Genomic DNA, 71,963 nt, shown 5'->3' on the forward strand with positions numbered 1-71,963 from the left:
CCCTAGATCAATCAAACCTGAGAATATATTAATCAGATTTATGTTTGAGGCTCATGTTTGAGATTTTAATTTTTTTGGGTCAAAAATAGACTAAATCTGTCCAAAGCGGTTTACAAGCCGTCTCGAGGCAATAGCAACACTTAAATCGTAGACATGGTTCTTGCAAGAAACTACTAAATCTATTTTCGACAGAGACAATGCTGTTACCGGCCAGGTACTTATTTTACACATGATTACGTCGAGATAATGTCAGTAAACAACCTGTTTCAAGGACTCAGATTTGATATAACATGGCTGGTCCTAATCGGTCAATATTAGGTATAAAACTATTTGACTATAATGGGAAAAGGGTGTTTTGTATGAATACAGAATAACTGGAAGAAAAGCATTGTTCCGTGGACAAAAGTTATGTTAAGTCAATATTGAATACAGCGAGAGTAAGCGATGGTCAATGTTGACGTACACAAGTGGGCCTTGTGTCCCCTCAAGTATGTACGAAAAATGATTATCTTATCAAAAAGTTTAGCGATGAGTAGATCATATTATTCTCTTCTAAATGTTCGAAGTAACAGCGAGTTAAGTAAATCCTTGTTATAAGTTCAAAATATAACAAATACTTTATATTAGTGTGATTCTGCTTCATATGGGGGTGGAACATGCGTGTACACATGTGCAGGTCTGACATCCGAACCCACTTATGGGCCTAGTTTAACATTGTTGTAAAGGACAATATTTTATAATTTTTTAAAAAATTTCCATTACAACAATGAGCCCACAAGGAATTGGGTTATCAGACCTGCAAATAAGATCGTTTAGGGTGGAACAAATGAAATGGGGGCACTACAAATCATTGGAATGAATATAGATTCTATCACAATTGACCGATGTGCACTTATTTCAGATCTGATAATCCGCATTGTTATTGTCTCATTGTTTTAATGGCCATACTCTTAAATCGAAGCAAAACATCGTCCATTGCAAACAACAATGTCAAATCGGGCATTCGGTTATCAGACCTGCTAATACCTGTACCTAGCACTTGGCGAACAAAGCCAGCCGCTCTCTATTGTGATACTTTATAATGACAGCATTAATAGTGTTAAATTTTGAGAGAATAAGAGTAGAAATTCACGGAAATACAGATTTTTTGTGTTCATTTCATTCTGCAATGTCTGACATGGTTTCATAAACACCCGGAAGAGTTTAAGAACACGATGTACATACAATTGAAATGCCACAAGTCTTATACGAGAGTAAGAATAGTTAGGCGTATAATATTGTTGATTGACATATTCTTGATTGGTAAAAGGAGTAGCATACAACCATCCACTTTTCATTACTAAATTATAGTCTGAAACATTGGAGTATTGATTGACGCCGATCTTTCAATGTCCATTTAGGTCAATAACATTATAAAATGTAAATGTTGCTGCTCGAAGCTCGAAGAAATAAATAATAATGTGAAATTGAATGTAAGCTTCAATTTAATTACAAAAGCATATCAAATGAATGGTTTCCCCTTTATCAACAAAACAGGATGAATGAAATACCACAGATGAATGAGATGATGTGTTAGTGGCGTAGTTAAGATGAAACATCACTAGGCTTGTTTTAAAACAATCTAAATTCTCCTCAGCAACCTGCCTCATTCAAGAACTTCTTTGGACTCCTATTGAGAAGCGAATAATTTATAAAATTGTTACCATGGCTTATAGCATAGTGGGTCCCCGTTGTAAATTAACAATCTTTTAAAGTCATACTCCAATAAAAACCTTGAGATCGAGTGTTGACAAGCTTAAATTGGTGAGGCCAAAGGTACTTTGTGATGTTGGCACTCAATCGTTTCAATTTGCCGCCTCTCAATGTTGGAATTCCCTACAAGCATCCCTATGTTATCCTCATCACCTCAATTAAAAAAAAAAAAAACTCAACTCAAAACCCATTTGTTTCAAATGTAATTAATTGATGATCTGTTTGTTTGTGTAGTTGTATATGTCACTTGATGTCAATGTAAAGCGCTTGGTACCTGTTTAGACAGTGTAAAGCGTTGTAATAAGTGCTATTAATTATTATTAATAAACTCGAAAATACCCAAATCTAAAAAAAACAAAACAAGCGTTTTAAGATGTTGATTAAAAATCTTATACGACCCATTCATCGAGTTATGTTGTAAACTTATCTCATTGTATAACCTTATTTCTGGTGTGTAGCACAATTGTATCAAACAAGTCACCAAGAATAATTAATAATTGAGCTTTCGATCCGAAAGCGAGTGTCATATCACAAGACAACATAACCGCACAATAAATGGGTAAACAATAAACAAACAAATACACTTAGTCTCAGAGATATAACTTTATTCCTGGTAGCCAGCACAATTTGTATCAAACAAATCACTAAGAACGACAAAAAGAAAGTAGTCAATAGGATTCATTAGTCTGATGTCACGTCCGCCCAGCAACGAGCAGAAGGTTCTAAACAAATATAATCGGTACTTTTTATTCTTCATGCTAGCTAGAACTTTTTCACATGTCATGTGATAAGAATGTATAAAAGTCAAAACATGATCAGATTTATAATGCTTTTCTCCTCTGGATACACTTTTATGCTCGTCGGAGAAGTATTTCATAAGGGCGTCCGCCATTGTTCCGATAGTTTAGAACCAGTTACTAAGTTACTATGCGCCATTACGAGGGCAGTGACGTTACGACAGTTGAATCATATTACTTACTGATGCCGTCTTCAAAACAACACTGGACAAAGGATCTCAACGCCAGTATTAACCAGTTAATTGCCGTACTCCGGAATAAGAAGTATTAAAAAAGTTTGGCCAAAAAACTCGTCCTTCAAATATCGATCGATTAAAATAACGCTCGTCTTGGAGAAAAAAAAATCTTAAACCTAGGAATTCGCAAAATCCCAGGTTTGAGAGTTTTTTTTCTGGTCAAATTTTTAAATACGTGTATTTTCAGAGTAAGCCAGTAAACTGGTTAAATATGTATATATAGTATGCGCTTGTCTAAGAAGCTCACAACATTGCCATTCTGGAAGTATAGCGGACCAACATACAAAATATGTATAACGATGAACATTTATAGTCTGGTTAAAACAATTAAGTGAAAATTACTCCTATACGTGGATGGCAAAAAACAATAACAAAGAGATGAGTGACGTCAACTTCATTCTATCTATTGATAGTATGCGCTTCACTAAGAAGTTCACAAAATTGCCATCCGGAAGTATAACAGACCAATACACAAAACTTTGTGTAACCTTGAACGTTTATAGTCTAGTTAATACAGTTTAGTGAGAATTACTCATAAAATCAGATGGCAAAAAACAATAGCAAAGACTTGTGTGACGTCAACCTCGTTCTATCAATATAATACAAATATCACGTGGTTTCCAATGTTGATCCACTTAAGTGATCTTGAGTAAATTACAGTATTGGATGAACATGAGAACCATGAACAGATGAATTCCACTACACCGTAATCTCTGTGTAATGGTAAGGACCGTGCGTTGTCTGGTAGAAAATAGTTCATAAAATTGTTCAAATTAAAAGGTCTTGTAAACAATACTTGACCGAGCAAAAGCACCATTTGTACAAGATGAAAACAAGCAATACAAATCTCATTGAATAATTATGTATAAATGCTAGAAGTGAAGAAGGAATGACAAGTACATAAAGAATTAGTTTAATGATAAACTTGATAGTTGTCAATCGTTGGCACAAATACATCTCTCTTTAGAAATCAAATGTTCTGAATATTTTTTGCAATGTAAAAATTGTATTTACTCTCCGTACTCGCGAATTTATGATAAGTTAAGCCCACGTTTCATATTTGCTGATATAAATTATCTTTCCAGCACCCACTTCATCCCTAAATATACCATTTAAAAAAACAAAAAAGAACGTTAAACTTTTGTAACTTGGCATTAAAAACGTCAAATTGGCAATCCTGAACTGGAGGCATTACTCCCACAAATAATAGTGTTACAATAAGAAGGATTTGATCTTTGACCGATTTTGATTTTCCAAAGGTAATTCAAGTCAGTATCTGTTTTACAAAAAAAAAATCGCTAACTGATGATGTTATGTTCGATATTTGAAACAATAGTAAGCAATACGACTCATTATATTTAACACGTTTTTCAAACATCTGAAGGCTTTAATAAGTTATTTTAAGTAAAACCAGAACGGGCTTTACACTTTCCTATGTTATGCGTTTAATTAGAATAAATGAATTAAAAGGATTGAGAGAATAAAGTGTCACTGATTTTTCTTGGGCCTTGATGTTTGGAGAAATGTTGTTATTTGTAGCATTTTATTTTTTCACTTCATTGCTCTGATCCTTTAGCCCACTGTAATGAATCAAACTCCTTTGTTGTGTACTGTTTTTTTTTCATTCTCTTTGGTTCTTTTCATTGGACGTGATCCAGCTTGTCTATTTCCCTTCTATATGGATCCTTCACTACTTCATCGATCTTTAGGTAGAATGGATGAAGTGGACGTCACCAGGCTCTTTGTTATTGTTTTGGACCGCCAGCTTGATGATAAGTTCAAACAAATACCCCTTTAATAGGCTATAATCCTTAAATTTTACACATAGTTTTGTGAATTACTACGAGTCGTCTGGCGCACATAACAATTGAATATTTTCCCCCAACTTATAGCATTAATAGAGAGATAGATAGATAGAAAGATAGATAGAGGCAGATCGATAAATAAAAGATATATATATATATATATATATTATATATATATATATATATATATATATATATAGGTAGATAGATAGAGATAGATAGATAGATAGATAGATAGATAGATAGATAGAAAAGATGATGAAGAAGAAAATGAAGAAGAAGAAGAAGAAGAAGAAGAAGAAGAAGAAGAAGAAGAAGAAGAAGAAGAAGAAGAAGAAGAAGAAGAAGAAGAAGAAGAAGAAGAAGAAGAAGAAGAAGAAGAAGAAGAAGAAGAAGAAGATGATGATGATGATGATGATGATGAAGAAGAAGAAGAAGAAGAAGAAGAAGAAGAAGAAGAAGAAGAAGAAGAAGAAGAAGAAGTAGAAAAATGCACAAGTTTAAACTGCTCTTTCTGTTCTCAATTTTACATCTACAATGCATATCCTTGCCTTATGTTATTGAAGCAAGCCTTTCACTTAATAAAAAAAGATAATTGAGTATGTTTTACATATATATGAAAGCAACATTCCATATGTTACACTTTTTCAATTTAAGTCAACACGCAGAGGGGGGGAAGAAAATCAATAAATCGTTGGTTTAATTTCAGCCTAAAAAAAGGTAATATGTCGAGCTGATTAATTTAGATTCGACAATTGCAATTGTGGTAAAAATATATGTGACAGTTTGGTTTACTATATGCACTCCACCGAGTTGCTGTTGACTAGGAACCCTTTACACAGCGCTTTGAGCAAGATAAGTGGATATAGTGCTATATAAATGCTCTGACTTTTTTATTTGCCTATTTTTGTATTTCTGTTTATTGCTATTTTAAACTTTATTTTATTTATCGTTTTTATCCCTGCATATACCAAATAGTTACGGTTTGTTTCAATTTTGATACTCTAAAAAGATGAATTGAAATTAAAGCACGAAACAAAAAAAATATTCTTGCCTCATTCTGTTTAAATATAATCCCTCTTTTCAACTAGCTTGAATGACTCAGAAATTTTGTGCATTGGTTTGAATCGACGGAAATGAGAATAGAATAATCGAATATTTTTGTTTTGTACCCTGGATAAAGTTTTAAAGACCGTTGACATTTGAATGGGGCATTCACGTCAAATGTTTCAATGACATGAGAGTACAAAATAGGGCAAGTTGGAGAAAAGATAATCCGAATTTTACAAAAGAGGCAAGCTGGTAGTAGATCTATTGTTGAATATAAATATCGAATGGCAATGTCGTTATATTGTGATACCGAAACGAGATATTCACAATGAATACCAAAATAAATGAATTTTTCATGTTATGTAAATTCATCATTTTTGAAAATAACAATGAAATAATAAGAGAGATAAAAGAAAAGAACTAAGACATTTCATGGGTAGATTAGTGAGTGAGGAATTTATGTGTTGTTTTCATCACTGAAAACATTTTAAGAAAAGAAACTGTAATTGGTATCATTTGAATAAAAAACAAATCAATGTTGAGTTGAAAACTCTGATAATATCACTATCATCACCATAACAACGATCACCACCACCATCACCACCACCACCACCACCACCATCAACATCATCATCATCATCATCATCATCATCATCATCATCATCATCATCATCATCATCATCATCATCATCATCACCGTCTTCATCCTCCTCCTTCTCTACCTCCTCCTCCTCGTCTTCATCATCATCATCATCATCATCATCATCATCATCATCATCATCATCATCATCATCATCATCATCATATTCATCATCATCATCAACCATAACCACCCCAAACCCGATAGACTCCATCATCATATACCCCTATAATCAAGACCGCCATCATATCCCAGACATTTCCTGTTCAGGCAACTCATCAATACACTAAAATCGAGTTAATAACGACACTTGGTCCATTTCACCAAGCCATTGCTTTCAGATATCAAACGGAAGGAGACTGAAATCCTAGAACTCATGATACACTATGTGGCCTATCCCGTCAGTCTAGTATGATGTCCGAATTAACTAGCTGAAGAAGATCGATTTAAAGTATCAACTGCAAGCTATAAGACCAATTTTACATTAGTTATTAATTAGTAATGGACAATAATCTTTACAAAAAACCCCCGCAAAAACAAACAAACTAAAGATGTCATAACATGGGATACAGCAGAATCTAAATGAATAATTTTTATGACATGAATTGCTTATATCACCCTAGATCAGTAACGTAAATTAGAATTTAGTACAATTCCTTTGCGTAATCCGGGTATTTATTCTAGTTTCTACAGCTTGAAACGGACAATAACAATGGCTAACTGCCCTAATGATTGACGCTAGTCAATCACAAAATCAATTTCTGCTAGATTCAACAGATCCAGCTGAATCTTATATCATTCGAGATCAGTAACTTAAAGGAGAATAATACCGTCCCTTGGCGTATTTCAGGTATATTTTTCTTTTGTGTTTTTTAATTCTTTTTTTTCCCTCCCTAAATCAAATACTATTCTGTCTCCGTGTAGTGCGACTTCAAGTGCTTATAGTTATAGGTTCAATACCCTTGGTCATTCCTCTCAAAACGAGCCTGAAGTAGCTCTCGGCATAACTGGAGTTTTATGATTCTGAGTGTTCATTGGAAAACATTCATTATACATTAATTCGTGTGGAAATGACAAGTCACAACTCCTGGGAAATCCACCGTCCCATTAAAAATCAAGACAAGTAGCTAAGAGCATGTTTTGAAAATAGTTCTTTTTTGTTCACATTCTAATTCTTTTCCATCTCGTCCTCCTTTGCCTACTTGGCCCCTTCCCCTTCTTTCTTCTTCTTCTTCTTCTTCTTCTTCTTCTTCTTCTTCTTCTTCTTCTTCTTCTTCTTCTTCTTCTTCTTCTTCTTCTTCTTCTTCTTCTTCTTCTTCTTCTTTTTATTATGTGCCCCCCCCCCCCAAAAAAAAAAAGAAACACAAAACACCCATATCAAATAATAGTCTTTCCTAGTCATTAGGGCCATAGAGCCGGAGTATATACAGGTTTTTCCCGGACGATAGCAATCGTTTGAACTCTTTGGCTTTTACACCAGTGTCTATCGAGGAGTACTTTCCGCCACATCAAACAGAGAACCCAGTCATTGCTGGGTGACTCGACTTAATCCGGGATCGATCTTGGTTCCTTCGCGTGTGAAGCGAGTGCTCTACCAACTGAGCTACCAATACCCTCTTCATCATATCGAAAGAAGAAAAAAAGACTGTTAAGTTTGCTTTTGGAAACAGCTCATATTACTGGCTCTGGGAGCGATTTCTAAATATTCAAAGCGGGAAAGAGTTTAGTGTCGACTGCGATCTAACTGCAAAGGTGAGAAGTGCTATATCATACAATTGTAATGGCATGTTCAGAAGGCCATACGCATAAAGGAACAATTAACCTGGCTGCAATTGTTTGTCGACCTGAACTGTTCTGTGCTGTGTCTTACTTATTAAGGTCAATTGTTATATGTGACAAACCGTTTCATAACGTCATCCTTGTTCATCTGGATCCTTGACCAGTCAGTTTTGAACATTTCTATTAAAATGGTCATATTTGGAATGAATTGACGGTATACATACGAGTATATTAAAAATTATCACCAATTCCGTCCGCCAGGTTAATCAAACAACACCCAAAAATATGTGTAACTAGAACATATATGTGATGAAACATCCTCCAAACGTGCTCAAAACGCTTTACAGGGGGTCCCTAGCCAAAAGCAACACTTAACATATAGGACGAGACATGACGCATCTTAGATGACATTACAATTTTTCTTGGACAGAGGCAAGGCTCTTAACGGCGAGGTACTCATTTTACATATGAGTGCGGTAAGTGAATGTGAGTTAAGACCCTTTTCCAATTACTCAACTATGCGCTACTCAAAACGGGTCTCGAATCCGGACATTCCACTCTGAAAGCGAGAATTTAGTGAGAATCGCCTAGCTGGCGGTCAAAAAGCAATAGTAAATACTACACGAGTGACGTCAACTTCATTAAGCAGTTTGATCACTCAACAGTCTGAACATTTGAAATTCCCTCATGGCAACAGAGCTACTGTAATATGGAGTGACTATGGCAACCCGGGGTGACTTTAGGCCTGCCTCTTTAAAATATTTTTGTTAATTTAAAAAGTCATTTTTTTCTGTTATTTTTCATGCATAACTATATACCCCATCAGAGTAGAAAATATAGTTATGCGTGCAAAAAAGCAGTAAAAAAACTTTTGAAATTGACCAAAATATTTTAAAGACGCTGGTCTAAAGTCACCCCGGGTGGCCATAGTCACCCAATATTACGGTACGTACGTCAATACCACAGGGTAAAAGTAAGCTGTGTAGATTGCCTTTTCTTTGATATCCTATCCCGTTGATAACAATCAATTTTCTATCTTGACCCCTGACCAGCGAGTCTTGCGTGTCCACTTGAGAAATATGTTGATTTTGTAGTCAATAGTGTGTCCGACAAAGGATAATCGGGTACCTTTAATCTGGAGAGAAAGATAAAGGGAGTGAATGTGACTCATATAATTTAAGGGAACAACACAAAAACAAAGGAAGTTTCGGCCTTTGGCCTTTTTCAAGTAAACACGATATATATATATATATATATATATATATATATATATATATATATATATATATATAAATGATACTCAATGCATGTTAAAAATAGATATTATACAAGATTTACATATATAAAACGTATACCACAATGATGTCAGTAAGCAGTAGTGTAATATCATCGTATCGATATCATGAAAATGTAACGGTAAAAAGGTAATGCTTTAACAATGATTTAAAACTATGAACAGATTTTGCTTCTCTATTCCTTCTAGGCGGGTCATTCGACACAAGGGGCCCAGTGTGGGTAATGGAACGGCCGCCATAACATTTATAATTATAATTATTTCTGAAAGTAAGCTTCATTTTGTCAATCGGCTATCATAAATTCTTATTTGGTAATATATTTCTAATATGCTTTTAATGTGGTCAGGTGCTTCATCATTTAGGGTTTTAAAACATAACAGAGCAATCTTAAAACCAATTCTTTCCTTAACAGGCAGAAAATGTAGCTCTTACAGAATAGGCATCGAGACGACGTGTCACAAATGCTTATATGGTCTTTTATTTAGAGTTTAATTTAAGATCTAAAAGATGATATGTGATCCACCGCTTAAAATCAGTATTATTAGAGACGAACCAGATACCGTAAATGGAATTTCAACTAGATTGGGCAGAAAGATACGATTCTCTCCCCCCCCCCTCTCTCTCTCTCTCTCTCTCTCTCTCTCTCTCTCTCTCTCTCTCTCTCAGAAGCCTTGTTTATTGTTCTCATAAAAATATGTTAACTGATCAAAGATAGAAACATAGGTAGATCAATTGGGAAATAAATGTATAGATAGACTGATACACAGATATATAAATATATTGATACATAGATAGATACTCAGATAGATGCATAAATGGATAGTAAGATTGATTGATAGACAGACAAATAAATAATTAAGAGACATATTAAGAGAAATATTTATAGAGCCAAAGAACGATTGATCGATTGGCAACGTGATGAAGAGTCAATAGGATTCAGTAGTCTTATGTGACGTCAGCCCAGCAACGAGCAGCTTTGTTCTAAACAAAGAAAATCGGTACTTGCTATTCTTCATGCTGGCTAGAACTTTTTCACATGTCATGTGATCAGAATGTATAAAAGTCAAAACATGATCAGATTTATGTTTTTCTCCTCTAGATACCTTCTATTTTCGTCGGAGAAGTATTTCATAAGGGCGCCCGCCATTGTTCCGATAGTTTAGAACCAGTTACTGAGTTACTATGCGTCATTATGAGGGAAGTGACGTCACGACAATTGATGCCTATTCACGAACCACAACCATTTTCCCAATTCTATTTTGGGATGCATTTCATAATATAAGCTGTGACCGGACACCTTCACAAATAGAGAAATACTCCAAAAACTGAACCAGTCACCAACTGAAACGGAGATAAATAAAATGAAATGGGGCTGGATTCGCCATACCCTCAGGAAGCCTGCAAGCAATATCACCTGGGAGGCTTTGGACAGGAATCCGCAAGGAAAGAGGAGGTTTGGTCGACCAAAGGAATGATGACGACGAAGCACCGAGACCGAGTTGAAGGCAGTCGGACAAACCTGGGCCTGGATAAAGATGACCTAAAAAACCGAGTCAGATGGAAGAGTGCTGTTGCGACCATGGGTTCCACAGGGAATCAAGAGGCTTAAACAAGTAAGTCAAGTCATAATATAAAACAGTATAACTTTTCCGGATACATTCAAAGGGTTGAAATATTCGTAAACAAGACCGATTTGATGATACAAAGACCCCATCATCATCATATAGAGAAACGTGGATACTATTTATCAAATATTGGAATAGGGGGAAGAATAGGAAGTTAATCAAGAAGAAAATCCCCTAAGTGTAGGGTGTAAGAGGTTGTAAGGAGACATTGATGACATGATAACAGTTATGAGAGGATTCGAGATGGGAGAGTCAGGATTTCGTCAATGAGCTAAATTAGACCAGAAGTTCCATTTATACTCGTTGGTTCATTTATGCCACCTCTCTTTCTCTCTCTCTCTCTCTCTCTCTCTCTCTCTCTCTCTATCTCTCTCTCTCTCTCTACCTATCTATCTATCTATCTATATTTCTCTCTCTCTCTCTCTCTCTCTCTCTCTCTCTCTCTCTCTCTCTCTCTCTCTCTCTCTTATTTTCTATCTCTTTGTTCACCGGTCTATTTATCTATCTCTATTAATTCATCTATCTATCTATCTATCTATCTATCTATCTATCTATCTATCTATCTATCTATCTATCTATCTATCTATCTATCTATCTATCTATCTATCTATCTATCTATCTATCTATCTATCTATCTATCTATCTATCTATCTATCTATCTATCTATCTATCTATCTATCTATCTATCTATCTATATCTATCTATCTCTCTATCTATTAATCAATCTATTTTGTGATATTGATGTGTACGAATCTTTAGAGTGCTGGACTATTTAAAAAGCTTAAATTATTACATTATTCACAACTCTTACTTTGCCCTATAATTTTGTTTCCGCATCAGGTTCACTCACTGCATCATCAATTTGAAAATGTAGTTTTATGCATTTCACGATGCCATATAATTATTCAACTTAATAAAATACATATACTTAGATTTAATATTTAACTTAATATTCCAATTTTACAATCATTATCACTCCAATATAATTCCGTTATGAGGCGACGGGACACATTTATAATTTCAAAATTATTTATCCCATCTAAATCGGTTGATGGTAGTCATTCAGAGCCATAATAAAGCCCAATCGAGCAGGAATTTATCCCGGTTGCTGTATCAGGAAACAGACAATAGCAATCAATTGCTTGAAAACCCTTTGGATAGGACGATGGTCTAACCCATTGCTTCCATATTTCGTACCTATATTTCTTTGATTCGAAAACTATAATATTTAGTATCCTTTATTTTTAGGTTTTAAACTTTAAAATGGAAGAAATCAACAGGAAATTAGCATTAGAAGCCACATGAAAGTTTTAATCAACGATCGTAATAGGAGGTAACACGCATATCCTGTCTCATCGACCATCGTTATAACAGATTGTCACACGCCATCGAGTGAAAAGATCCACGCTATTATCATCAATTTATGTTAAAAAATTAATATAACAGCTTCTAAAAGAACAAAATACTAACACGATCTTTATCATATTATCATGTAATTGAAATATTAACTTTGCATATTCATTAAACAATTCTTTAATTTTTAAAATAGGTTTAGGAGTTAACATTGTTCCGTACAGCCATCTTTTTTGCCAACTGGAACGGAATTACTGACAAATCTAAAAATGATAAAACTAGCTAGATATATTATACAGATTGATGTCTGCAAACCCTTTGAAAAATAGGGCTAATTCTTTCACCTAGTTGGCTCAAATAATTATTGTAAAAGTCTTCTACGGCAATATGATCGGCCATTGATTTTTACCTTGGATATCGCTATCTAACCATCCGGTTGCCAGATTTGATTGCGCGCACCTACAGACTTTGTTATAGGACCGATTTTTGATCGTTGATGGCTCAAAGAATTCCACAACACAGTAAAAGGTAATAAACAAAAATTAATATAACAGTTTCAAAAAACAACAAAATGCCCAACATGGAACATTATGGGTTCAAAACCCCTCTTCAGGCAACAACAAAAAAATTAAAGACATAAATACGTTACTAAATTCCAGATTGACGACAGAAAATTCTGTAGGTTCCAAACAACAGTAGTATAATAATTAAAATAGATAGGTGCCTGTTAGTAATAGCCTTTATTTCGTCGCAAATATTGTGGTCTCTCTCTCCCCTCTCTCTCTCTCTCTCTCTCTCTCTCTCTCTCTCTCTCACACACACACACACACACACACACACTCCACTAGTATATGGAAAATAAACATAAGAAACCGAATCCTAATGCCGCCTAATTCTTAAACTAACGTCAACAGGAAGTAACGCTTTGTACGTTATCGATCTTGGCGGAACTTTGTCTTACATCACTTCCGTTTCCTGGTGTCCATTCGGAATTAAGACTAACCAGCGTGAACTCGGTAGAGTGTAGAACGTATTGAACAATCATGAGTAAAGCAAATAACAAAAATAATTTCTAAAACAACGAAACACGAATGTTCCGGTCCCAAAAGCCTTCTTCAGCCCAAGCGTATTATTGTTCTTGAGGGAAGTGATATGGAAAATAGTACGACATCGAAAGATACTGGGTTCGAGCCTCGCTCGGTGCATAATTGAGTCCTTGGCAAAGTCTATTTACTCCCATTCTTTCGCCGTACTCAGGTATAAAATGGCCGTTAACAGCATTGTCTGTCGGGGAAAAAAATTGTAATATCTCATAACAGGCGTCATGTCTCGTCCTACATGTTAAATGTTGCTGTGGCCAGAGACCCCTTTAAAGCGCTTTGTGCACGTTTCGTGGATATTGCACTATATAAAAGCTCGAAAGCTCAAGACATGGTTATTTTCTAAATCAAGCAATGCGCATTTCTTGTTCTCAAACGCAGAGGCAAGATTATTATAGTAAAATACAAGAACTTGGTTCGTGATATTCACAGATATATATTTTAAATTAGATTTTTATTATGGTTAATCATTCTAATGCTCATGATGCACGACAAAATTCAATAAACTTGAGCTTTTAAAAAGTTGAGCTTTTATATAGCGCAATATTCTAACTAAACGTGTTCAAAGGCGCTTTACAAAACGTCCCTGACCAACAGCAACACGTAACAAGTAGAAAGAGACATGACGCCTGCTAAGTGATGTTGCAATTTTTGTGACATAGATAACACTGTTAACGGCTAGGTGCTCATTTTACACCTGAGTACGGTGAGAGAATGTGAGTAAATAGTATTTTCCAAGGACTCAACTATGCGCTGAGCGAGACTAGAACCCGGTACCTTCCGATCCGAAAGCTAGTGTCATACCACAAGACCACATAGCCGCACAATAATATGACATTTTACCTCTAAGCTCCTGAATGATTTATCTTAACAACGCCACTACCGCATTATCTCATTCCTCTGTAGTGTCGAAATGTATTAAATCTTACGTATAATTATATCTACTAGCTCACGCAATGCTTGATCAATGCATTGACACATGCTATAACGGCTTACAGTAATAAAGGTCTTTACCTCTAATCCAGACCTGCCTACTGTTGCGAAAAATTCGTAGAATTACGAAATTTTGGCTCAAATTTCAAAACTTCATGCGCATCTCTAAGTCATTAAAATTTATTATAAATAAAAGATGATCCCAGACTACATAATTTTAAGAATTTCGATGTGTTGTTTAATCTCTGTGAGAGTAAATTGTTGATTTTTAAAGTTATTATAAACAAACAAAATAAAATAAAATCCCACCAAAAACCCCAACAAATTGAGCATGTAACTAGGGCAATGTCCACTAAAGTGCTAAAAGTTCTTTACAAGAGTAACACTTCATGCAGAACGAGACAATTATTATTATTATTATTATTATTATTATCATTATTATTTATTATTATTATTTATTATTATTATTATTATTATTATTATTATTATTATTATTATTATTATTATTATTATTATTAATAATATTATTAATATTAATGTTATTATTATTATTATTATTATTATTATTATTATTATTATTATTATTATTATTATTATTATTATTATTATTATTATTATTATTATTCGTCTCATTATTATTCGTCTCATTATTATTATTATTATTATTATTATTATTATTATTATTATTATTATTATTATTATTATTATTATTATTATTATTGTTATTATTATTATAAATAATATTATTGTTTTGATTATAATTTGATATAACTCCATGTTGAGCGTTTGATCACGTTTAGCGGATATTGCGCCATATAAATGCTCAAGTTATCATTAAAAACATGGACCTAATTGTGATGAAAATAGAACTCAGACGATCTATTTTTTTCATTCTTTGGGATAAAATCTAGAACGACGGAAAAATATTTTAAAGATTAACTCCGTGACCTTAATGGGAGGAAAATCGTATTTTTGTCTCACTGACTGATCGACCATAGGCTAGAAGCCAATGAGGACAGTCCTGAAGGCTATCTTAGGCAATTAGGTAGGTATTTGGTGAGTGGTTGGAATTCCAGAACTAACTATAACTACGACAAATTCGTAGAATTACGAATTTTGGCTTCAATTTCAGAACTTCCTGAGCATCTGTAAGTCATGAAAACTAACTGAAAATAAAAGTCCATGTCACACTGCATACTTCCAAGGAATTTGAAGTGTCATTTAATACTTGTGATGTTGAAGTTGAAGTATAACTTGTTGCAGTATAAAGTTAACTATAGTGACTACTACCTTGTGGCTATGTGGTCTTGTGGTATGACACCCGCTTTCGGATCGGAAAGCCTGGGTTCGAGTCTCGCTCGGTGCATCGTTGAGTCCTTGGAGAAGGCTCTTTACTCACATTCTCTCACCGTACTTAGGTATAAAATGAGTACCTGGCCGTAAACAGCCACGTCCGGAAAAAATTGTAATATCGCCTAACGGGCGTCATGTCCCGTCCTACATCTTAAATGTTGCTGTTGGCCAGGGGCCCTTTCTAAAGCGCTTTGAGCACGTTTAGTGGATATCATTGCGCTATCTAAAAGCTTATTTTTTCACTGTTAAATCCTTAAAAACTACGAATTTTAACATTTTCAAGTAAGTAGGTCTGAGTTTCCCGTGCTAAATTATATGGAATTTTTTAAGGAATTCCTATTCAACTGTCGTTTAGGCCATTATTTTAAAGTGTAGATATAGAGGATATAAGGGGGATATATCGATAGCTCAGTGAGGGGAGAGCGAAAAACAATAACAGAGCGCAGAGTGATGTCAACTTCCTTCATTTAATTGTTTGAAAACAATTTGATATATCATTTGCTCGAGATGGTATCACAAATCCCGCGCTTTGATTGGTCAAAGACATACTGATTAACTCACTTAGAGTCAGAGCTTTTCCTTCGCGACGTCCCAGGTTTATGTTACGTAAAGGTAGCATAACTATTTCAGTAGTAAGATGTATAGGCAGATTCTTAAGATTACCGGACGTAAAAGAGAGAGGATGGATGATCTTTATAGACTACCATCATGTTTTTAGACTAGAAAATAAGTTACCATCATTCTGATACCAGAAGATGAATTATACAAGAAATGTATCCACCCCTCCAGAAGAGTAGATTTACACTTCTGATGAAATAGGAACCAGTTTTTTGACCTCATAGTTTTCTTCCCTATTACCTAGTAGTTTATTGACTCCAGTCTGTGAAATTGTTTTTAGTTTTGACCACGCTAGAGAGAAGCAGGTAAAGCTAAGTGATAAATGGTTAACGCCAGCAGCTGTGTAGGAATATATCCCACTATCACGGCAACATTTTGTAACAGGTGTTCGATGTTATTATGTAGTTTCGAATCCGTAAAATATGATAAATTTTTTGGTCAATGTTTTATAGATGCGTTTTTTGTTATTCTTTTCATAGAGTACGGCTTCTTTTCGACTTCTTGAAGTCCCAGGTTTGAGAGCGTTTATTGCCAAGATGAGGGTCTCTTTAATCGATCTATATTTATTGAAGGACGAGTTTTCTGGCCAAATGTCTAAATACGAGTTTTCCCAAGTTGACCCAATAAGTCGGATTCTTTTCATCATGTAGATAACATTTTATTTGTTTTAGTCAATTCTTAGTTCCTCAAAATCAATTTATTTTGCTTTGTTTAAATCGATGTTATGCGTTTAGCCAAAATGCTCATAACATCCGCCAGCCTGATATAATGTACCATCAAACATAACTGCGTGTAACTTTGAATATTTATCGATGCTGTGCGCTTGGATTAGAAACTCAAAACATTGCCATCCGAAAATATAACGGACCAACACACACAACTATGTGTAACCTTAAACGTTATACTTCCAGATGGCAATGTTGTGAGCATCTCAGCCAAGCGCAGACTATTTATAGAAGGAACGAAGTTGATGTCACTCAGCTCTTAGTTTTTGTTTATAACCAGCCATTTTATGAGTAGTTCTCACTATAATATTCTATCAATCAGACCATAAATGTTCAAGGTTACACATAGTTTTGTGTGTTGTTACGTTATATGTCTGGCGAATGTTGTGCGTGTTTTTTTTGGCTAAGCGCATAGCATCAATACACATCATGTTATTGCTGTACTGAGCCCATTCGACCAGTCTGTTACACCTGACTGTAGGGATAGAAAAAAAAAAAGGTCTTGACAGGTACGTATTGGAATAATCAAACTTAGCAATGTCCGTTCGGTGGTTATTGATGCGGTCACATGCTGTGGTCAGTCAGACACACTGATTGCTGGAACAGCTGTGTCAAAGGTAAATAACTTTATCATAATATCACTATTATGAATGTCAACATTGTTGCCAGCTATAGTAATATTTAAGATGGTTCCTCAGTAATTTTATTTTATTTTTTTTCATTTTCAATGCTCCTTATCGCGTCAGTCTCCTGAGTGATTGAGAAACAATCATATGATGTTATGTACACAAAAAAAAAGCAAACAAAACAAAACAAACAAAACAAGACCCAAAAGTCAAAGAAAAAAAAAACCCAATCAAACAAAGCAACTAATCAAACCACATACCAAAAAAAAAACACAAAAAAAACACGTCTAAACAAGAAAACAAACCATAGAAATAAACCTAAACGGAAACAACTTCAATAAAACTGTAACAAAACGACGCGCACATAATATTTGATAACCCAATTCTTTATGGGCTCATTGTTGTAATGGAGATCTCAAAAAATAACGCCAAATATTGTCCAATAATGTTTCAACTCGGCCTCTATGCGGGTTCGGATGTCAGACCTGCAAATATGTACACGTCATAACAAACCGACCTTCTCTCGATGAAACATTATCTACATTGAATGCAAACGTTACATTTTATTTTCACACGAGTGGACATTCATTTCGTAGCACTGCGAAGCGCAGTGTTGAACAAGAACACACATTCCGGACCTCATACCAAAACACAGCGTTTCTATCCGTGCACATGACATGTTTGCGCCCCTCGTTAACCCTTATAGCCCTCTCCATTTCTTGAGGGCTCGATCAATTATTTTCCTGTTTGATGACAGATTTGTCCGTGTTTACTCTCGAAACAAAACACACACACAAGTCCAGCGGGATTAAACTTTGTATCTACGAATCCAAAAGGGACCGTAATCCAAGGCCTCGACAAAGGGAGGTAACGGAAACTAAAGACTCATGAATACCGACCCAGATTCCCCAAATCCCTTAAAATTTGGCAGTTTTCAAGACGCCTTGATATATGGAAGGAGATGGTGTTTTGTCATACATGGTGACAGTCGTTTTGCTCAGAGGATTTTGATACGGATGAAGTTGCTGTCAAACTAGCTCTCTTCTAAACCAATGATTGAAGAATACAAGGGGAAAACCCATAAATGTCCATTTTATAAAATTTTGTTACTACCCATTAAAAAAACGGAGGTTTTATATAGCGCAATATCCCCTAAACGTGCTCAAAGCTCTTTACATGGGGTCCTTTGTCACGAGCAACACTATGTAGGACTAGACATGACGTCTAATAGGCGATATTACAATTTATCTCCGACAAAGTCAACGCTGTTAATTGCCAGGTACTCATTCTACACCTGAGTACGGTGAGAGAATGTGAGTAAAGAGCCTTTTCGGAGGACTCTATTATTTGCCGCTCAGATCGAACTCAGGACCTTCCGATCCGAAGGCGAGTAAAATACCACAAGACCTTTGACTGATATCAGGAGTTTTAACTTTCCCTCTCTTAATAGAACAGTGGAAAAACTACGACTATAACTCTTAAATGGTTGTAATACTGGAATATTTGATTTCTGAGGATTACCTGTTTAGACCCTTCAATTGTTTTTTTAAAGATGAAAGTGACGCGAGGCAGAAGAAGATCTTGTCAAGGAAGTTCAAAGCTTGGTTTTCGAAGCCCTTCGAACAATAGACAGGTAGATAACCATGCCTCTCCGACAATTGGCATAATATGTAAACAATGGCAATGATTGGTATACACAGCAAACTATCGATGGTATGTGTATAAGTAAAATACCCACTGTTCTACCGCTTGATCAATAGAACCAACACAGAAACCGATGGAAAATCTTAAACTTTTATAAACTGATCGAGAAAATCGGGCGATAACTATTCACCCATTTGACGGTATAAAACCAATAACAATGGTCAGAGCGAGGTCGATTCATTCACGTTATTGTTTAAAAACAACTATGTCCAAACACGTGTGAAGGTGTCTCACACATTCCATGTTTTGATTGGTACAAAAATCTACTGGTTAATTCGTTCTTTTAATATGTATTCGCTTTTGTCATGCTTGTAAAAGGTACTGATCTGCATAGGGACGACATAAAAAAAGTATCTAAACGTGGCCCTCTATCATATTATGTAAGTTTCAAGTGGATGTAATTTTTAAAAAAATGAGTTATGTTAAGATTCCTGTTTATTTTCGGACGTCCCTCGTGTAATACAGAAAACTTACGCGGTCATCACAAAAAGTCATGACATCCTATTATAGATAGTATGCAGATGACGTCACTGAGGCCTTTGTTATTGTTTTTGCCATCCGCGTTTGTGAGTTGTCCTCACTAAACTGTATTAACCAGACTATAAAAGTTCATGGTTACACAGAGTTTGTGTGTTGGTCCGTTATACTTCCGGATGGCAATGTTGTGAACTCCTGGGCCAAGCGCATTCTATCTATATCTGAATGTGTATGTGTGTGTGTGTGTGTGTGTGTGTGTGGTTTGTGTGTGCATGTGTGTGTGGGGTGGCATGAGAAAATATCATCAAGTTTTCCATCAGAGCATTAGGCCTTTGGCCCATGAATCCAGAATTTATTCCAGTTTCACCAGCGTTAAACAAACATTCAACATTTCTTGCTACGTTTTTGGATAGGGCGTTGCTCTATGGAAAGTAATTTCCAAAGATATAATAACATACAAAACTGAGCTAACCTATCACCGTAAGTTGTTCTAATCGAAGGCGACGTTCTAATACTATAGAAAAGTATGGGTTAAACGACGGATAACCAAAATGCATGGTGGAGGGACTGACTCAATTTTAAGGTATGAACCCAAAATTGTCCCTTTTTCCACCTTTCACCACTTTTTATCTTAGAGATTTTCTAAGCCAACACACACACACACACACATATATATATATATATATATATATATATATATATATATATTGTGTGTGTGTGTGTGTGTGTGTGTGTGTGTATGTGTGTGTGTTATTCTATTCTTTTGCTTTTCGAAGGAATTTTTTTAAAAGGTTGACATAAGATTTTTGCACTTAAAAAATAACTCCAGACGTTTTCATAATAGCTGCAAGCTTTTGCGAGTGCGCGGTGGGATCAAAGTTCGAATTCCAAAACGTAATTGTGCAAAATATTTTATACTTAATCCAAAACGATTATCTAAGTTCGCTATTTTTTTATCGAAAAAGGTTTTATAAAATATCAAATGATTCCATTTTCGTCTGTTATATTTTGCTTAAATTTAACGCTTGACAATCTGACGTAACAAGTTGTTTTTTTGAAAAATAAAACTCGATATTATTACACCTCGCTATTAAATGGAGAGGAAGAGTTTCAATTTTGAGAGTTGGCAAGATGAAGAAGGAATGGACAACAGACACGCTGGTAGGACACGGCTGACCAACTCTGATACAATCCACCGGACAAAAGAGATCGCGAGATTTGCTGTTTTTATTGAGAGACCCCTTGTCAATGAGATTTAATGGAATTACATTACTAGCGTCCTTTTCAATAGGAAGCAAGATTAAATCTGGTGACGGTAGAGTCTTGTTATTCTTTAACAGTTTGCAAGCATTTCTCCCACGGTAAGTATGTCGTCCCCCAGCGAACAAGTGCGGACACCACGCTTGCAAACGAATAATCTCCTCGAAAGATTTTGACCAGAAAACGTGTCGAACGATGCCATAATATCAGAATAAACCATAAGCTCGCTTTGGTTTAAACAGAATCGAGAACTTTCTGTAATTTATTGGCGAAAGCCTAAGATTGAATAAACTTTAAACATTTGAACATTGTAATTGATGGTTCCTCTGTGACGTTTTAAACTATCATGTTATAGTATGAGCCTTCGGTTCTTCAATTAACATGTAGTGCATACACTTTTGAAAATTACGTCAGTTATCGTATGTTTTATTAAAACTAGTCAAATAAACATGTAAGTTGTTTTATTTTTGGCTCTAGAATTTAAAATTAATTATATTTTGGCCCTGAAAACAACCGCTGACCGTGAACCGAAGACCCATAGCAACATTAAGTGCTTGCCTTTCACCCTGAATAAACAGCCCACAGATCCTGAGCATCACTCACAATTTTACCACAGATAATTGAATAGAATGCATCGTGTCGTCGGGTTTTGCGCTGCAATTTCTTTACCATTGTGTCAAAATTTATATTATAGAATGGTGTCGACTGCCAAATAAGTGCTTGCCGTTTTGATGATGAATAAATTTCACAAACAAAATATGGCCTACATGAAAAAAAGTGTTCAGTTATCGAAATGTCCAACATCACTTTAGGTCATTTTTTTCAGCACGACACATGAGTGGATATGTTTACAATTTTCATAAACTAAGCAGTGTGTTTACATTGTAAAAGAAATATCCAATAGTTGGACAACAACAAATTATGTGATTGATCACTATATTGGACGAAAACACGAATACGAAAATAAAAGTCATAACTGTAAAAGTTAGAGTTTTTAAGTAATTTGGAGTCTGAGAAATAAAACTAACTCTCCTCCATAAAACATGCATTCAAAATTCTATAGGTAAAAGATACGATTCAATTAACCAGTTAACTGCGTACTCTAGAAGGACAAGTATTTCAGAGATTGGCCAGAAAACTCTTCACTCAAATATCAGGATCGATGGCAGACTGTCGTGGTGAATGGTGTTCAGTCAGAACAAGTTTTACTAAATTTTGGAGTGCCACAAGGCTCTGTTCTTGGCCCTATCCTTTTTACTGTATATATGCAGCCCCTTTCTAGTGTGATATCCAGATTCAATCTGAGTTATCATTTTTATACAGATGATACGCAGATATATGATTCACCACCACTTAGTAATTTACAGTTCTTAATACAACGAATTACGAGCTGTTTTAATGAGATTAAATCTTGGATGTACCACAATAAGTTAAAATTAAATGACAGTAAAACTGAGATTTTAATGTGTGGAAGGCCGAGTATCCTTAAACAGGCAAATAAATCGCCTATTACTCTCGGAAATAGCACAATAGAATTTTCAAATAAAGCAAAAAACCTTGGCGTCATCATTGATAAAGATCTTTCCATGACAAGCCATGTGAATAACACCATACAATCTATGTACATAGAAATGAAAAAAAATAAGCAAAATTTGTAATTTAATACCGAAGCATATAACAGAACTTTTAATTAATTCCCTGGTTTTATCTAAATTGGACTATTGTAACTCCCTTTGGGCGAATTTAGCTAAAGACAAAATTAGCAAACTTCAGGTTGCTCAAAATAACGCAGCCAGGCTCATTGTACGCAATAACAAAAAATACCCGTCAGCAACTCTTCTTCTCCGTGAGTTACATTGGCTTCCTGTGGAAAAAAGAGTTGCCTATAAGATTTGTACTGTTGTCTACAAATCCCTGAGCACGAACAGTCCCTCCTATATTAAAGACCTTCTAAACATGTATGTCCCCAATAGAAACTTGAGGTCAAGCAATGACCGATCAATCCTTGTCAAACCTAAGCCATTGCGTAAAATAGGTGAACAGTCTTTTCAATTTTCGGTCCCCCATTTTTGGAACGCTCTCCCATCACACGTGAGATGCTCGGATTCGTTGACAACGTTCAAATCTCGCCTAAAGTTTTATCTTTTTACGTCATAATGTTGCAATATTATTTTCATATTTTGTTGTTGTTAAATTGAATTCGTATCACGTTTCCTTCACACTTGTCTCACTGTAATATGTTTTGTTTTATATCACTGTAAAGCGCTTAGAGCCTGTGACAACGGGGTAAAGCGCTATATAAATGCCATTTATTATTATTATTATTATTATTATTATTATTATTATTATTATTATTATTATTATTATTATTATTATTATTATTATTATTATTAATATTATTATTATTATTATCTATCGATTTAAATTACCTTCATCTTGGCAAACACTATCAAACATGTTACCTCGCGAGGCCCCAGGTTTGAGAGTTTTAGCCAGGATGAGGATCATTTAAATCGATAGATATTAAAATAACGAGTTTTCCGGCCAAATGTTTAAATACGTGTTTTTATCGAGTATGGCATATAACTGGTTAAAAGTAACAAGTAAACCCCGTTCAAACCGCTCGATTATTCGTTTCCATCCGCAAATCAGAGAAACGAACGCAAACGTTCGAATAATTTGACATTCGTCCAACTACTCGAATTCTAGGTGACAGCCGAATAGGCGCCTGTACAATAGACTCGCACAATGCCTAGCTTCTGACAAACTCACTGGTAATCCATCTTAATAAGATGGGACTAATTAACTAAAATTAGATTTTTTCCCCCTTCTTTGAATTGACACACACACGCACACACACATACACAAACACAACAACAAAAACAACAACACACACTAACACAACATACAAACATACAAACTTACATTTTGGTTTACACACACTAAAGAATATAGTTAGAGGGAGGGACAGAGAGAGAGGAAGATAGTCAAATAGATAGATAGACAGTAGGAAAATACATACACACACACATACACACACACACACACACACACACATATATATATATATATATATATATATATATATATATATAAATAGACAGACAGATATATATATATATATATATATATATATATATATGTATATATATATATATATATATATATATATATATATATATATATATATATATAGAGAGAGAGAGAGAGAGAGAGAGAGAGAGAGAGGGAGATAGATAGATAAGATAGATAGATAGATTGACGTATAGATAGCTAGATACGTTGTCTAATAGACAAATAGACAAACATATAGACATATGAGAGACATAGAAATGCTAGGTTACAAGTGAGGACGTGGTGGGTACAGGAAAGATAGATATTCTGAGGACAATCATGGCTTTAACAATGGGGCGCACGCTCTTGGTTAAAATTGTTCGGCTTTATAAATAAAAATTCCCTATATTCATTCCATAGGGAAGACTGGAATAACCCAGGCGAGTGCAGAGCAGCAAACTGAGCTAAGACGAGGTAGCAGCCTCTTATGGTTCACACTATTATGTTATGACGATCGACCCAATCAGCAAAGTCCGGTCCGCATTCGTGCACCGTCGCAAACCCGCCTGGTAGCATCGTCACAACACACCTTTCGACTAGATGCTCTGCCGTCTCGGGTTCTTGCCCACAGCGTGGACATATTGGACAGGAAGTTAGACCCCACCGATGTAACGCACTTGCCGTTAGGCAGCTCCTCGACCGAAGTCGATTCGCAGCTACCCAGTGTCTCCTCTTACTGGTATCAAAGCCTGGCAACTTCTCACCAAGCTTAGAGGAGTGTAGGTCCCCGCCCCCACGAGGGATTGAATTCGTCCAAACCGACTTCCAGCTCTGTCCGTAGTCAGGGGTTCTGCGTACAAGGGTTGCCGGGACTTATTTCGGCTCGAAACGGGGGCACCGTCCATTATGCGCATGAGAGGGGTATCCCCATTCCCCCTCTCTTTGATCTTACTCAGTCAGTTTCCCGTAATGGTCTCCCTCCGGACATCGGGGGGCTGGATCGCTGCCATTATCAGGCCCCATTCTCTAGGGGTTGTTGCTAGCGTTCCCGACACTATGTGCATCGACTTGCGAAGTTTTACATCCACCTTCTCAACGTTTCTGCTTCTACCCCACGCTGGAGCGCAATACTCCGCGGTGGAATAGCATAGTGCCAGGGCGGACGTTATCAGGGGCGCTTGGCTAGCGCCCCAAGTCGATCCCGCCAGCTTCCTCAGAAGACTATTCCGCTTCTCTATCTTCCGGACAACCCCTTCGAGATGAACCCGATAGGTATGGTTGCGATCCAACGTCACCCCTAAATATTTTGGATGCGGCTCATATGGGAGTGGCTGGTCCCCGACTAGGACATTCAGTTTGCGGGTGTGCCAGCCACTACATAAGTGAAATGCAGTGGCCACGGTTTTTGAAGTGTTCATCTTCAGGTACCACTTGTCAAAGTAGGATTTGAGACTGGTGACGTCCTCGCTGAGTACGCTGAGTAACGAGTGCCCAGTCGTCTGCGTATCCCAGCCTCAGGGAGGAAGTGTTCGGCATATCGCTAATGTAAACGTTAAACAACATTGGCGCAAGTACTGACCCCTGAGGGACCCCATTCTTCAACTTCCTTACTTTGCTCGTGACGTCTCCCAGCGCGACGTGGAATTGCCTTTCCCCTAAGATCGAAGAGAACAACTTCAAGGTCTTTTTGCACCTTATGATTTTTGCAAGTTTGAGCATCAACCCATCGCACCAGACCGTATCGTACGCCGCTGATAGGTCTATAAAGACAGCATCTGTTTGCTGTTTTCTCTCGAACCCGTGCTCAATATGCTCTATAAGGGCAATGACCTGCTCCGTGGTGCACCTCCCTTCCCTGAAGCCTGCCTGCTCGGGTGGCAGGGCAGCGTCTAGGACCGGCCCCCATCGGTTTAATAGAACACGCTCCAACAATTTGTAAAGACAGCTCAGCAGCGATATGGGTCTGTAACTGTCTGCCTCCTTCGCCGGTTTTCCTGGCTTCAGGATGGCAACTATCTTCGCATGCTTCCACACTTGTGGAAGCTTCCCTTTTGCAAGGACGTCCGACATTGCCTCTGCTAGCCAGGCCCGTGCCCTGGGGCCCAGATGCGTCACCATATCGGGATATACACCATCTATCCCTGCTGCTTCGCCGTTCTTCACTTCGCTAATAGCTGCACCCACTTCTCGGGGACTGAACGGGGTCGTCCAGTCCGACTCCTCCGCAGGTAGCGAGTCCAACATCGTACGGTACGCCGTGTCTGCCTCACACTCCGGTGCAGCCTTCGCGTAATTCCGATCTGGGTCCAATTTCTTTATCAAACGCCAAGCGTGGCGGCTGGAGTGTGTAAAGTCGAGACTTTCCACGGTCTCCTGCCACCGTTGCTTCCTTCCCTCTGCCAGAGACTGAAGTAGTCTATCGGCTGCGCCCTGGGACTGGGTCTGCTGGTACTCTCGGTACAGCTCTTCCGACTCTGATGTCCAGCAAGGGGTGTAGAATTTCCGTTTGCCCCGTGGAATAGAGCGTTGAGCGCTCTTAACCAGTAGCCTACTGAATCTGGTTATATTCTTGGACTTGGGAGGAATGGCAGGGCAGACCTGCTCGAGATAGGAACTGAATTCCTCCCAGTCAGCCTTCCTGAAATTCCATCTGCAAAGTGGGAGAGACTGCACCCTCGGTATTGTCACCCCAGCTGTGACAAGAACCGGCCTGTGCTGGCTATGCGGAAAGTCCCCGAGGACTGTTCGCTTCACCTGCAGCGGTTCACCGTTCGCGCCTTCGTTACGAGGGTGAGGTCTGGAGTATACTCCTTCTTATGGCGGGTACCCCGGAAGGTACCCTTGGCTGTGGGATCGTACACTAGGTGTAGATCATTACAGTCCATCCATGAGCGGAGTTGTCTTCCTGCCTCGTTGCAGTCTCGGTAGCCCCATTCGTGATGGTAGCTATTAAAGTCTCCCAGACAGATGGAAGGATGACTGACCACCGGTACCGGTGGTGTAGTCCAAGTCGCTCTAGGTGGTTTGTAAATATTATGCAAACACAGTCCACCTACTTCCACGGAAATTCGGTTCACCCCATTGCTGTCCGTTACGCTCTCAATGACCCTTACCTTCGATGGCTCTTTAGCGTAAACGCTAACCCCTCCTTTGAGCCTCGAAGTGTCCTCGCGTTGGACCACCGTATAGCCTGGGATCTGGAATCGGGAAGATTGCGCGGCTGAATAAAGGTGGGTCTCCTGACACAGGAGGATATCTACGCAGTGGGCGGCCAATAGCTTTGATAAAAGCTCATTTTTTGCCATACTCTGGCTCTCGACGTTCAGGGACAATATGTGCGTCAGTTCGCCATCCCCGCCGTCGCATTTTCCGATTGGCAGGCCGCGAATCAATTGATGCATGGGACGTTTGCTTTTTTCTCGGACGTGCCGACGACCCTGGCGACACGAACGCGGTATTATTTGGCTAGGCGGCAGACCGCTTCGCCATTGACGGGACTGATTGGGACTCGACATAAGGATAATAGTGTGGCGCCCGGGATAGGGCTGCTATTCGGGCACCGGGTTGGATCAAATTTAGTCACACACCGGGGCGAGCAGCTCATGTGGCTCGTTGGCTCGATACCCGGGATGGTCTCGTGAGGGTCGACCGGGATTTACACCTTTGCCCTCCCGTGTGGCTCAAGCCCCCTCACCACTGCAAGGTAAAGATCCACGAGGAGGTGACTTGCTCAAGGCCACACATCGCAGCGGCGGGTGATCGAACTCGGTACCTTTCATAGAGAATACATGCTAGAGACGACAACAGGTAGGAAAACGTCATCGAAAGTGGCTAGTGAGAGGTCGAGCGCCGCCATTTACTTTTGTATGGAACCAGGGAGGCTGTGCGATTTAATCTCTATATGAATGACTTTGACTGAGCTCGATTAACCTTGATTTGTGAACGGAAAATAGAAAAAAAAGGCCAGGTTTATGATGATAGACAAAATTAGACATATTAAACTACACTTTTACTTGTACATTTTAGACTTGGCTCCAATGATCGGGTTTATATTAATAACTTTTAAAAATATTATGAATAATATATAACTCCCTTATTTGTGGGGCGATTTTGTCATTTGTCGTATCAATTTTATTGTAATAAAGAGATAGGAACTTGAGAGTTATTTTTTCTGACGCGAAATTATTACTTTGTAATTTTAGCACTAAGAAAAGTAGTTGGTAAATACATTTGGTACACCACTTTGATCTACCGCCGTCGTCCATTCGTGTAGAATTGTGAATCTCACCGACGATGTATTACGCTATTGTTACACCTTTTTGAGTAGGCCTAAAAGCTAAAACCTAAAAGTAAAAAAATATAATTCTGAGGAATTTGAAAGTCACCTTGTTGAAATCAGCTTGAAAAAAAAGAAGAACATTGGTCCTTATTTCAGAAAAATCGGTTGAAAATAGTGCCGTGCTGAAGACCGGTCTAGACCGCGGTCCCACGGTCTTTTAGCTGTGAACCGAAGACCGGTCCCATAGGGGAAGACCGGCGGCGGTCCTCACTTCTTATCACCTTTCAACTAGTGCGGGGCGGTCCTTGCAAGGACCACGGTCCTACGGTCTCGCGCCATAGCCTACTACTTCCCCAGCGATTCGTTGCTTCGGTTGCCTATCTTCCACCAATCACCACCCATCCCACTTAATTAATCGCACCCACCCCCCTTTGCCATACACTAAACGACACAGACGACCATACAGGCAGACGACCACCAACCTCCACTCCGCAAACCGCCCTTTCGTGTGTGAGATGGGGGGAACAGGAGGCGCACGCCTTGGACGATTCCATTATACGGGGTAAATTTCAAAATTTACTACACCATAATGATCGCAATGACAATGATCTATGGTGAAGGCATGACCCCTCTTCTCTAATGGGTTATTGTTTGAAATGTATGTGACTACTAAAGATGTGTGTGTTTGTGTGTGTGTGGTGTGTGTGTGTGTGTGTGTTTGTGTCGAACCTAGCAAGTAGCAAATCCGATTTTTTGTTTTCTTTTGTCCATCTCTTGTCACCACTCCTTTCTTTCGCAGTGTTGTCATTTAAAATAATACAATAATATTAAAATTTCGTTTGGTGTTTTTACTACTCAAATAATATGAGTTTCATTAGTTTCTTCCTTCCAAAAAACCCAGTTATAACGTCTGAATTTTAAAAAAGTCCAATAGAATATTTGGGGACCCCGATAGCTCAGTTGATAGAGCACTCTCTTTATACGCAAAGGGCCAGAGATCGATCCCGGGTGCAGTCGATTTTTTTCTGAATCCCTGTCTACTCAGCAATGAATGGGTAGCTGAGTTTGTTAGATCTGGCGAAAAGTCACCATCGACCCCTCTTATTACCTCATCCACCCCCTCTTATTATAACTTCACGTCTCTCTCTTACTCTTCAATGCTCGCTGCCCTCTAATGTGTGTGTGGGGGGGGGGGGGGAGGGGGGGGGGGTAGGAGTTGCGTGTGTGTATCAACGCCACGAACAACTCGATCAACGCCTTGGGCGATGCCATTATCTCCGTTAATGGGGATAAATTTCAAATTTTATTAAATTATCGAAGTAACAATGAAGTACGGTGAGCAAATAAAGAAGGCATCACCCCTCTTCTCTAATTAGGTTACAATTTGAAATGAGTGTGACTACTCCGTGTGTTTTACTCCTGTAGACCACGGTTTTCATCGTGTAGCGGTCTTTAACGGTTCAAGAATGAACGATCCCACGGTCTCAAAGGTCAAACCGGTTCGAATTTCCAACAGTCTCTCAGGAATGTTCAATGTCGAAAAGGACCGGTCCTAGGACCGGTCCTTGCGGTCTTCATTTCCCAAGGACCGTAGGACCGTGGTCCTTAAGCTTGCCAAGGACCGCCCCGCACTAGTTGAAAACCAACTGTTTTACGAATAAATTTGATTTTAAAAATTGCTTTTGTTTATTTTAGTTTTTTTAGCAACTTTTTTATTTATCGGCCGATTATCTTGATTTTTATATCATTCTTTATATCTCAATGAGACGAGATCAGTGATATACTTTGTTTGTGTCAAATGTAACTAGAACATAATTTGGCTTTTTTACCTATCAACCGAGCCTGGATAATATATTCAGCAACGTGGTGATTGTGACGCAACTATGCCATGAGCGTCTTCCAATGTTTCAACGATGGTTCAGTTAATTGTTGACGGCTGTTGACGGCTGTTTAGCCATGAGTGACCGTAGAAAACGAAAAGGCGACTGCAGACATCAAAGGGTAGGCTTATATCATCAAAGGATGTCTACATGATTGACATGGCCATATAGAAAACTCATTATCTACTCCCCCATAAAGAATCTGAACACGAGAGCTCGGCGCCGCCATTTTCTTTTTTATGCAACCAGGGACGATTAGCCACTAAAAAGTGGCTGTTGCCTTGTCTGCTCCTAGTAGTCTGTGGTACCTTTCAGGTACGAAGCAAAGACCTACCGCTGAGCCATGATGCTATTGATAATCGAATGGATAGTGGTGTCGACATTAAAAGATAACAGACTAAAGTTTTATCTTATCGTGATAATAAACGTACTTACTTGTCCATGCTATAATAATGATTTAATGTCACCGTTATTTTCCCAAAGAATTGCTACTTACAACACACTGCATACATACATAATTTGAAGGATTGAAGTAAAGATATTTTCATCTAAACATCGGCAAAGCAAGATGCCTCCGTCAGGAATATTGCTTCTGAATTTAGTCATAATGGTCATGGCCTACATGCATCCTAGTGAGTAAACTTTTCATGTTCCCATCTTTTAGCGGATAGCTCAGTTAGTAGAAGACCCGATTTAAACTCTGGCTCTACTATGGACGTTATGTCTTTAAAGTGTTACGTTTTTTTTTGGTGTGATTTTGTACGATTTTTAAACAAAACAAGTTTCATTACATCCGCAAAAAAAAAAGAAAGAAAAAACCCCACGAAAAATACAAATTGTTAAGTACTTGAATAAAGCAAATTTTAAAATCTTATTGACCTATCTAATTGCTGTATAAGTATTTTCAAAACATTTTTTTTGAATTCAGAGAGAACTGCATTTTTCTCTCCTTTATTTAGGACTTGAAGTAGAAAATACGTGTCTCGTTTGTCCCATAGAACAGTACCAAGTATGGCGCTTTAATCAGGTTTAGTGTATATTGCGCTATACAAATGATCAATAGTTTTTTTTTAAATTCTGATTGTTCTGAAACAGATCCTCTTGTGATTCAAAGGTGTCCATTAGATTGCTTGATATTGTTAACTCCTTTTCTATCTGGATGGAACTTAGCAGGTTTTAAAAATCACCCCATTTTGGAAAACCGCAAGGCATTGGTTAGAAAGAACAATGCTATCACAGTTATTTTGAATTCGGGTGTCATGATAGATTTCGACTTGAAATGGTAGCCACTCTTCTCAGTTGCACGCTTTGTGTCTACATTGTGCGGCTATGTGGTCTAGTGGTATGACACTCGCTTCGGATCGGAAGGTCCTGGGTTCGAGCCTCGCTCGACGCATAGTTGAGTCCTTGGAAAAGACTCTTTACTCACATTATTTCACCGTACTCAGGTGTAAAATGAGTACCTGTTTACAGCGTTGCATCTGTCCGAAAACAATTATAACATCGCTGAACAGGCGCCGTGTCCCGTCCTAAATTTTAAATGTTGCTGTTGGCCAGGGACCCCTTGTAAAGCGCTTTAAGCACATTTAGTGGATATTGCGCTATATAAAAGCTCATTTTGATTTCACTTCAGACGCAGAAAGTCCACTACAACCTTTCACATCATCCATCCACGGTCTTGGTCGTCTGCCTTTTGGTCTCCTGCCTTCAACGTTGTCCTCTAAAATATATTTCATAACGGAGTTGTGTCTATTTACATGGAAAATTATTAAAATTATCTTGATTTTATTGTGTGTAGCAAGGTTGGCCAATTCTTATCATATCGCAAACTTCTTGGTTGCTTTTAATTTTGCTATTGCAATTTTATTATTTGTACATTAGGTATTTCAGAGTATATGCTATAAAATCTCACTGTCACTAAGCGTCATCGGGTTGAGTGATTCCGCGTTATTTTGTCTGTCGCGCCAAAACAACTGTTTTGCTGATAAAGTGGAAACCCGAAACGTCCACATTATCTGTTTTCGTTTATTAAAGATTACATTCATTGTCAGTTTGTTATTTAATTCTTCGAGCTTCGAGCAGCAACATGTACAAGACACCACAGCACAACAGTATCAAACCTTTAATTACAAAAGTGTTGATAACCTTAAACATTAATTGTAATATCATCAAGAGAATTTATTGAAAATTTGTCACTCAACTGGCTGCCTCAACTCAATTACAAAAAGAGTGAGTGACGTCAACCAAATTCATTCTATACATAGAATGAAGTTGACGTGACTCGGGTCTCTGTTATTGCTTTTTTTATTTTTATTTTTGTTTTGCCTTCCACGTTTAAGAGTAGGCTACTTCTCACTAAAGTCTATTATCCAGACTATATAAAAGTTCAAGGTTACACAGAGTTTTGTGTGTTAGTCCGTTATACTTCCGGGTGGCAATGTTGTAAGCTTCTTATCCAAGCGCATACTATCTATTTGCAGGTCAAGCTGTCCAAATAGAAGTAAACCCAGCTGTCATCAATGAAATGGTCACCCAAAAACTCAGCGTGACGTGTGTATGCGACGGTAGTGATTACTGGATAAAAAATGTCGTCACTCTGAAGCTGGGGAAGAAAGGACAAGAACCTATTGCTTTGTATAGTCAAGGAGGGGTGAGCACGGGTGCTGGTATGAAACACAATATAAAGGTAATGGATTCCAAATGATATCAAATAATAATTGAGCATTACACCAATTTTAAAACAAGCTCCGGCTATCCTACCTACGAATACGTAGATGTAAACAAATTCACAAACACGTGATAATGATAAGATAAAAAATCAAACTATGTGTCAATTACCAGCTCTGATAGAAACAAATTTTCAGATAATATACAGTCTGGCTCAATTTTAATATAAAATACAGTTTGGCTCAATTTTAAGATAATATACAGTTTGCCTCACAAAGGACGTTTAACCAGTTAACAGTTGTACTCTGGAAAAAAACAAACAACATATATATTTAAATTACAGGCCAGAAAACTTCAAATATCGGTCGGTTTCAATTTCCCTAAAACCTGAGACGTCGAGAAGTCCCAGATTTAAAGTGTTTTTGCCAAGACGAGGGTCATTTAAATCGGTCGATATTTGGAGGAGTTTTTGGCCAGATTTTTAAATACGAGTACATGTGTTTTCTATAACAGTACGCAGTTGACTGGTTAACGAGGTAGATTGTAACTCAAACGATGTGCAACGTTGTGGTGATGTGAGATGACACTAGGCTTCTGAACTGTCTGGCCTGCGTCGGGGATTTGTTGTTGGCGCTTCATCACTGGGGACTTTCCACCTGTCCAACATGTACCTGATGTGGGATAGAACCCGAAACCGCAGAGCATCTGGTTGAACGGTGTGTTGTGACGAAGCTTCTGGGTGGGTTTGCTAAGTTTGCGACGATGCACTAGAGCGGTGAAGAATTTGCTGATTGGGTCGATCGTCATAACATAATAGTGTGAGCACCATGTATTAGAAGCTGCTGTTGTTGGGGCGCAAAGTTGACTTCTTGGATAAGGAGTTTTCCTCACATTCTCTCATCGTTCTCCCGTGTGAAATGAATATCTGTCTAGTCACAAGGTTGTCTTTTTTGAAAGAAAATCGTAATAGCTCATTTACTGGCCTCATTTCTCTTCTTATATGTCCAATGTTGCTTTTATTTTGGGGTGACTTGTAAACTGTTTTGATCACATAATTAAATGGATATTGTGCCATCTGAAAACTCTTAAATTTTGGCGATTACTTCTCATACAATTCTATCTAACAAACAATTAACTTTTATATTTACTTGTGTGTATTTGTAAGATTGATGTGCTGGGTAGAAATGGAGTCTGTTTTACTTAAACGCATACCATCAAAACTCAAATACTATGTTTACCGAGCTGACATTGAAAACCCACAGATGATAGTAGCCCCTTAGTTTCTTTTCTCAAAATTATCATTTTGGTCTCAGGTTCCCCTTTCAAAACAGATTTTCTGCCGTATTCTTCAAAAAAAAAAAAAAAACAAAAAAAAAAAAAACACGTACATAATTTTTGGACAGAAGACTTATCCTTCAAATACCGATAGATAGGAATGACACTTATCTTGATAAAAACAATTCTCTCAAATCTTGGATTTCTTCGAATGAAGTATTATTATTATTATTATTATTATTATTATTATTATTATTATTATTATTATTATTATTATTATTATTATAATAATTATTATTATTATTATTATTATTATTATTATTAGTAGTAGTAGTAGTAGTAGTAGTAGTAGTAGTAGTAGTAGTAGTAGTAGTAGTATAGAAGTAGTAGTAGAAGTAGTAGTAGAAGAAGTAGTAGTAGTAGTAGTAGTAGTAGTAGTAGTAGTAGTAGTAGTAGTAGTAGTAGTAGTAGTAGTAGTAGTAGTAGTTGTTGTTGTCGTTGTTGTAGTAGTAGTATCCTTTTTATTATTCTCACATAAATGATGGAAATGAGGGTAAAGTATTCTCAATTGTACATTCCAGGCTGAGGGCCATATAGAGAAGGATGCCAGCAAGAGTTTCCTTAGATTGACGATAAAGAACCCAGGTGTTGATGACATGGGGACTTACGTATGTCAAGTGTATTATGTGGATGAAGCGTCACTTTTAATGAAGGATGAGATAGCTGAGGCAAACATAACGATCAACAGTAAGATTGCAATTGTCACATGGTTCAAAATATATGCTACCATCTTCAAGAAAGGCACATGCCATTATAGCCCCAGCCAGACATGTAATTAGGGTCAACTAGATGCTAAATGTGGTCAAAGCGCTTTAGAAGGGTTCCCTGGCTAACAGCACCATTTAACATTAACTTAGGACGGGGAATGACGCCTGTTAGGCGATATTGCATTTTTTTTCGGACAGAGACAACGCTGTTGACGGCCAAGTACTCATTCTACACCTGAGTACGGTGAGAGAATGTGAGTAACGAGCCTTCTCCAAGGACTCAACTATGCGCCGAGCGAGGCTCGAGCCCAGGACTTTCCGATCCAAAAGCGGGTATCATACCAGAAGACCACATAACCGCAAGTAAAAATGATAAGATGTGAAATTCTAGATTTTGTCACTTTTAGAAACTATTTCCATTGTCTTTACTGAAACACATAAACTTAACAAGTAATAAACAAAAATGAATATAATAGCTTCATAAAAGAACAAAATATCAAACACGGAGAGTTTCGGGATCAAAACCCTTGCTCAGCCAACAACAAAAAAAAACCCAAAAAACAAACAAACAAAAAAACCCCAATAAAAACCTGAATTCATTACTAAAGCCCACATCGACGACAGAGAAATTTGTTTGGTCCTCTTTGTAGAAGAAAAATCTTGGAATGTCCAAGATTTTTCTTATACAATTTATGATTTTACTGGTTTTCATGTTGTTGGCTGAAGAAAAGATTTTAGCTCGAAACGTTCCGTGCTTGGTATTCTGTTCTATTTTGAAGCTGTTATATTCATTTTTGTTTATTACTTGTTACAGTCCACAGCTTGTAGCAGCTTAGTATAACACAAACTAAACCCAAATTTCATGTTCTTGACCAGATTTATGAATATAAACTATATTCTTAGCATCTAAAGATAACGTATTGTGATATACGATTTACTCTATTGATCCTTTATGTAAATTACAAGTTAGTATCACATCGACATAAAACAAGATGCATTCATTCATTCAACAAACTTAAAATAAAGTATTCTAACATAACGCATTTGTCAGTAATTAAATTAATTTCTGAAGAATCTACATCTACATTAATATTACTACTTAAGTCTCGAATTGATGTGGGTCAATTGATATCATAACTTTAAAGGAAGGTAATGATAGATATAATATCATTTTATTAGTTGTCATGAATGAACAGATTCGTAGCTATATGATAGATCAGTATTCTGTATTTTAAACATTCCCGACATGGTACTGTTAAGAGAGGGTGGGTCACAAATATCCACATTCTGATCATTTTTTTTTCATCTCGTTCATTTCGACAAGATAAGGGATTGAAGTGTCGGGTCACATACAATAATTTATTATCAATTTTAGCTGTGGATGAAAACACCCAACATTGGATACAAGGGAAATAACAATGGAATTCATATTAGTCAATTGTTAGCAATGGTTGGTCTCCCTTGAATAAATTTCACCATGAGTGGAAAAGTAAGCGAAGCAGGCACTTTGTTATTATATTCTCCATTGATGCTGTGAGTTTAACCAAAAACCTCACAACATTGCGCCAGCCCGGATATAGCGAACCAACAAACAAAACTATTTGTAACATTAAACGCTTATGGCTGATTGATAGAATTTAGTGAAAATTACTCATAAAAATGGATGGCTAAAAATAATAACAAAGAGTTGAGCTACATTAAAATCCGGCTGACAGAATTGAGTATTTCACCTAAACGCATAACATCAATAGCCTGGTATTAGGAATTCTATGATGACTTCATGTTAGGTCAGTGTAACCTCTAGCCTAGTTATTTCTCAGTTGCTGTACTCAAGGAATCAAAGATTCCATTGGCTGTGCCATTGGATAGGACACTCACGATTCACTTTGTTGTTGTTGTTGTTGTTTGTTTGTTGTTGTTGTTATTGTTGTTTGTTGTTGCTGTTGTTGTTGTCGCCCTGTATTTTGACGTAATTAATTTCAGCGTCAGACTTTGAACAGTTTACGAAGGTTACGGTTCTCGAGGGGAAACATGAATGCAGGAGGCAGTCGCTGAAGGCTCTATTATGGTCTTGGGTTCGAGCCTCGCCCGGCGCATAGTTGAGTCCTTAGAAAAAGACTCTTTACTCACTTTCCCTCACCGTACTTATGTGTAAAATTAGTAAATTGCCGTTAAAATTTTGGTCTCTGTTCGAAAAAAATGTAATATCGCCTACAGGCGTCATGTCCCGTCCTACAAGTTAAGTGTTGCTGTTGGCCAGGGATCCATTGTAAAGCGCTCTGAGCACGTTTAGGGGATATTGCGCTATGTAAAAGCACAAATAAAACACATTTTCTGAATAGATCGTCAAATCATTCTGAAAAGTGAGTGGATGAGGCACTTTTCATGATAAGAACCAGAAACGAAGTGAGTAGAGAAAAACAAAAAGACAATAGAGAATTGAAGTCCCAGGATCTAACGCTTGGTTAGACGTTCACACCATTGTCATCCGAAAGTATAAGGAACCAAAACACAAAACGATTCGTAACATTGAACGTTTATAGTCTGATTAATACAGTTTTGTGAGAATTACTCATAAACGCGGATGGCAAAAAAATCAATAACAATGACCTGAGTGACGTCATCTTCGTTCTATCTAGAGATAGAAAGAAATTCCCCTCACTCAGCTCTTTGTTTTTGTTTTGAGCCAGGCATATGTATGAGTTGTTCTCGCTAAATTGTATCAAACAGACAATTTACTTTTAAGGTAACACATCGTTTTGTGTATTGGTACGTTTTATCCGGCAGGCGAAATGTTGTGAGCATCAATACGGAAAGGTCACGTTGTGCCCCGGACTGCCCCAGACAACCCTGGACTGCCCCGGACTACCCCGAACTGCCCCCCCCCCCCAATTTGCCCCAGACTGCCCCGTACTGTCCCGGAGTACCCCGGACTGCTCCAAAAATCTTGCTCATTGCTCTGTTTTTCAACTTGATTTCCTGATCACCACCCTCGCTATCCGTGTGCTTTTCATTTTGTTTTCTTATACTGACAATGGGAAATCACGTTGAAAAACAGAACAATGAACACATTTTTACGTGAAATAAAGCTACAGTTTAGTCTGCTACGGATAGACTGAGCGAATAGCCGATGTTTTCAACATAATTTTGTGTCAATATTAAAAGTAATGGTCAATCAACGTGGTTGATAGCAGGGAAATTAAAGTTACGGGTGCCATAACCCTAGCCAGAACAATGAAAAACAGAACAATGAGCAACATTTTTGGGACCAGTCCGGGGTAGTCCTGGGCAGTCCGGGGTAGTTCGGGCACAAAGTGACCTTTATAGCATCAATTATACATGTGTTACAAATAGAAAACTATGTGGTTTTTAAAATTGTTTTTAAGGGTTTCATGGCGCTTGCAATACCTTTAGGTCATAGCAGCGCCGGTAAAAAGGAAGAAAATGGGATAGTAAAACAGTTCTAGAAACACAATTAAAGCACCAAAGAAAAAGTAAGTCAAAGGGAACTGGTTCAAATAGGTTTGGATTCCAAGAGCATGCTTAGCTTGAGATCACCTAAATGTCTCATCCTGAGACAAACACACTCACATGTTTACAAATCATTATATACAAAAAAAAAATATATTAATAATACAGTGCATAACAGAGATGATTAACAAGACAAAATATCATCTCCCAGGGCAAAGCCAAGTAATCTCTTTCCAAGGTAAAGGCAGAAAGTATGTTGGAAAACAGATATAAGGGGATAGAAGACAGTAAGTGCCTCCCTGCCCACAATGGGAGGTCAGGAGCTCCATCCAAAAATTTAAAAAATCTAAAACTAAAACAAATAACTAACTATTAAGAAGAATCATTTATGATAATACTCACATTCTCCTACTGTATTCAAGTGTAAAATGAGTTCCTGGTCGTTAACAGTGTTGTTTCTGTCGAACCAAATTAAAGGCTGGTTGTCCAAAACTACTTTTTGAGATTTTCCATCCGTGAGATAAATTGAAATGTAAACTTTATTTAAAGCATCAATTGGCACAAACAATGTCCCTATGATTTGTGTGAATTTGAAGTTTAAATATGATAGACCGAATGAGAAGTTTTAGGGGAAATAATCCTCAATATTTCAAAATGGGAAAAACGGACTTCGGGAGTTTTGGAAAACCACTCTTCAATAGGATTCAACAGTCGTGACGACACTTCCCTCGTAATGGCGCATAGTAACTTAGTAACTGGTTCTAAACTATCGGAACAATGGCGGAAGCCCTTATGAAATACTTCTCCGACGAGCATAAAAGTGTATCCAGAGGAGAAAAACATTATAAATCTGATCATGGATTGACATTTATTCATTTTGATCACATGACATGTGAAAAAGTTCTAGCCAGCATGAAGAATAAAAAGTACCGATTTTCTTTGTTTAGAACCAAGCTGCTCGTTGCTAAGCGGACATGACATCAGACTATTGAATCATATTGGCACATAAATGTCCCTATGATTTGTGTGAATTTGAAGTTTAAATATGACAAGATAATAGACCGAATGAGAAATTTTAGGGTAAATAATCCTCAACATCTCAAAATGGGAAAAATGGAGTAAGAGAGATTTGGAAAACCACTCTTCAATTGTATTATTATTACCTTCAAGCGTCACGTGTCGTCCAACATTTTGAGTATTGCTGTTGGCTGGAAACTACTTGTAAAGTCGTTTGAGCACGACTAGTGGAAGTTGCAGTATACAAATTCTCAGCGTGTTGGTTTTTAAAAAATTATATATTGACAGATGAAGACACGTCAACCATCTTGGCCAATCTGATGAAGGAAATGTCTGATTTGAAAGAAACTGTTCAACAGCAGGGAATTGTCATTCAGAAGCAAACTAAACTAATGAGCAGACAGAAAGACAATGTGGAAAAACAAGGTAACGAATAATATAATTCCCTTTATTCATCCCCATGGGGAAATTTGTCTTTAGGGTCTATTCCAAGGGAAGACTGGAATAAATCAGGCGTCAGCCGCAGTGCAGCACCTCAAAGTGAGCTAGGGCGAGGTGACTTTCTCAAGGCCACACAGCGGCGGGTTATCGAACTCGGTACCCTTCGAGTACGAAGCAAAGACCATACCCCTGAGCTACGCTGCCCCTGTTAGGCGAACATTTCTCATGACATTCTCTCAATTGGAGTATAAACGTTTAAGATTGCTCATAGTTTTGTGTGTAAGCACGAGTGATCTGGCGGGAATAACTGGTGCGTATTTTTCTTAGTGGGGCTATGTTGTAGTCATGGGTTATGACACTCGCCTCCGGATTGGATGGACCAGGGTTCGAGTCTAACTCTGACTGGCGTATCTTTGAGTCCTTGGAAAAGACTCTGGGTTCACATTTTTTCATCGTACCGAGGTCTAAATTAGCATCTAACTATACATACATATATATATATATATATATATATATATATATATATATATATATATATATATATATACTAGTAAAAAGCCCGCAATTTCGCGGGGAAACTATTTTCATTCGATACTGTACTCACCATCATTTAATGAGGGCAGATTGGTAAACAACGTTGTCTGTGTAATTTGGTATATCTTCGGTTGATTTTTCTGTGTAGCCCAATAATATATTTAATAATATATTCCCTCAACTAACCCCAAGAAAAAATTAAACCTAGTAGCTTTAATTAACCCCAATAGGAAAAACAAACACCCTAGCACTTTAATAATACTTATGACCAACCCTAATAGGAAAAAAAAAATCATCCGATCTCGAGCTAACCCTAATAGAAAAAATCATGACAAATTGAATAAATAAACGCCTGACAAAAGATCAAAGGTGACAATACAAATGTAAAGAATACTGAGGATGTAGGAGCTTTCGGAATGTCTCCCCTTTACTTAACTTATGGAAAAACAAACTTCCTAGCACCTTTAATAAGACTTATGACTAGCCTCTCGAGCTAACACTCATAGAAAAAAAAACAACTCTCGGACTGCTTTGCACTACCTTTCAATATTTAACAAATCAAAAAGGCGGCTGAAAATCAAAACAATGGTCAAATTAAGAAATTTTAAACTTTTACAAATCTATCAAGGTTTGTTCTAGAGTTTTTAAAATACTTCTAGATATAATGACAAATTGAATAAAAAAATGCCTGACAAAATATCAACGGTGAAACTACAAATTTAAAGAATACTGGGGATGTAGGAGCTTTCGGAATGTCTCCCCTTTACTTAACTTATGGAAAAACAAACATCCTAGCACCTTTACTAAGACTTATGACTAACCTTAATAGAAAAAGAAATATCCTCGATCTCGAGCTAACCCTAATAGTAAAAAAAGAATCAAAACTGATCACCGCTAAATCAACAACACAAAGGAAGTAATAATAATACTTGATATCATAAATAGATGACGCAAATTGACAACTTTTTACAGTGTCAAAATTAGTTGATTTTGGGAGCCAAGTGTCGTCGGTACATATTTTATGATATTATCTGTTTGACTCAACAAACTTTCAAACTGACTTTAAATTATAAAAGGAAATCAAGTTATCTGTTTATCTATCTGTAAAAAATACATTTCTAATTTTCAAATCTTTCAGTAGAGTTGTGCGCCGTATCAATTTTTTTATTGACTCAAATAAGTACAATGTTCTCCACAATGCTATATTTTTTTAAAGAAAGGATATATATATGTATATATGTATATATATATATATATATATATATATATATATATATATATATATATATATAGATACATTGATAAAAAATATTTACTCTCTCTTCATCACTCATTTCTATAGTCCAATAACTATTTTCTTATAATTCTTTTAAACCAGAGGCCTAGATTATGTTTGCATAAAATGCCAAAATATGTTATAGAAAAATGTCAAATGGCCTGAAAAAATGCCTTGTCTTGTCATAAGGCATCACTTTTTTTGGCTAAAACGCACCTCAAAATAGAAATTTCTTTCTCACCTATGAAAATGTACATTATCTGACACAAAAAAAATGAACATTAGTAAACGTTTACAATTTATATACCAACTTAAAAATAAAATGCCAAGAAATTCTCAAAATGCCAAAGTCTTTTTAAAAAATGACAATCAGCTGTTTAAATAAAACACCCAAAAGGTTAAGCATTATTTAAGAATTTGGATTTTAAAAAGCCAAAATGGTAACCTACAATTAAACATTCTAATGTAGTCCTTAAAAACCATTAGACCGAGGGAGCGGAGCTTTTCCAGGTTCCTATAGCTTGAAGAGGATGGACAATAACAATTTCTTTCTATCCTTTGGGCAGGACGCTTGTACATCGCAAAGTAATTTCCTCCAGATCTACCAGACACAGCTACCCAGTCACTACTGGGTGAACAAGGGGGGGGGGGGGGGCGATGGAAGAGGGGGTCAGAAAAACTATTGGCTTTTCCCGGGATGGATCTGGGTCCATTTGCTGGTCCCGATAGGTCAGTTATTAGAGCCGCTTCAAACTTCCTAATTGATAATGGAATTTCTAGATTGTATGACCCTTTTCTAAGCCTACAGAGCACACCAGGCTCAACCAGTAGCTTCCTGATAAAGATATTTATAAATATTATCTATTGTTCTATTTTAATTCGTGGTTCCTTACAAAGGAGCATACTATTTCCTGCACATCAATGTTTTTGTTTATTCATCTTAACAACGACACTACCACACTCATTCGTCTGTAGTGTTTCATTCATCCTGTTTCGTTCATAAAGGGGAAACCCGAAACGTCGATTTTATCAGTTTTCGTATATTTACTTGAAGCTTACATTCAATTTCACATTGTTATTTATTTCTTCGAGCTTCGAGCAGCGACATTTACATTACCGCCAGTATTCTTCAAGTATAGCACGATGTGGATTCTGAGCACTATAAAAATTAATCATTACTTTACATACCAATCACTTTTTATTCACAGAAAATACCACAAAAACAACCAACGCTGTTTTACAGGAGAAAGTGTTGTTCTTGGAATCAAGACTTGATGAAACAAATGACATCGTCAATCAACAGAAAAATACAATTTGCAATCAAGAATTAAAACAAAACGATCAGGAAATGAAGCTAAAAGAACAGGAAATGAAGCTAAAAGGTCAGGACATGAAGCTAAAAGAAAACGAAATGAAGCTAAAAGGTCAGGAAATGAAGCTAAAAGATCAGGAAATGAAATTCAAAGATCTCGAATCAGTGCTTGAGCAACAGAACCAGTCCTTCAGTGACCACACGAATATACTTGATGGTAAATTTAATGAACTGTTTATTCAACAAGCCAAGTTATCGGAGCGAAGTGTATTTGGTAAGTAATCGTTGTCACTCAAATGTGACCTGCTCCCTCAAAATAGTAATCTGTTGAGGCACTTTTGATGATGAAAATTGATTTTGTATCATATCTTACCAACCGACTCAAAACGGTAATTTATCAGAAAAGACCAGATCCAAAAAGTTATATCAAAATCATAATGATGAGAAATATATATATATATATATATATATATATATATATATATATATATATATATATATATATATATATATATATTTAGAATTTTATACTTCACAAAGATATATCTATTTTATTCAATTCATTTTAGGTGATATAAAACTCTTGACTCTAATACATAGTTAAGCAATAGTAATTTAGCGTTTAAAAATGTAAAGTTACTTTTGCACATGTGTATACAATATTCACAGCATTATCAAGAATTCATGAACTGGATGAGAAGGAAAAGAACGATATCCAATCTAGAAGAGAATTCATAAAGAAAGGTAATCCCGTTTATCTTGATAAGTAAAGTGTTTATCATGTGTAAATTTATCTCGTCAATTTGGTACCACAATCACCAACACTATTATCATCATCATCATCATCATCATCATCATCATCATCATCATCATCATCATCATCATCATCATCATCATCATGATGATCATCATCATCATCATCATCATCAGGTAATCAACAATCATAACGTCGTCGTCATCATCATCATCATCATCATCATCATCATCATCATCATCATCATCATCATCATCATCATCATCATCATCAGCATCATCATTATCATCATTATCATCAGCATCGTCTTCATCATTACAGTTAATGTTTTTGTCATTCACTTTTCTCATGCATTACATGCAAATCTTACAATATATTAACACAGAAAGCGTTTCATCTGCATTCTTCGCCCGCTATACCAATGAGGGACCATTGACTGTGGGTCACATCTTAAAGTTTAAAGAAGTTCTGGAAAACATTGGGAATGATTTTAATAAAGATACTGGATTGTACACGGTCCCAGTTGATGGGCTTTACGTCTTCAATCTATTTGCTATGTCTTACATCAAAGGTGAGAAATAGTTTATCTTTGTTTACAACCTATCGTCTTTAACCCTCTCCTTACCAACTATAGGAAAATCGTCACATTCGTTACGATACAACCAACATTTTTCTTATTCAAATTTCTTTTGTATACCATATAATTTAAACAAAATGAACAGCATGTTTTGATAAAGAAATTATATGTCGCTATGTGTTCGAGTGATAAAGATATATCTTTGTGTTAGTTGGGTGTGTAGTTTTGGGGAAAATCCTAAAAAATGGCTTGGTGAGGAGGGAGTTAACTGTATTTTGTCTGGGTCAAAACTTGAACTTTTATATAGTTCAATATCTACTAAACGAGCTCAAAGCTTTTTACCCGGGATTCTTGGCCAAAAGCAACAGTTAACATTTCCAAAAACAAAACAACAAAAAAAAAAAAAAAACACTTGAGATTATATCTAGAGCAATATCCACCAAACGTGCTCAAAGCGCTTTACAAGGGATCGCTGGCCAACGTTTACACTTAACGTGTAGGACGTTACATGGCGCCTGTTAGGCGATATTACAATTTTTTCGGACAGAGACAACGCTGTTAACAGCTGACTCAAAGTTTTGTGTGTTGATATGTTTAATTTGGCTGGCGAATGTTTTGAGCATTTTACCTAAACGCATAGCATCAATTTGGTTATACTTTTATCTTCTTTCTTCAACAGGTAGTAGAATACTTGTTGCGGTTCAAACCAGTGATAAAATCTTGGCGGTGTTACTTGTTGAACATGCTACGGACGTCTATGACCAATCGTCAGTCAGTGCTGTTATTAAATTAAAGGCAGACCAAAAAGTCTGGTGTCAGGTCCACGATGTTAATAGGGTCGGCAACCGACTGCACAACTCCGTTTATACTGGATTGGCTGGATATCTTATCAGACCTTTTTAGCCCTTAATAGTATCTGATTTTTCATATTCGTTTCAATACTATGCAGCCTCATCTTCTGATCGCAAAATTTTTAGATCTAAGAATGAAAAAAAAATATTGTTGCATGGATCTTAGAATTTTTAACAGACCTTGCCCAATTCGTGTAAGAAGGACAAAACAATTCATGCAACATTACTACCAATATTGGTGCTCCTCAAGATTGTGTACTGTCACCAGGGTTTTCGCGGTGTATACGCACGACTGCAGGAGCACACATCCCGAAAATGCCCCAACTATAAAATTTGTAGAAGGTACTTCTCTACAGAGCCTTATAGTAGATAACGATGAATCAGCTTAATTTGAAGATATTGAAACTTTTGTCTCTTAGTGTGGTAGAAATTTTTTAGACTTAAATGTAAGGAAAACAAAAGAATTAGTTGTAGACGTGTAGTTTGCATGTGATAGATACATTCTTATTTTAATTATTTTGAGGTATTTATATATAGTGTTGATTTCTGTATATTTTTTAATGTCAATACTTTAATCGATCTCTTTTCTTTGCCACGTCTGTAGTACTATTTCCGAAAAGGATGGTTAAAGTTTATTATTATTATTATTATTATTATTATTATTATTATTATTATTATTATTATTATTATTATTATTATTATTATTATTATTATTATTATTTTTATTATTATTATTATCGTCGTCATCATCATCATCATCATCATCATCATCATCATCATCATCATCATCATCATCATCATCATCATCATCATCATCATCATCATCATCATCATTATTATTATTATTATTACTATTATTATTATTATTATTATTATTATTATTATTATTATTATTATTATTATTATTATTATTATTATTATTATTATATTATTATTATTATTATTATTATTATTATTATTATTATTATTATTATTATTATTATTATTGTTATTATTATTATTATTATTATTATTATTATTATTATTATTATTATTATTATTATTATTATTATTATTATTATTATTAAGGGAGCTGCATGGTCTGGGCCGGACGTCCCGCTTGCTGAAAGGAAATTGTGGTGCATTTCGTGCATTTCGAACCCAACACCTCTCATTTCCAGGTGCATTGATCGCCTCGTAATCCTGTCTGGCAGAGATTATTGTATATGGCCTCTCATGCATTATTGTGTCCATAACAGCACCTTCCCGTGGTGTTCCCTGTTTCTACTGAGTTTGTTATGGGCGCGACCGGTATAACCGGGTTAGGGAGTGGAATTCCCCGTTGTACATCAACTTCGTTGATTATGAAAAAGCGTTTGACAGCGTGGACCGGGAAACCTTATGGAAAATACTTCGCCACTGTGGGGTTCCAACAAAAATAGTCAGCCTGATCCAAAGTTCCTACGAGGGAGTGACCTGTCGAGTAATCCATGGGGGACAACTGACAGATAGCTTCAAGGTGAAGACTGGAGTCAGACAGGGATGTCTTCTGTCACCCTTTCTCTTCCTTTTGGCGATTGACTGGACAATGAGGTCAGCAGTGGCAGGTAGAAGAATGGGATTCAGTGGACATTGTTCGACCAGCTCGACAATTTTGACTTTGCAGATGACTTGGCGTTGCTGTCCCACAATCACCAACACATGCAGGACAAGACAACAGAGATAACAGCAAAGTCATCACAAATCGGACTCAGGGCCCATGAGGGTAAAACAAAGGTTCTGAAAATAAACACCAATAGTAAAGAACCAATCAAACTGCACGAGAGCGAACTGGATGAGGTTGACCACTTCACGTATTTAGGCAGCATATTAGATAAACAGGGTGGCACAGATGCAGACGTAAAGGCAAGAATTGGCAAGGCGAGGGTAGCATACTTGCAGCTTAAAAACATCTGGAGCTCCAAGGTGGTGTCAACCCGAGCCAAAATAAGACTCTTCAATTCAAATGTCAAGTCAGTCCTTTTGTATGGAGCGGAGACCTGGAGGACCACGAAGACCACCACTGGAAAAGTACAGACCTTCATCAATAGCTGCCTCAGAAGGATCCTCAAGATTCACTGGCCAAACAGGATCAACAATGCAGACCTGTGGCAGAGAACATCTCAAATGCCAGCAGAAGACGAAATCAGACGCCGTCGATGGAGATGGATTGGGCACACCCTGAGGAAGCCAACCAATAACACCGCTAGGCAGGCGCTGAGATGGAACCCCCAGGGAAAACGAAAGAGAGGGCGGCCTAGAAACACCTGGCGACGAGACCTGGAGGCGGACATGAAGAGGATGGGACACACCTGGGGAGAGTTGGAGAAGATGGCCCAGGACAGAGGAAGATGTAGGACTGTTGTCGACGGCCTATGCCCCACTAGGAGTGACGGGCATAAGTAAGTAAGTAAGTAGGGAGTAGGTGGGACCCCTTCCTCTTAAGGTGCAGGAGACAGAACCCACCGGTGAGTGGCACACGCTCTGCTCCTCACCCACCCACCTCACACTCATTCTGTAGTGTGGTGTCTTCTGTATGTCCTTTCTTTCCTTACTCTACCCCTATAACTCATACTTACCCAAGCCATTGATGTATGGCTCCGCTGCCTTGTGGATACCTTCGGGAGGAGGAAAGGCTAAGGAGTAAACCTTACAGAAATCTGCATCTAAACTGATGCCAAACGTATCGCTGTGCGATCCTTTGGACCACGCCAGGGAGGAAGAGAGTGAGGTTCTGGCTCCTGGGCAGCCCAAGATCTCTGCATTACTTTGCCTAGGCCTCACCCTGGAGAGGACACTGCAGTCTCACCTTCACCAGTGAAGAGTAACAACACGGAGACAGCAGTCTACGACTGATAAGTCCTTGCTCGATTGACGACTACTGGCTTCAGTTGTCGGACAACATCCAGCAAGCGTCGGACAGTGGCAACACAAGGGCTATGTATGAGGGCATCAAAAAGGCGACAGGCAAATCTACAAAGATTGCACCTATTAAATCAAAGACAGGGGAAGCTATCACAGACAAGGACAAGCAGATGGGAAGATGGGTAGAGAACTACTTGGAACACTACGCCAGAGAAAACTGTCACCCAAAAGCGTTAGACGCAATTGAAGAACTGTCGGTACTGGAAGAGCTAGACGCAGAACCAATTATGGAGGAGCTCAGCAAAGCAATCGATGCTCTGGCCTGTGGCAGTCAAAAGAGTTTTTTTTGGAGGGGATGAATGTAGCATGTGTGAATTCGCAACAATTTATATGTTACCTAAACAGAAACACCTCTTTTTATGGCCTACCGCCTCAATCTGTTTTATGCGGGGTGAACTACATGCTAAGAATTAAATAACGTTAAAACGATTAACAATTTGAAAGTCTAGTCTTTTGCACCACATATGGGACTGTGTTAATTGTCCTTAAATATAGCTATACATTTTATATAAAGTCTTAACCCTCTCCTTACCAACCCTTTACGAATTGTCCCGAAATGTCATATCTACTCAACGTAAAACTCGATTCTTTACACTCAAACTCAAAATAAATGAGAACATACAAAAAACAAGGTTTACAAACTAGCATTTATGGTCTTATCAATATATCAAAGATGTTTCTTAAAATTTTATGATGCACACAAAGGAGTGGGTTAATTGTGGATTCAACTGTCAGCACCTAGTTCATTCCGACATAAGACCGCTTTGAGGGGGGCATCACAGTTGTACTATAGCTCTTCATTATTGAATACAGCCGTTTTTATATCTTAAAATGGAGAGCAACAATTGTTTGCCATCATTTTGATAGTATCATAATTCATCTCAAGGAACATCCCGGCACGCTTGACAGAGCCCAATCAGGGCTGGGTGGACAGTGGAGTCAGAGGAAGGAAAAAAAATTCGACTAGCTCCCAAAATCGGAAACAGTCCATTTGCTCGTGTGGCGAGCACCTTATTTATTTTTTGGTAGGGCAATGTGGTCCAGAGGTATGGCGCTGGCCTGCAGACCGGAAGGTCCAAGGTTCGAGTCCTGCTCCGAGCAGCGCATAGTTGAGTAATTGGAAAAGGCCCTTCACTCGCATTCTGTCAACGTACTCAGGTGTAAAATGATTACCTGGCCATTAACAGCGTTGTCTTTTTCTTTAAAAAAAATGTAACATAGCTTAATAGGCGTCTTGTTTCGTCCTGCATGTTAAGTGTTGCTGTTCTTCTAGGGACCCCCTGCAAAGCGATTTGAGTACCTTTGGTGGGTATGATGCTCTCTACATACTCGAGTTTTTTTTTTGTTTTTGTTATAATCACTTATTGATTTCACTATCGGGACTCCAAACAATCTGTCTCCCCACCAATTGTCCCATTCTTAAACTTAATTGTTAGCCATCAACCATGCTATGAAATAATATTTCTATGATTCTGGTGACCAGTTTAAATTTTAATTGAGACTATTTAATTGCTTAACTCTCTCTCTCTCTCTCTCTCTCTCTCTCTCTCTCTCTCTCATCACTAGCCATTTTCTGAATTGTCCTTAAAGCTTCACACCCACCCAGCACAATAGGTTTTCTTCTTCAAAAAGTAAAGCAACAAGTACATTCTATACAAATATTCTTTAAATTCTGTGCGTCTATGTGGTCTAGTGGTATGACACTCGCTTTCGGATAATTTTTCTTTTACTCTGTCAACCAATCAAAATGTGGTTAACTTCTAAATATTTTAAAACAAACATTCTGATATGAATAGCGAAGTGAAAGTATGAGAAAAGTGTTTCCGTTTGATATTCGTATGAGTGCGTTAGTGAAGGATGTTCACGAGGTACATCTCGGACGACTGTAAAACGACAACAATATATATATATATATATATATATATATATATATATATATATATATATATATATATATATATATATACGTATGTATCGGCCTTTTTCAAAAAACTGCCAAATTCCTGTCCTGTGACGATAATTGGATCTTTGAAATATTTGATGCATATATTGTTAGCAAATACTTGCTTACACAGTCTCACTACACATTACTAACTTGTATGAAACATAAAAAACGAAAATCGAGAGAGATTCAGGATAGTTATGACGTTTTGTATTGACGGGGGTAGAGAAAAATACCTTGTCCTTTTTTTTGCATGATGGCTTTAAGTCGAATTTTTAACAAAATGGAGTGTCTTGTTGTATACACCTATGAATTCACCTGATGCAAATTGCCATCTTCTAACATCCTCATAAAGTTTGTAACAATCAGACTTTTTAAAGTTTTATTATATATTAATAAAGTCTGTCTCCAAGGGGGCAACTGATTCCTGTAACAGCAGTGAAAATTAACCAATTAAAATCCTCTTAACAATAGAAGTGCAACTAACAATGTTTTCTCGCCGTAGCTGCCCCTTTTCCATCACCACCGAAACTACAAACACATGGTGTTTTCATTCAGTGTGATTTCCAGTTCAACACCGCTTCAAGAATGGTGAGTAATGTTCAACATCAGACCATGACCCTCATTCCTGTTACCAGGGCTTGTTATTTAAATTAGAACTTGTATTAAAAATCAAAAGTATCAGTTTATAGCTTTTTTAAGGCTCTAAATAATAGTCATACTTTAATGTTGGAGTAAATCATATTTTAGGGATAGTATGAATCGAAGCGAAATAAACTCATCCCTGTTACACTCATTCCTGTTACACCTTGTTTTGTAACAGGAATGAGGGATGTAACAGGAATGAGGAAAACATAACAGGAATGAGTAACAGGAATGAGGAATGTGAACTTTCATAAAATGAAACACATGTTTTATTGTCACTAAGTCCTTTGGAGCATAATGGCCCATAGAATCGGAGCTTATCCCTGTTGCTGTAGCATGAAACAGACATTTAACTTATGAATACGAGGTTGGTCTATAGCAAATTACATTCCCCAGCAGCACTGGTACCATGATATACACCTGGATGAAGCAAAGTGAAGCAACCGGAATGAATTTCCTTGATTAAGGAAACCACTCTATGGTTGTGGAGGTTTTCGAACCTGTTATCTCCCAGTCCGGAGTCCCTTTCGGTAACCACTCGGCCACGGCGCCTCCACATGGTTTATCGATTCATAGAATATTCCTTTGTTTCATAAGGATGTGTTTGGTAAAGTGTTTTGTAAACCACTGAAGTGTTACAGGCCTATGTCCATTGAAGTGGTAACATTCATTGTTACAACGTTACCATTAAAAACAATTTTTATTGTTTACATATCAATTTCTTCCATTGCTGAAAGACTATTTTTAGTGCAAAGTTACCTTGCCAATACCAAATGCCTAATGTCCAAACATAGTTTGTTGCCTGTTAGGCTCAGATACATTTTAGATGATTACTATGATTTAACGGCCCGGTATCGCTTGTACAAATGTGACATTGTATCACATAATAGTCTTCTTTGTTCCTTGACTTTATTCATGTTACACCTTGTTTTGTAATAGGAATGAGGGTGGCGAAATGTAACTTGATATTATTGTTCATTTTCAAGGGTCATAGTTTTGTTGTAACGATTGTTTTATTTTGTTTTCTTATCACAAAGGCCAAAAAAGCCATGATGTCAGCCGAGAGCAATGACTTTACCGCCAAAGACGAGATGGAGTTCCTATTCGACGTGCTGTTAATCTTAGAAAAGAACAAGACAAATACCAGAGCGACAAATCGAATGGAAAGAAAAAGTCCATAAAAGATAAGACACCAAGAGAACAACGCAAACAGAGAAAGAATTGGATAAAAAATTATCACACACACACTACAAACCGGAAACAGCAAAATCTTGACCTGAGTTACACTCCATCCTCACACTCAAAATCTCCACTCCGGTATGTCTCTCGTCAAAGATATCAAGCTACTAAAACAGCCAATGAAACCTAAATGTTGAAAAACCAAAGTCTTGAAGAAGTGAAAAGGTTGTCCTCTCTTTCTCAATCGAAAAAGAAATCCGAAAAAGTACAAAAAGCGCTTGGACAGGTCATTAAAAATTAAAAAAAAAACTTTCGTTGACACCCCGATCAAAAACTAGAAAAACTTTTGAAAGATAGCAGAAAAAACAAGAAAGTGAAAAGAACATTACAAAATCATTTTGCACTCCTATAAGACATCAAACATTTGAGGAACAGAAGGCACATGTACACATCCGTGAAACATCTGGCAGCTGGTATGATCTCAAAAAATATTAACTCTTGGAAAAATTCGGAAACGACGTCAAATGCCTCCAAAATTTCCAGATCTTGTCAAGCAAATAGTAAGAGATTTTTTCCTGAAAGGTGACACTTCTAAATTAGCTCCAGGAAAGAGAAATACAAAAACAAGAAATAAAGTCAAGAAACAAAGAAGACTAATATGTGATACAATGTCACATTTGTTCAAGCGATACATCTCTTGCAACCCATACGTGTCATTTTCTTCATTCTACCAACTTAAGCCATTTTGGGTTGTTACTCCAAGAAAAAGGGACAGAGAAACATGTGCATGTAAAAAATGTGAAACCATTAACATGCTTGTTTCAGCGTTTTGGAGAAAAGGAGTCAAGAATGTTCAATAATGTTGTTGGTCACATCAATTAAATTTCATTCATTTCTACAAAGTGATTTGAAGCAACAGGTTTTCAAAGGTAATGATGGAGACATGCCCGAAGTTGCACCGGTTGACTTAAACAGTGATTCAAGGGATGAACATGACCAAGATGACATAAACATTAAGGTGATGCCGACTGAAATCGATTACAATGGTTTTATCAAAGATTGAATGAATGGAAATCATTTGATGAAGTGGTTGATGAATGTGAAAATCAAGCATTACGTGTTTGTGAAATAGTTGGGGCCAGCAGAAGTGTAATCAAAACTCGCATTGGTATTGACAACAGGTGTACACATTTAATTTCAAATGATATACCTAGATCTCTGTGTGATGGGAAACAGTTATTTCCAGTCAAGCTGAGGGCCGATGGGGATTGCCTGCCTGCCTGTGGTGCAGTGTATGCATTTAGCAAAGACACACAAACAGACGAAATACGAGTAAGATTGATACAAGAGCTGGCTTTACACAAGGACCATTATTTGTCAGATTCAAACCTTGCTTCACTCAATGACAACATCCAGACAGTTGTTAAATTTTTGTCACAAACTTGGACCTTTATATTCCCGATGTTAACATAAGTGATAAAGATACCCTGGAAGAGTTGTTCAAACTGGACGTTATGTCATTAAGTAAACCAAAATCATACATGGGTATGTGGCAGCTTCTTGCTCTTTCCAGTGTTTTAAAAATGCCTCTTTTGTCTGTTTATCCAAACATTCCGAACTGCCACGAAAGAGTATCCTGAATTTAACAAACAATGTTGGTGCTCTTTTGTGGGTCTCTACCAACATAAGCCCCAAATCATTGTATTGGCGCCCTAACCATTTTGTTCTTCTTTTGAGTTTCAATCACTAAGCGTATTGAATTTATAATCCTTTCGAATAAATATGTTGTAATTACTCATTCCTGTAACAGAAAACTCATTCCTGTTACGTCCACTCATTCCTGTTACACAAACTCATTCCTGTTAAGAATGACTTTTTCGTGTTTTTCATGCTAAATATAAATACTTGAAAGGAAACATTATTTGTGGTGGTTTAACACTTATATACCTAGACTATAGTAAACAATTTTTATTTTTGTCATTTTCCTATAAATTTTTCGAGATGATGATTGCTCAAATAATATCCTTTGTTTTCAAAAACTGATTTCTGAATGCCTTTTGTAAAACAATAACTGTCATTTTGTTGTCAAAATTAGTATCAATGCTCTGTGTTTATTGTTTTTCAATGTTTTATTTCAATAGTTGTCCAAAAATGTGTTAACTTATGTAATGTGACATATTTTTTTAAAGCGTAACAGGAATGAGTCTCATGTAGATTGTGATTCACAAATACTTGAATAAGTGACCACTGGAAACTCATTAAGCCCTGTTATTACAATTTTATGTCGCATACATATCACAGAAAGCATACACAAAATAATGAGTATGTTGGAAATACTTGACTTTTCAAAAATTAGAGGACTCGAATTTGGCGTTATTTTGAAAACGGCCGATATATATATATATATATATATATATATATATATATATATATATATATATATATATATATATATATATATAGATGATCCAAGATGGCGGTCGGCCAAAAAGTGTTTTTGTTCAGGGAGTGATAAGAGTCTTATAAATAGTTTCCAAGTGGCTAATTTCTCTCTAAATCCTTCTAATTTACTTCATTCTGCATTCTTGTGACATTGAAACATTCGAATTTGGTGTAGACCTGAGGAGTTAAACTTAAAACGATTCTGAGTTGAGGATGCTAATCAAAACAGTGCCTTTAAAAAATAAACTTCGATGATCTAAGCTTGAATTCCCCAAAAATTAAATAATAATAACAACTTAGTTAACAGTGCCAGTGCCAGTGCTAGACATCTAGCTCTAGATCTAGATCTAGTGTAAACATAAAAGATCAGATTGGAGTGAACAACAAGATACAGTGATACAGTACAGCTTAGACTTAGATAGATCTGGTCATTTAACAAGTAAGAAGATGAGCTTAAACAGCAGTAGTAGGAAAGGTAGATATGGCAGTGCCAGTACTAGTAGTGGCAGTAGTAGGAAAGAAAGCCCTGCACCGATGAGTACAAATAAGGCAAAAGCAAAAGCTGAGACTTGCGGAAGATGTGAAGATGTATGCAAAGAGATTGAGAAATGCTTACAGTGCGAGCTCTGTGACCAGTGGTTTCATACTTTGTGCGAAAAGATAGATGATGACACCTATCAACTGTTGAAGAAAGACTCAGAAAAAGAATATCCGCTGCTGCATTACTACTGCTCTAAGTCCTGCCACAAAGTGGCCTCAAAGTTCCTGGGCAATTTCATGCAGCTTGAAAAGGAAGTAGATAAACTCAGGAAAAAAGTAGAAGACGTTGATAAAAGTGTGAATATCATTCAAAAAGGTGAATTCACAGAGGAGGTGATAGAGACGGTGAAATCAATAGCAAAGGATGAGATAGAGGCCTACCCTAGGTCTGAGGCGAGTGAGATTAAGGAGCGACTCAAGAGAAGTACAGAAGAAAAGTCAGAAAGAGTAAGACATGACACAAATGAAATGAGGAGAATAAATGAAACTGAGGAGAAGAAGCAGGCAATGTTGAAAAGGAACATTGAATTAGAAGAAGAGAGAAATGAAAGGGCTAAGAGAGTGAACAATGTAATTATGTTCGGCATACCGGAAGCAAAAGATGGCGACAACAAAGAAGACATAAGAAAAGCGCAAATGGTCCTCAAAGAGTTGCAGGTTCGTGGAGACAAAGACAGCCTAAACCCTATAGAGCAAGTGATCAGATTGGGCAGACGAGAAGATAGACAGAGACCCATGAAAATAAGTCTTTTGTCAACGGAACAGCGTAACACTGCTCTTAGGAACAGCAAACAGTTGAAGGATCATAAACGGGAATGCTTACAGAAGGTGTGTATTGGAGCTGACCAAATAATCATGCAAAGAGAGCAGGCCAAGGAATTAAGAGAGGAGCCGAAGAGAAGACGAGAAGCAGGGGAAGATGTGGTCATTTACAGGAAAAGGGTCATCTTCGGGGAAAAAGTTTAGAGAACAAGTAAGAAAGAGAGACAGCGATGTTGGAAGAAATGACTGGGACTGGGACGAGGAATGAAAATATGGGAAACGTGTCAGTCCAATTGCCCAAAATGTTTCTGAGTAAGGATTCGATCAAGAAAGAGAAGTACTGGTAAATGATAAGGAGGGGCAGCAAGTGAATATGAAAACAACTCTGAAGTTCATGTACACGAACGCAGACAATGTGATGAATAAGAGAGAGGTGCTAAAGGCTATGGCAGAAGAAGAAGATCCAGATGTGATAGCAATAACAGAAGCTAAGCCAAAGAATGCAACAACACACCCAACCATAGCAGAGTTAGGTATTGAGGGATACACTATAATAGCTAGCAGAGATTTTGAAACTTCCGGCAGAGGAGTATACCCCATAGAGGTTGACCCCATAGAGGAACTCACAGATCACGACTTTAGGGAGAGGGCTTGGTGCTTGATTGGAGTGACTGGACAAAGTCAGATACTAGTAGGAGTGATTTATAGGAGCCCAAATAGTACAGGAGAAAATAATGTGAGAATGTTGGGGATGATATGGAGAGCGTCACAAAAAAACAAACATTCAGAGATAATTATTATGGGAGACTTCAATGTGCCGGAACTGGAGTGGAGAGGGATGGACGAACCAAAAGAGGGAAGCCTGGAGGAAAGTTGCATAGAAACCATTGAAGATTGCTACCTACAACAGATATTTAAAGAACCCACAAGACAGAGAAAAAACCAGAAGCCCAACGTATTGGACTTGATATTGATGGAGGAATAAAATGACATTATCGACCTGAGACTGAGTTACCCACTGGGAAAAAAGCGACCATGCGACCATATTCCTAAAACTGAGGGCGACATCAGAGACTGTAGATGAAAAACTGACACTCAGATATAGGAAGGCTGATCTAGAGAGTATGAAAGAGGAACTGGGGCATATCAAATGGGAGGTAATACTAATCGAGGACACCGTAGGAAACGACTGGAGTAGATTTACCAGAGTGCTTAACCAATGCTTCGAGAAAAACATCCCGAAAAGCAGAAGGAACAGGGTTGGGAGAAGAAATCAACCTTGGATGACGCAGGAAGTGAGAGAGGCATTACGGAAGAAGAAGGCAGTAAATAGAAGATACTCTAGAAGCAAAAAGGAAGAGGATTGGGACAAATACAAAAGAGTGAGAAACGCAACTACTAAAATAGTCCGACAAGCGCATCAAAAGTATGAGAATAAGATAGCAGAGGAAACGAAAGAAAATCCTAAGGTATTCTGGGGTTATGTAAACAGTAAAATGAAGACAAGACAGGGAATCTGTGATATGAAAAAAGAAGATGGCACCTGGGCATCTGAAGATGAAGACAAGGCAGGGGTGCTAAATCTCTTCTTTGCAAGTGTCTTTACGGTGGAGAACCAGGAAAACTTGCCAGATATTGCAAAAACAAGTAATATAGATACTACACAATGGCCGATTACTGAAGAGAGAGTAATGAAGAGACTACAAAACCTAAAGGAGAGTAAATCACATGGACCTGACAAACTTCATCCTTACATTCTAAAAAACTTAGCAGAGCAGATAGTAGAACCCCTAACCAAGGTATTTAACCAGTCGATGAAAGAAGGAAGACTACCAAGGGAGTGGAAAGAAGCTAACGTCACAGCCATATTCAAGAAGGGAGACAGAAAAAATCGAGAAAACTACAGACCAGTGAGCCTGACATCTGTCGTCTGCAAGCTCATGGAACAGCTGATTAGAGAAGAAATTGTTGATCATATGACCAAGAACAAACTATTCAGCAAAGATCAACATGGTTTCATGGCGGGAAGGTCTACAGAAACAAACCTACTTGAAAAAATGGATGACTGGACGAGAGACCTGGAATTAGGCAACAATTTAGATGGTATATACCTCGACTTCACAAAGGCATTTGACAAATTCCACACTGGCGCCTAATCAGGAAATTGGAACAGTATCAAATTAATGATCGGACAGTCAAATGGGTCCGAGATTTCCTCAAAGATAGAAGACAAAAAGTGATAGTGAATCGAATAGCATCAGCGGAGAGACTGGTAACAAATGGAGTTCCACAAGGAAGTGTACTGGGACGAGTTCTCTTCCTGATTTGTATCAACGACTTGCCAGACATTCTATCATCTAAATGTAAAATATTTGCCGATGATACTAAGCTCTATGGAGTAGCTAATACAAAAGAGGAAAGAAACACCTTACAACAAGATTTGAAAAAGCTTGAAGAATGGTCCGAAATATGGCAGATGGAGTTCAATGTAGATAAATGTGCAGTTCTTCACCTAGGAAAAAACAGCAGAGAAGCAAACTCTATAATGAAAGAAAAACCTCTGCAGAAATCCAATGGGGAAAAAGACCTAGGAGTATTTATTGATAGGAAGCTAAACTTCAAGAAGCAAATTCAAGATGTTCAATCTAAGGCTGGTAAAACACTCGGAATAGTGAAAAGAAATTTCAAGAATCTGAACAAAACACATGACTACCATCTACAAGACTACGGTTAGATCAAAGCTGGAATATGCCAACTGCATATGGGATCCGAAGTTTGAGGGAGACAAAGACTGTTTGGAAAGATTGCAAAGGAGAGCAACAAAACTTATCACACACCTGAAAGACAAAACATACTGTGAGAAATTGAAAGAATTAAATCTCCCGACCTTAGATTACAACAGAAGAAGAGGAGATATGATCCAAACATATAAAATAGTAAAGGGAATAGACAGGGTAGAGGCAGGATTTCTTAAACCAAACAAGAACATTCAGACACGAGGAAACAGCAAGAAATTGGAAAAAGAACGTTTTAAAACAAATGAAAGAAGGAACTTTTTTCATCTAGAATTGTAAATAACTGGAATAAACTGCAAGAAACCACAGTATCAGCAAAAAATTTGAATAAATTCAAAGCAGAGTTGGAGATAAGCAACATCCTAGGAAACAAGTTCAATTATAAAAATTGGTCCAATCATTAATAGATGAGGAGGAGCGAAGGAGACTACACCAAGTCTAAAAGATCTTTACAGAGGTATCCAGGTATATATATATATATATATATATATATATATATATATATATATATATATATATATATATATACATATAATATATATATATATATATATATATATGTGTGTGTGTGTGTGTGTGTGTGTGCGTGTGTGTGTAGTAGTAGTAGTAGTAGATGTCATGCTTTGAACGTTTAATGTTTTTGTTTTTTCTTTTCTTTTTGTTGTTGTTATTTGATTTATTTAAATTGAATTATTTGAAAATAAAATCAGCATTGTATTGTCCTATTGATTTTACCTTTGATCAAAAGGCATAAGTCGAATTTTGTTACTTCATTTATTTTAAAACAGTTTAGCACACAGATAACCAGCTGATATGTCTAAAAATGAATACGATTGTTCTGATCGTAATAATTACATTTTGCTCGTTGAACTGATGGTTCCTATGGTATTTTGTTAACCAATTAACTTTTTACCTCTAGTAAAACATGCTTTTAAAAATTTGGCCAGAAAACTCTTCCTTCACATATTGATCGATTTAAAGGACCAATGTGAGGTCCCAGGTTTGAGAGTTTTTGCCAAAAGAATTCATTTAAATCGATCGATATTTGAAGGACCAGTTTTCTGGCCAAATTTTTGAATCCATGATATCGTGTCCTTATCATAGCATGTTACTATAAACATAATGCCACTCACAAGATTAATGCATGGCATAGAACGAAATCCACCAAGACATTCCTGGGGTCGAGAAAATAAAATTACTTCTGACCACTATATTATACTATAATAGAGCAGTATCCACTAAGCACGCTCTAAGGCCTTTATAATGGGTCCCTTGCCAACAGCAACAAGTAGGACGATATATAACGCCGGTTATCATTAATACAATTATTTCGGACAAAAACAACGTCGTTAAGAGCCATGTACTCATTGTACACCTGAGTACGGTGAGAATTCAACTATACGCCGCTCAGAGTAGGAATCGAGCCCTTCCAATCTGAAGACCACCAAGCCAACCATCCAAAACTAATAATGATAGGACCACACAACAATAACAGTGAGATGATTAACAATGGAATAAAATATCTCTTTAAAAGGGTACTATACATTTGACAGTCTCCCTCCCAGCTAAAGATTTCGGACATAACCAGGGAAAAAAACACCAAGCAATCTCAATCCAGAAAAAGGGTTTCATGGCGCTTGCAAAACATTTAGGTTATATCAGCGCCAGTAATAAAAAAAAAGGAAAGAAATGGGATAGTGAAAAAATTAAAGTATCCAAGAAATTCCAAAAGCATACCATCAATGTACCTAAAAGTCTCATTCAAATGTTTAAAAGATATTTTCAACACAAAAATGGAACGATCAGTCCATAAAAGAGAGAGGATTTACAATGAAAATCCTTGCATATATTTGACTATTTCCCTCTCAGCCAAGGATTCCGGAAAGGATCAGAACAGAACCAAGAAAACCCATTCCAAGACAAAGGCAAGGACAGAGAGCAACTCATAAAACATATGTATAGGGGATAGAAGACACAGCAAGTGACCTGTTCACCATGAGAGAGCAACATGGAAAGGGAAAGAGATAAGAGATAAAAGACACAGTGAGTGACCTCTCTTTCCACAATGGGAGGTCAGAAGACCCCATCCGGGGAAAAATAAAGAAATAGGAAAGATGAGAACGGACGTGGAACACAACAGTCAGCTGGAGAAGCACAATTCTCCTCCCCGCCCCCCCCCCCCCTTTCCCCAACCTAAAGAATTCAAGAATGAAAAATTGAACACGGGAATCTTTAAATTCAAATCTAAGAACACAATGTTGAGTTCTCAATTTTAATACAGCATCCATACTCATGTACAACAATAGTATGAAAAAATGGCAACAATAAACGAAGGCAAATTAAAAAGTTGACAAAGGTTCCTCAAGACGACTTTTAAAATGTCAACGCTGGTATGGAGAAATGTATTAAGATCAAATATAGGATCCCTTTGAATCCATAAAATCTCAATAGAGAGTGGTTTGTAATAAGATTGACATATCAAAATATTGGAAACCAGTACTTAGTTTGATTTCCTCTCTTTTTAATTTTGTCTTCAGAGGTTAGGTGAGAAATACGTATTCAATTTTAGTTGAATAAAAATGTATTTATACTTTCTCCACTTCAGCCAAGAAAATATTCAACTTTTAATTCATACAACATGTTTGGTAATAATTGTTTTTTGTTCATCTATTACTTACGGCATCAAAATTTTTATATCTATTAATGTTTTGAGTTGACAAGTCACCGATTTGTGTCATAAGATGACCAAAAAAAAAAAAGAATATAAATACAGATATAATATTCAAAAGTCATAACATATTCATAGTTGACAACTCAGAGTCCAGTAGCTGCATTTAGCTAGAGCTTCAGATTCAATAATTGTTTTTTGATTTTAAGGGTTTTACGGCGCTTGCAACAGATTCAATAAAGATCCGGATAAGAATCCTCATTTTGCTATTATTTAAAAAGCCATACCTATGTTTATCAAGCCATAAGTGGGTAGCTAAGTCATATTCAAATTGGCAAGCAAACTATTCTCACCAAAATACAGGAAAACCTGCAGAAACGGGAATTAAGTTGGATTCCAAAGGCGATTCACGTTTCAAATTAGGGAATAAATTAAAATTGAGTTCTTTTACTTCAGGAAGTGATGTTGAATTTGATTTAAACTGAATTAGGTAATAATCTGATAGTGATGTTGAACTTGATTTAAACTGATTTATGTAATAATCTGATAGTGATGTTGAATTTGATTTAAACTGATATATGTAATAATCTGATAATTGGATTTATTCACAAGTGATACAAAATTATGGCGAAAGAAAGATCTTTCTTTTGTTCGCGGGAGTTAAGCTCTAAAAAAATCAATGAGACAACATATTTGTCACAAACACAATTAGACGTCTATAAACACATATTTACATATCACGAATTAAAATTTTATGTAAGAGTGAGGCAGTTATTCTATAAGTTCTATGTGTAATAACCATTTAGATGGTGCCAAAAAATATAACAAAAGACAGAAAAAGAAATGTTCGAAATATTGAGAGTGGTGATTTCTTAAAAAGATGCCTAACATAATGCCACATCTTACTGCAGTATAATTTTAATTTTCAAAAATACAATATATGACTAGAGCAATATTTGCAACATTCAAACTGTAAATGGGAGGAGGAGAAGGATGGGACGAGGAAGAGATGGGGAAGAATGAAAAAGAAGAATAAAAATAAAGAAGTAGAAGATGGAGAAGAAGGAGGAGGAGGAGGAGGAGGAGGAGGAGGAGGAGGAGGAGGAGGAGGACGAGGAGGAGGGGGAGGAGGAGGATGGGGAGGAGGAGGGGGACGAGTGGTCATAACATTTATACAACACTAAAAAAAAAATGTTAAGAAATTTGATAAAGGTGATATCTCTAGGTTATAAATTAGGCAATCATCATTATAACATACAAAATGAGGTGAAAGCAAAATCATATTGGTGAACCTTTTCCTCAAAACAGTTTAGGGTAAATTTGGCTGATATGGAAAAGTGTGAAAGAAAGGAGAAAAAAAGTTTAACATTTTGAAAATGACAAATTCATTTTATCTTTAGCAGAAATGCACATTACGTTACTACTGCGTTTGTAATTTCAGGATATGAACTTTCACTCTTTTCACTTAAGTAGTAAAAAGCCTCCAATTTCGCGGGGAAAGAACTATTTTCATTCGATATTGCCAGAATCATTTTCTTGATTAGCTTGATTACGATTAGATGCACATTTTAATCGATGTGCTTGTCGTCGCTACCATGCTTTATTCAGCATGATTTTAGTTTATCAGTCAGCAGATATCAATACCAATAAGTCGCAAGTCTTTACCACGCTTTACTTGGGAGTGCTTTGCTTTCTTCTAGAGTTTTAAAAACGCTTTTATATGATGACAAATTGAATAAATAAACTCCTGACAAAAGATCAACGGTGAAAATGCAAATTGAACGAATACTGGGGATGTAGGAGCTTTTGGAATGTCTCCCCTTTACTTAACTTATGTGAGGTCAAATGAAAATCTGAAGCGGACGTGAATCAAGTCCCCGAATCTGTCTACTTTTGGTTTGTTCGGTCTAGAAACTAGACAGAACCAATTGACGTTTAACTAAATATTTCCCAGGGCAATAATGATCACATCGATGGCATAAAAACGACAGTAATATCAGCAGTAATATTAGTTGATGTTGTTAATCGGTGAAACTTGTTTAAAATTTCTGTAAATCCGAATACCGTCATGTGATCAAGTGAATTATATCACTATGAATGCCACGATTTGCTGAAAAATGCCAATCTGACAGTTCCTAGCAACCCCCCCCCCCCCCCTTGCTCAGGAATTTCTCTACTTGAAGGACACCCTCCCTCCCCCCCCCCCTATTTTTTTTTTCTTCCACGCAACCACATTCCAAAACACACGTACACACACACACACATGTATACACTACACACACACACATGTAAACATACACGCAATGAGAACACACTACTACATAACAACACTGATCACCGCTAAATCAACACAACGGAAGTAAGGACTCTACTGGACAGATCGAGTTGAGGGTGTGGCCATGAGATGTTAATGTCTTCGGTAATTTTTTTTATGATATCTGTTTGACTTAACGAACTTTCAAACTGACTTTAAATTATAAAAGGAAATCAAGTTATCTGTTTATCTATCTGTAAAAAATACATTTCTATTTTTCAAATCTTTCAGTAGAGTTGTACGCCGTATCAATTTTTTTATTGACTCAAATAAGCACAAAGTTCTCCACAAGGCTATATTTTTTAAAGAAAGGATATCTAACTTTGGAGTCAGTCACATAAAAATGTGTCATCTCCAATTAATCAAACCATAAAAAATATCGTTTCTTCTATAATACATCATAATTTCAAAACGTTGGAAAGGACAAAACTGTATTCCTTTTAGCAGAAGTGTTTATCATTTCACAACTGCATTAATTATTTTTACAACACGCGTTTTCACTCTCACCACTCCAGCCATAAAAATATCTTAACTTTAGAATTAGTCACACTAAATCGTGTGACAATATCAAATTTAACAAGCCAAGAATGTGATTCAAAAATTAAACATTTTCTCTGAGTGGTCTGAGCCGATATAATTGAGAATTATGAAAGTTTTGAGTGGCAGGTCACCAGACAATATGGAAATAAAATTGGATCAATTGTAAAAAGACAATATAAAATACAGCCCCACAAGTATATGTGGATTTTCTATATACAATGAGATTACATATGTATGTCATAAATAAATTATTATAAACACTCATCAAAACTATATACAATGTCATTAAATATCACGATTCAAAAATATATGTTAGAAAGTGGTAGCATCTTATAATTTATGCGAGCAATAAACATTTAATGGTTATTACAAATCATTAGAACATATTGGTGATTTCTTTAAAAGATGCCAAGTAAAATGAATTACAATGAATTTCATTTTGTTTAAATTCCATGTATAACTTTGCTTAATTCAACATCGTATTATATATTTAAACAAGTAAAAAAAATAAAAATACTTTTGGCCCATTTCCTTACAGAAATGATATATTTCTTCCTTGGCAAGGAGCAAATAAACGCACAGTCAACTGGCAATATATGTTACTTCTAGAAAAAGAATAACAACAACAACAACAAGAAAAAGAAGAAGAAGAAGAAGAGGAAGAAGAAAAAGAAAAAGAAGAAAAAGAAAAAAAAGAAGAATAAGATGAGGGATGGGGAGGAGTAGAAGGATGGGTAGAGGAAGAGATGGGGAAGAATGTAAAAGAAGAATGAAAATGAAGAAGAAGAAGAAGAAGAAGAAGAAGAAGAAGAAGAAGAAGAAGAAGAAGAAGAAGAAGAAGAAGAAGAAGAAGAAGAAGAAGAAGAAGAAGAAGAAGAAGAAGAAGAGGAAGAAGGGGAAGAAGGGGATGGAGAAGGAGGAGGAGGAGAAGAAGAAGAAAAAGAAGAAGAAGAAGAAAAAGAAGAAAAAGAAGAAGAAGAAAAAGAAGAAGAAAAAGAAGAAGAAGAAAAAGAAGAAGAAAAAGAAGAAGAAGAAGAAGAAGAAGAAGAAGAAGAAGAAGAAGAAGAAGAAGAAGAAGAAGAAGAAGAAGAAGAAGAAGAAGAAGAAGAAGAAGAAAAGAAGAAGAAGAAGAAGAAGAGGAAGAAGAAGAAGAAGAAGAAGAAGAAGAAGAAGAAGAAGAAGAAGAAGAAGAAGAAGAAGAAGAAGAAGAGAGAGGAAGAAGAAGAAGAAGAAGAAGAAGAAGAAGAAGAAGAAGAAGAAGAAGAAGAAGAAGAAGAAGAAGAAGAAGGAGGAGGAGGAGGAGGAGGAGGAGGAGGAGGAGGAAGAGGACGAGTGGTCATAACATTTATACAACACTAAAAAAAAATGTTTAGAAATTTTATAAAGGTGATATCTCTATGTTATAAATTAGACAATCATCATTATAACATACAAAATGAGGTGAATGGATATCAAAATCATATTGGTGAACCTTTTCCTCAAAACAGTTTAGGGTAAATTTGGCTGGTATGGAAAAGTGTGAAAGAAAGGAGAAAAAATGTTTAACATTTTGAAAATGACAAATTCATTTTATCTTTAGCAGAAGAGCACATTACGTTACTACTGCATTTGTAATTTCAGGATATGAACTTTCACTCTTTTCACTTGACTAGTAAAAAGCCTGCAATTTCGCGGGGAAAGAGTTTTTAAAACGCTTTTATATGATGACAAATTGAATAAATAAACTCCTGACAAAAGATCAACGGTGAAAATGCAAATTGAATGAATACTGGTGATGTAGGAGCTTTCGGAATGTCTCCCCTTTACTTAACTTATGTGAGGTCAAATGAAAATCTGAAGCGGACGTGAATCAAGTCCCTAAATCTGTCTACTTTTGGTTTGTTTGGGCTAGAAGCTAGACAGAACCAATTGACAGTTTGCCGAAACGTTTAACTAAATATTTCCCAGGGCAATAATGATCACATCGATGGCATAAAAACGACAGTAATATCAGCAGTAATATTAGTTGTTGTTATCGTGAAACTTGTTTAAAATTTCTGTAAATCCGAATACCGTCATGTGATCAAGTGAATTATATCACTATGAATGCCACGATTTGCTGAAAAATGCCAATCTGACAGTTCCTAGCAAACAAACCCCCCCCCCCCCCCCCCCCCCCATCCCTTGCTCAGGAATTTCTCTACTTGATGGACACCCTCCCCACCCTTTCTTTTTCTTCCACGCAACCACATTCCAAAACACACACACACACACACACACACATGTATACACCACACACACACACACACACGCACGCACACATATAAACATACTTTAAAAAGAAATCAGGTTATCTGTTTTTCTATCTCTAAAAAATACATTTCTATCTTTCAAATCTTTCAGTAGAGTTGTGCGCCGTATCAATTTTTTTATTGACTCAAATAAGCACAATGTTCTCCACAAGGCTATATTTTTTAAAGAAAGGATATCTAACTTTGGATTCAGTCACATGAAAATGTGTCATCTCCAATTAATCAAACATATAATACATCATAATTTCAAAACGTTGGAAAGGACAAAACTGTATTCCTTTTAGCAGAAGTGTTTATCATTTCACAACTGCATTAATTATTTTTACAACAAGCTTCCTGACAACTGAAGGCATCCACCCAGACCATGCAGAGTACATTCATGGAAAGAATGGGACTGCTGCCCAAATGATGCCATTCAGGAACCCAAAAAAGAACTGCCAAGCGGAGTAAATCTCCCCAGGAAAGATTGGTTGACACTGAACCGGGCAAGGTCTAAAGTGGGGAAGACCAAAACAACCTTACAAAATTGGGGACTTTCTTCAGATTGCCGATGTCAATGTGGACACACGGCTCAAAACATGGACCACATCCTTCACGAGTGCGAACTTGGACCACACAGTGATATGGACCTGAGAGGCTGCAACCCTGAAGCCATCCAATGGATCCACCACTGGCGCGACACGATATGATGATGATGATGATGATCTCCAATTAATCAAACCACAAAAAATATGGTTTCTTCTATAATACATCATAATTTCAAAACGTTGGAAAGGACAAAACTGTATTCCTTTTAGCAGAAGTGTTTATCATTTCAAAACTGCATTAATTATTTTTACAACACGCGTTTTCACTCTCACCACTTCAGCCACAAAAATATCTTAACTTTAGAATTAGTCACACTAAATCGTGTGACAATATCAAATTTAACAAGCTAAGAATGTGATTCAAAAATTAAACATTTTCTCTGAGTGGTCTGAGCCGATATAATTGAGAATTATGAAAGTTTTGAGTGGCAGGTCACCAGACAGTATGGAAATAAAATTGGATCAATTGTAAAAAGACAATATAAAATACAGCCCACAAGTATATGTGGATTTTCTATATACAATGAGATTACATATGTATGTAATAAATACATTATTATAAAACACTCATCAAAACTATATACAATGTCATTAAATATCACGATTTAAAAATCTATGTTAGAAAGTGGTAGCATCTTATAATTCATGCGAGCAATAAACATTTAATGGTTATTACAAATCATTAGAACATGTTGGTGATTTCTTTAAAAGATGCCAAGTAAAATGCCATATCCAATTACAATGAATTTCATTTTGTTTAAATTCCATGTATAACTTTGCTTAATTCAACATCGTATTATATATCTAAACAAGTAAAAAAGATAAAAATTCTTTTGGCCCATCCAATTACAATGAATTTCATTTTGTTTAAACCCTATTCCGATTGGGCAACTGAGATGTTCATTATTTGAAGAAAAAAGGAAGGTAAACTACATGTTGATTTCAAATAAATACAACCAAATACTTGCTTATTCATATAATGACTTGGCCATGACATCATATATTCGAAAACAATGGATTTTTTTGTTTCTAAACCATAACTTATTCAAGCTAAATTCTAGACCCCACTTGTCATATAGCTAATATTGTTTTGGCGTGAAAAGTGTGAATATATATTCTCTTTCTCTTTCTCTCTCTCTCTCTCTCTCTCTCTCTCTCTCTCTCTCTCTCTCTCTCTCTCTCTCTCTCTGATGTTTATTTAGTAATAATGGCTGGCTGAGAAATTTATCGTTTGAAAATTGATGGATCAAAAAAAATATTATTATGAGAATATATTTTTACAATGATTATGTAAATTACGGATGTGTAAAATTGTTGAGCTTGTAATTTCTTTCTCAGATAAAAGAATAATTTTTATATTAACAATATATATATATATAACATATTTTATACCATGAATTTGATATTTTGCCATCTGGGAGAAGTTTTTGTCAGATTAAATGTGGAACTAACAAGTATAAATCAACGTTCGTTCCATCAGCAATAAAAATGTTGAATATTTCATATGGTACAGCAAAACCAAGGATTGATGCGTTGACTGATTGACTGATTAATTTGTTTAATGTTAGGCTAGATGAAGTGACCAATTGATAATGATGATAATATTTGGTGTTGAATTGCCAAGAATATAACGAATTGAAAATGAAATGAAAATGTTGATGTTGTGTATGTCGCATGCGTGAAAGAAAGAGAGGAAGAGAGAGAGAGAGAGAGAGAGAGAGAGAGAGAGAGAGAGAGAGAGGTGTCTGTTCAATGTCATAGTTATCATATAACGTTATGACAAGTGTAACTAAATGACAAATTGCCATATTTGTGGACAATAAAGATCTATTATTATTATTATTATTATTATTATTATTATTATTATTTCTTCTCTAAGCATTAAGTATTAACATTATACAAACATATTTCAATATTAAATAAATGAAGTATCTATTCCTTTTGTGAATCGCTTATGTCATATTTGCACAACTGCCATAAAGTATAAAATAAATTCAAAATTACATTCCATTGAAACTCAACATATATGATATGATTATAAAGCACGAGATAAAACATGTACAAGAACATGATGATATTGTGATGTAATTTTGTGTGAATAAGATATCAAACTGTATAATGATAGGAGAAATGAATGGTAGATGCATTATTATTAAAGCGCAACGTTGATGAGACGATTTCACTATATGTATGACAAAGCCTATCCAACCACAAGATAATTGTAAAACATATTCAAACATAAAACATTCAATTGACACTAAATTTATGAAAGAAATAGAATAAACATTTTCAAAAAAAGTGAATTTTCTATTAATGTAAGGTAATGCCAACAAAAAAATACGAAATACCTGAATTTCAGTTTCTGTATATAATGATAACAAAAGCATTATTGAACCTGTTTTTTAAAAAAACAAAATGTAACATATTTTCTCAACATGTGCATTCTAACTAAATACTAAAATATCAAATTATCAAATTACTAAGGCTGACTGAGAAATTTATAATTTGAATAACGATGAATATGAAATAAATTAAAACCATGTTTTATAAAACTTAACGTACTATTAATATTTTGTAATAAGTGCATCACTCTTACCTTTCTTTTAAGAAAAACTATTATTACTTTTGTATCATTGCTAATAAATCAAAAGTGTATAGGCATCGCGCAATTAAAAGGGTATTAGAATATATCTATAGAACGATATGTCAAGCGATCTGTGTAATGTTTAAACATAGAGGTTTCTAGAAACAAATCACTTGTTTAAGTAGTAAGCATTTACATGTACAGAAAAAATATACTCAAGCTAATCAATATTAAATAACTGAATTATTCTGTTTTTAAAAAGCTACTGCTATATTTGCATAAATGATGTTAAAGTATTAAATGAGTTTGAAATTACATTCCAATAAAACCAGACATTGATATGACTTTAAAATATTAGACAATAAAACTTATAGGCAATGAATGATACATGAATAAGAGATTAAATAAGGTAAAGTGAATGGTGGATGCAATGAAAGTACATTTATCAAAACTTTAAACAAAATGAAAGCTATTTTATACAGTACGTGAGTCATTAACATTAAAATGGCCATTGAAAATTCTGAGACAGGAAAAAATTTTCTTTTAATTTTGATGAGATGACTTTTCTTTAGAAAATTATCTTTCTATCCAACTTCAAGGTAATTGTAATAGATATTCCCATATGACATGTGAGTTGATGAAATATTGTGAACGAAAAATTAAGATTAAAGAAAAATGACACAACATTGCTACTTGAAAAAATATGACAAAAACAACTGAAAGTTACCATATCTGAAGTTAAAGATTGGTCATTTAAATCTTATTAACGGTGAATGAAATTCATTACGTGCTTGAGTGTATAATATAGGCTTGACAAAAATTGGAAAGGGCGTGATGAAAGGAGCAATGGTGATAAGAGTCACCATTGATAGTGAAAGAGGCAATGGTGATAAGAGTCACCATTGATAGTGAAAGAGGCAATGGTGATAAGAGTCACCATTGATGGTGAAAGAGGCAATGGTGATAAGATCACCATTGACGGTGAAAGAGGCAATGGTGATAAGAGTCACCATTGCTGGTGAAAGAGGCAATGGTGATAAGAGTCACCATTGATAGTGAAAGAGGCAATGGTGATGAGAGTCACCATTGATGGTGAAAAAGGCAATGGTGATAAGAGTCACCATTGATGGCTTGACTTGCTTGACTTGCTTGACTTGCTTGACTTGCTTGCCTTGCAAGGTGGCAGGGACGATAAAGCCACTTTAAATGATCATGGCGTTCTAAGAGTAATTTTCAGGGTCAGATCGGCAGAGATTGCACCAGCAGAGCTCAAGATGAAGAAAGTATTGTTGATATAAAAGTGATGGCAGGGATGTAGAAGATGGAAGCAGCAGCAGTGACAATGATGGTGAAAATGGCAAAGCAGGTGACGTGATGATGGAAATCACTCCGGCAGGGCTATGGTGGTGAAGATGATGATGATGGGAGGCGATTCTGGTGGCAATGGTTGTGTTGGGAGGTGATAGCTTTGGGAGGGATGATGGGAAGTAATGGTAGAGTCATAGGGGTTGTGATAGAAGAGACCATGATGTGAGGTTAGTGGTAATAAGTGAAAGCCATGGCTTGGAGAAAATGATAGAAGCAGGTTCAACAATAAAGATCCAGTAAATGGCACAGTTCCAAACCCAGGGTCAAGGTGACCCATCCAGAAAGAGTCAAACAAATCACATCCCTATCCCCGTCTTCAAGACAATTGTAAATCAACATTCTGCCCAAGCACATTCGGGCTTCCTGTAGGCCTCCAGTCCGCCTACTGCACTTGGGTATGGACATGAAACACAAACAAATACACCCCCACCGGTAGAAGTACACTTATCTGTATTTCAAATCCATGCGAATGCCAACCACAATCATCTTGTCAACAAAGAACACGAATGTAACTCACCCGGCCCTAACCAGTTGGAATCAACTCAAACCCAAGTCAGGAACCCCACACCACCTTCACTTTATCACTGAATCTACCTCCAGCATCCTCATCCTCCCCACAACTTCCACCCACCACCACCTTCCTCGACGAACACAATCTCTACATCACAATCACTACAACCCCACCAATACCACCATCATCACTTCCTCCACCATTACCTCCCTTCACAACCATTGCCATCATCATCACTTCCCATCATCATCCCTTCATCACCACAACCCTCCCATCATGATTTCCATCATCCCGTCACCCAACAATGCCACCTTCACCAACAATGTCACTATTGTTGCTCCACCATCTACATCCCCATCATCACCTCGCCACCAACAACTCCTCCAACATCTTGATCACTGCCATTACAATCCCCGGGGCCCTCCAATATAACCCATCCCATTACTCCGCTGAATACCACAATCATCCTCCATGACCTCACCATCCCTGCTGGCCACCGCCCCTACCGCCCACATATGGCCAATCTCGATTCCTGGAGCTTGATGACGTCAAATATCTGTAACAAAAAG

General features: G+C 36.7%; 1 protein-coding gene and 1 long non-coding RNA gene across 2 annotated transcripts in view; one reads left to right on the forward strand and one right to left on the reverse strand.

Moving 5' to 3' along the window:
- The first annotated feature begins 30,826 nt into the window (after positions 1 to 30,826).
- On the forward strand, positions 30,827 to 46,067 carry LOC144963752 (uncharacterized). Its single transcript, XM_078897697.1, has 8 exons — positions 30,827 to 30,973; positions 32,822 to 33,027; positions 34,865 to 35,030; positions 39,827 to 39,964; positions 42,998 to 43,375; positions 43,771 to 43,845; positions 44,241 to 44,426; positions 45,112 to 46,067. Exons 1-8 carry the CDS (start codon positions 30,910 to 30,912, stop codon positions 45,333 to 45,335), a joined length of 1,437 nt encoding a protein of 478 aa, XP_078753823.1. The 5' UTR covers positions 30,827 to 30,909; the 3' UTR covers positions 45,336 to 46,067.
- Positions 46,068 to 71,668: 25,601 nt separating this feature from the next.
- Positions 71,669 to 71,963, reverse strand: part of LOC144963753 (uncharacterized) — a 3,874-nt gene continuing 3,579 nt past the window's right edge. The window contains exon 3 of the long non-coding RNA XR_013643696.1: positions 71,669 to 71,950. This is a non-coding gene — a long non-coding RNA (uncharacterized LOC144963753). The remainder of the gene's footprint in view (positions 71,951 to 71,963) is intronic.

The sequence above is a fragment of the Berghia stephanieae genome, chromosome 2 (assembly GCF_034508935.2).
Source record: "Berghia stephanieae isolate SIO BIC M18660-M18661 chromosome 2, UCSD_Bste_1.3, whole genome shotgun sequence".
Taxonomy (NCBI): domain Eukaryota; kingdom Metazoa; phylum Mollusca; class Gastropoda; order Nudibranchia; family Aeolidiidae; genus Berghia; species Berghia stephanieae.

Excerpts from the sequence above, each read along its gene's own strand:
- LOC144963752 (XM_078897697.1), top strand. The coding sequence starts at position 30,910 with ATGCCTCCGTCAGGAATATTGCTTCTGAATTTAGTCATAATGGTCATG. Across the intron at positions 33,028-34,864 it reads GTATGAAACACAATATAAAG|GCTGAGGGCCATATAGAGAA; the intron begins GTAATGGATTCC and ends TGTACATTCCAG. Across the intron at positions 44,427-45,111 it reads TGCTATGTCTTACATCAAAG|GTAGTAGAATACTTGTTGCG; the intron begins GTGAGAAATAGT and ends TTTCTTCAACAG.